Genomic DNA, 72,089 nt, shown 5'->3' with positions numbered 1-72,089 from the left:
GACTCTCACTAAAGAACTAAGACATCAGTATTTGTAGGGATTTTCCCTCAATCAGCTGTGAATTCCTGGAGGGAAGAAGCTGCCTTAGTCATCTTTGTATCCTAGGTGTTGGGTAACATGCCTGGTGCAGGGTGGGTGCTTGTAGAATGAATGCATCTGGTTTCATCTTGCAAAGGAGGATGTGGTTTCCAGAGGTTAGGGGCTGGAGCAGAGGCTGCTTTGCATTCCTCACAATTCCTAGCACGGAGCTTTGAGTAGTTAATTAGCACATGAATGGTGTGTCTTTGATTGACATGGTAAAACTGTGCGCCATCCACATTGTCATTCAACTAATTAACCAAGTCCCACTTCAGCCTGTATTCAACAGCGCTCTGGGTTGTTTTTTTTTTTTTTTTTCCATTCTCCATTTCAAATAAAATTTCATCTCCTTGTTTATGTAGTCAGTTGCTTAATCATCACTAATAGCATTACTCTTAAATGGATTCGAAATTCATCACTGAAAACTAATACAGGGTTGTTGTTGTTGTTATAGAGTTTTGTTTTGCTTTGTTGTTTTTGTCTGCTTCAGTTCCCAAATTTTGAAATGTCCAGTGTGGTTTACTTGCAAAAGGGTAAATGTCTCCAGGTAGAAATTAGACCGATGAGACCTGCTGTTGAGTTCTGGGGCTTGACTCTAAATGTCTTTTGGGGAATCTATTGATGGCCTGCCTTCAAACCCATAGATCTGTGTTCTCCTCTGTTCATTTGCTGTCCCATCTGGAGGACGAGACAGGTGCTGAAGTTAGTTCCCATGGCACAGTATGAGAGAGTCCCTCCCTGTCTTTGAAAGTGGAATTTTAAAATCCAATATAAAAATGAGGAGGTGAGGGAATTGTGTACAGGTTTGTTGCCCAGCTCAGGGGATTGTCAGCAGCAGAAACCCTCCCTCCTGACAGTCTGCATGCTGTCCTGAACAGCTGTGCTGCCAGTCCGCTGGGGCACCTCGTCATTACTCATTTCTCCTCTGTCACTTTAAAAGATGTACCTCTCAGAGTTGCAGGGCTAGTCAGGTTTACCTCTGGTTATTTACGGAGTCTGTGGGAAATGGGTACTACCCATTCGGAGTCCGGCCTTTAATATTTTGGACTTATTTCTTTTGGCAATGGTTTGGTGAGTCAGGCTATAAAAATGCAGGATACAAGTACCTCACGTGTTTGACACCTATGAATAAATCGCCTCACCAAAGCACAGGGTCTTAGAAACGGCTTTGCTGAGGCTTCGAAGTTGTACAGAGAATAGGGCTCTGTTAGAGAAATGGGAAACTAAGAGTTAGCTGTAATATTAATCATTAACCTTCCTTCCCCGGATCAGGCTTTCCAGGCTTAAATTCCGACTCTGCTGCTCCTCCACGTGGACAGCTGCTTAACCTCCCCCCATCTCATCTCACGGAAACCATCGAACTACCTACATTCTAAAGCCATTATTCTCTTCGAGCAGAACTTGGCATTAGTGGGCATTCAGTAAATGGCCTAGTGTCATCCATATGGGTAGTAAGAATTCCTATTTGCATTGATAGCCATATTATTAGGGATCCTCAGAGATTTCCTTCCTTCCTTTAGTTTTATGGACATGATTGGTTTGACCCACAATGAATGTCCAGTATCCCCCTGCCCTTCCAAGAGGAGTCTTCCACTGAATTCCTTTATTGCCCAAGATGTCTGCCACTGGAGAGGAAGGAAGACTGAGGCAGAGGCCATGGGGCTGATGAGACAATTTGCCATATTCAACACCCCTTGCAATTTTCAAGGAATCCTCCTAGGGGACTGACTTTTCATGAGGTTAGAGGCCCTGTCCCTACAGGTGAGAGTTCCAGCTATAGAAATGGTGTTGGGTGTTAGTTAATATGTGTTAGGTGATGATAACTCCATTAATAATGTGCTTATACCACACTGAGCACATGCTAAATGATTTAGAACATTACTTTGTTTAATAGAGCTAACACTTGTGTGAAGAGATGATTATTTATTGATGAGGCAGTGGGTTCAGGGAGCTTGTGTAAATTGCCTGAAGTCACGTGATGATGAGTATTAGACAAGACTCAAATCCAGGTTTATTTATATCTCAAATCTATAAAATATTTGAAAATAAATCCCTTGGGTCACGAGGCACTATGATGTAGGAAGAAGGGTTCTGAATGGGTAGAACGAGAGTACTCCGAGCTCACCAGGTCCAGATGCTCACTTAATGCTCACAGGAAGTCTTTATTATTATCCTCATTATACAGATGGGGAAACCCAAGCACAGGGGGTGAAGTGGCTTAGCCCAGGTCACATGGCTAGCGAGAAGTGTCATGGAGATCCAAGCCCAGTCTGGCTTTGTAGTCTCCACAGTGGTGATGACCACATCAAAGACCTGGGCTCCAGTCTTAGCAAGGACACTTAATAGGCAGTTGCTAACCAACCTGCTTGATAAAGCCCGGTCTTGGTTTCCTCCTCTATTTGTTCCACCCTCTTTAGAAGCTGTCCATAAGAAACAAGACACGTTTGTTCCAGTGTTTTCTAAATATATAAGGCATTATGAAATATAACCATTTATTACTATTGTTCTTAGTCCTTTGCAGTGTACAAATTGATGCAATATATATAAAAATACACATTTGCAGAATACACCTACTATTTGTCAAAAACACACAAATAAATGTATAAGATAGAGTCCCCTTCTTTGTTTTAAGCTTTGAGGTGGGCAAAAAAGTATACAATGAATTTGGCCTTCTTAAAATGTATGGAGAATACTTTTAGTAATAGACGCGAAGCTTCAAAACGAAGGTAAAGGTTCATATTCACACTTATAAAATCGTCAGAGCTACAATCTGGTTTTGTAGAGGAAATAATCACGTTTTTAGTGCTTTTTATATTTAGTCTTAGTGCTGACCAAATGTTTGGTTGTTCTTTGTCACTTCTTGCTGGAACGGGGTCGTCTCAGGGCACTGAAGATGAATTTGGCTGTGCATTCTCTGCTCTGAATTGCATAATATATGTGGCAGTCAATTTACTGCAAAGTTAAAAACAAAAAGAGAGTAAAAGACAGTGATGCATTGAAGTCGGTGCTAGAGTCCCCAGGCCCAATCTCTGTTCTGCCTTTGGCCTCAGTGATGTAATTACCTTGGACAAACCAGAGAAGTATTTGCAGAGATACAGAGAATTTTCCAGTGTTTATTGTTATGGTCAGTGAGGTGTGCTACTGCACGGAGCAGGAATGCCTTAGCCCCAGTTTAGTGAAAGGATCTTGTGTGTGATGTACCCTCACTGCTTGCGGCCCTGAACTCAGCGGTCAAAGCCAAGGCTTCAGTTTATTTGGATTTTCCTTATGCTTACAGTATTTCTGCTCTCGACCCACACAGTCCTAGTCACCCCCCCCCCCTTTAATTTCATAGGTGTTTCTTAAACCTAGTAAACACTGTTGGGTGACAGCAACATGAAGGTGAAATATTCTGTGGTTTTCAGCCTGAGGAAGATAGGAGGAAGGAATAAGGCAAAGAAGGAAGGAACAGAGACTTCGATTTTAAGGAACACCTGCTAGGTGGCAGATGGTGCCTGGGATTGCTTAATGCATGAACTCTTTTTATCCTCATAAGAACTTGCAAGGTAGCTGTCATAATCCTTTCGTGCAGATGTGGAAATTTAAATGATTCAGTTTGACACTCATAGAGTCACTTGATTATCCTATATGATCTTTGATGTCTCAGTCACCGTATGTCATGTCTTGACCATCTAGACAAGCTTAATCTGAGCGCTATTGGTTACAAGTAATAGAAACCCATTTCTTTTCTTTTCTTTCTTTTTTTTTCTTTACATTTTTGTTTATTTATTTGAAAGAGAGAGAGAGAGAGAGCGTGCGTGCGCATGCACATGAGCAGGGGGAGGGGCAGAGAGAGAACCAGACTCTCCCCTGAGCAGGGAGCTGACGCGAGGCTCCATCCCAGGAACCTGGGACCATGACCTGAGCTGAAGGCAAATGCTTAACCAACTGAGCCACCAAGGCACCCCTAGAAACCCATTTCTTTTCTTTTTTTTTTTTTTTTAAAGATTTTATTTATTTATTTGACAGAGATAGAGACAGCCAGCGAGAGTGGGAACACAAGCAGGGGGAGTGGGAGAGGAAGAAGCAGGCTCATAGCGGAGGAGCCTGATGTGGGGCTCGATCCCATAATGCTGGGATCACGCCCTGAGCCGAAGGCAGACGCTTAACCGCTGTGCCACCCAGGCGCCACTAGAAACCCATTTCTAACTGGCCTAAGAAAAAGAGATATTACTGATGCTATTGTCTCATGTGATAAAGTCCAGGGTTAGAGCTGGCCTCTGGCTCGCACGGCTCCCCTGAACCCAGTCTCTCAGCTTTGGTTTTTTACTTTGGCCTCATTGTGCAGATGGGTTCCTTCATGTGGTAATGGAAGAAGAACTTAACTATAGACAGTTCTAGGCTTAAGTCATCTCAATTTAACAAGTCAAAAAGAAAATGGGAACCCCAGAAAAGTTTTGTTTCTCTCCCCACAAGCAGAATTTATGTAGCTTCCTTTTGAACTCGGCCGTGGCAGATGACTTGCTTTGACCAAAGAAGTAAGGTGTTTCTCCAGCGTATGGTTCACGATGCTCTTTTTTTTTTTTTTTTTTTTTTTACTTTCCTCTGGGATCAGGGAAGCATATGCCATGTCGAACCTCTGCCATCAGGGTTCCTAAGGGACGGCAATGTACATAGCCTCCATGTTGACTTGTGATGGAGGTGTCATGTGAGAGGGAAAACTAGACTTCGCTGTTTTAAGCTGCTGTGATTTTCTGGTTGGTTGTTACCACAACATAACCTAGCCTTCCCTGACTGGCAGAAGACTGGGGAAGGGTACTGGTCAATACAGCTCAGGTCTTATGCCTGTCCTTTATATATTGACTATGGCCAGCTATGTGTTATACTGTGAGTAACCAAGCTGAGTCAGGATACCAATACTTTGGCTGGGTTTGGGATACTGAGATTGGCCTGCCCTTCCCAGCTCATCACTGGGTGGGGAGAGACAGTTCCCAATGGAGATGATGATATGTAGGTAAATATCTATCAAAAATAGAAACCCTGGATACTCTAATTGGCACCAGATTTTTTTTTATTATTAGAGTTTGTATAGATGAATTTATATTTGAGATTATTGCATTAATATCTGCTTCCTCTATCAGAAAATCAGCTCTAGGAAGACAGGTCTGCAATTATGTGCCCAGTGCTTAGCATGGTGCTTGCTGCAGAGTCAACATTCAATATTGAATCAATAAATAAGAAAAAAATGAACAATTAGTGGTGGATGGAAATCTTTCAGATTTAAAAATATGGTACCTCTCCAATATAGTTTTAGCTCCGTATGCAGTGTTGTAATGGGAAGGCAAGAGGATTAATGAGAAGATCAGCAGTTTGGAAATCAGATAGTTTTGGGAACAGATCTTGTGCAAGGACCGTGCACAAGTTAACCATTTAGATCCTCGACTTTTCATTTGTAAAATTGGGTTACTAACACCTTCTTCATAGAGTTGTGAGAAATAAATGACAAAACATAGAGCTCTTAGTATAGTGCATGTAAAATACATAGTTTTCCCACGGGGGCATACATGAGAAAACATCGGACTCTACATAGTGAGGCCAGGCTTCTTACAAGTGAAGAGGTTTTAGCTGGAGTTTCTTTGACAAACTGGAGTGAAATGGTAGAGGAGAGTATGGTGCAGGAAGAAGAACTAATTTGTATCTGTATGTATGTATATGTATCCATATGTATACATGTATATATATATGTATGTAGTGGCATCAATAAGCCTTTCCTGATTGGGGGGATTAGTCATTTGGTAAGATTTGACATTTGGAGGTGAGTTGGGAGTGGTGAAGGATGAGGCTGAATCCTTCTGCAGCAAGCAAAGGAATGTAGAGGTCATCTCTTTCTCTCTCCATATACGTATCTTGTGGTGACTAATTTGTTTCATTTACCTCCACTCAATCCTGGTTTTAATTATCTCAAGCTGCAGGGGCGCCTGGGTGGCTCAGTCGGTAAAGTGGCTGCCTTCTGTTCAGGTCATGATCCCAAGGTCTGAGGATCGAGCCCCATGTCAGGCTCCATGCCCAGCAGGGAGTCGTCTTCTCCCTCTGCCCCTCCTCCCACTAGTGCTCCCTCTCTCTCTCTCTCTCTCTCTCTCAAATAAATGCAACAAAATAAAAAAAAAATATCTCAGGCTGGAGATAAAAAAATAATAACACAGTGCCTGGACATACCAGCTATAGCAATTGAATGAAACTCTTTGGGGCAAGGAATCCACTAGTAAGGCTATACTAAAGTAACAGATCAGGTGATAAGTATTGGTGGAGATGAGGAGAAATTGGAACCTCTTCCCTACACTGCTGGTGGGATTATAAAGGGGCATAGTCACTTTGGAAAATAGTCTTGCTGTTCCTAGAAAGGTTAAATGTGGAGTTACTGTATCACCCAGAGATTTCAATCCTAGGCATGTGTTCAAGAGAAATGAAAACATATATTCACACAAAAATTTGTTAATGTATAGTAATGGCAGTATTATTCATCATAGCCCCAAAGTGGAAATAACCCAATGTCCATCAACTGATGAGCTATCACATAAATAAAATGTGGTATATCCATATAATTGAATATTCTTTGGCAATAAAAGAGGAATGAAGTTATGATTTATTCTACAACAAGGATGAGCCTTGTGCTAAATAAAGGATCTAGACACAAAAGGCTACATATTGTTTGATTCCATGTGTTTGAAGTATCCAAAATAAGCAAATCCATAGAGATAGAAAGTAGATTAGTGCTTACTTAGGGCTTGGAGGGGGGAGGGTTGGGGATGATAGCTAATTGTTATGGGGGATTTTTTTTTTTGAGTGATAAAAATATTCTAAGATTGATTGTGGTGAGGGTTGCATAGCCCTGTGAATATACCAAAATCCAATGACTTGGACACTTTAAAGTAATTGAATTTCATGGCATAGGAGCTGTATTTCAATAAAACTGTTAACAACAACAGCAACGGTCTCTGGATAAGTGCTCTGAGCATCTATGGTTTTCTCAAAAGCTCTCCAACTGATTCTGATACACAGTAAGAATTGAACACTGCGGGTTTAGATGGACCAAATTAATCCATCCCCATTGTGTTAGTACATACAGTTTAAATGACCTGTTGTTTGGGAGGGGTGGAATGGGAGTGGGGGCAGTCACTAATACATCTTTATAGTTCCAGAACAATTTTATTCCTGCTTTACACTCAGCTGCTTTAGCTTAGAAGACCATTTGGATGCAAGAAATGACACTTGGTCACGAAGGGTTTGGAAATATTAAATTAATGTCAACTCAACATTGACTCCAAGATAGTTGATCAAATTTACTCTGGTAAAGAGTAAAAAAGACACTAAATTTAGGACACGATCATGATAAGATAAATGAAAATGCTGCTGTGGGAAGGAGCCAGCCGTTGTACTTGATGATAAATTCTCCATTGCTATTTGACGTAGTTGGGTTTTCATCGGATTGTTCCAAATGAAGATGTATCTTTGGGGATTAAGTGTTTGGCTTAATGGTTACATTCTTGGGGTTTTTGACATCTACTTACAATTTGTGTTGCACATTCAAAATACGTCATTCTGTGTGGTCTCAAGAAGACATCCTGTGCGGATGTTTCTGTGTTCAGCAGGCTGACCTCTTAGAACGTGGGTGAGTCAGAGACACCACTGACTTTCACAGCATTTTTAAAAATAACTCTTAGTGTTTATTTAAAATATAAACATTTTTCAAAATCAGCAAATTTTCTCTAAGTTTAGAAATACTTTCCGTGGGCATGAAAATTTCTGTTTGGTCATTTGAAAGGTTCTGAAGTTGTTGTTACACATACAATGGTAGAGCACAGAATTAGTTGGAGTCATGCTATGTTAATTTTTTTATTTAAGATTTTATTTATTTGTTTGAGAGAGAGTATGAGCAGGGGGAGAGGCAGAGGGAAAAGCAGACTCCCCGTTGAGCAGGGAGCCTGACATGGAGCTCGATCCCAGGACCCCGAGATCGTGACCTGAGCTGAAGTCAGACCCTTAACCACCAGAGCCATCCAGGTGCCCCTATGTTTTTTATATGCATCTAGAGCTTTGGCTAAATAAATATCTCTATAAAGTTTGTAATGAAAAGCAGCAGCCCCTTCTCCCAGGGCTTTCAACATACTATTTCTCTAGTCACATGATGTAGTTATGAACTTTTGGTCTTGAGTGTTATCTCCTGATTTGCCACGGTGGAAGATGGGGCTTTAGCTCTTTACCTACTCCCCCTATATGCACATTTCATATGCATTCTTTCATCTTTCTGCTATAATTCCATTGTTTTGGATAAATAAATCTTCAGTGTTTATGTTATTATGGCTGTAAACACTAATGTCTGAAGACCTATATCTTTATGCTTATGTTTCCTGCCTTTTATATCCTTTCCTTTTGTCTGAAGATGATGTCTCCTCCTTTTTTGGTTTGTTTTCGTCTCATATGCATTTTTTATTAATTTATCTTTAAACTCACTGCCAGTTTTCTAACCAGCTTGCAACGTGATCAAACACGTCATTCATATATATATATATATATATATATATATATATATATATATGTATGTATATATATATGCTAGGGATGGATTCTCCCTCAGAGTCCTCTGAAGGAACCAACCTTGCCCACTTCTTAGTTTTGGACTTCTGGTCTCCAGAACTGTGAGATAATAAATTCCTGTTATTTTAACCCACCAGTGTGTGGTGAGGTGTTACAGTAGTCCTAGGAAACTCATATTGGTTGGTCTGTTTCTGAGAGAAGCATCTTTCTGTCTTATGACTGCACGTAATCAGGTTGACTGCCAGCTCCTGTGGGTGGGTGGTGGGGGGCCGGGGAGTCTCAGTCTGAATTAAAAACTCTTCCTCCGAATCTCTCCTGTGTTTTATATGGTATCCTCATCTCCAATTGCATGTGGTTTCATCTAGTGCCATAGCCCTCAGTTTCACCCTACCCGAAAAATTCCATGGCCAGTCTTTGGCAGACGAAGGTGGTAGAGATGGTGTGAGGGGGAGGAGAGTCTGGGGGAGGTCTCAATGATTCTTTTTTTTTTTTTTTTTTTTTTAAGTCCCTTTTTACTGCCATTTCTAGGTAGGGAGAGGAATTAACTGAACCCCCTGGGAGTTGGACAGGCCAACTACGTTGCACTGCTTGGTGGAGATTTCATATCCTAAAGTGCCAAAAATCAGATTCCACACGTCCTCGCATTTCCAGCTTTAAAAATTTTGTTCTCTCCTGTTCTGTGTCACTCTCTGTACATCCTACTTAAAAACTACTATGTTTTCATTTTCATGGTTATTTGTGGAGGAAATGCATGAATTTGGCCCACTATCTTTAACTAGAACCTCAGATTCGTTTTCATAGTATTTACTAAGTGTGCATTTCTGCTTAAATCACTATGTCTTTCGGCAATCGTGACATGTATTTTCTTGCAGACTTCACTCTTCAATAATATCTCCCATCTTTTTATATTTATATTCCTCAGGCTTTATAGTTACTGTGGCAGGAAAGCCTGGGCTCAAAGTCTTTTTATACTTGTGAAATGCTAATAGAGTTACCATCCTTGTTTGCTGTGTTTTGTGACCCTAGATATAAATTACATTTCAGCATTACCACTGCAGGTCTTTAATAGCCTTAAAATGACCGTAAATATAAAGAGGAAAGCAGAATGCTTATCAACATCTAAATATCTTTCTGGGGGAATGCCGTGTTTTGTTTTTCATCCTGGTAGAAACCCTTATAGTCAAGAAGTTAATGGGACGGGAAATGTGGAAGAGGCAAGTTTCAATTGTATAACAATAGCAGCTTCTAGTGTCGGGCACAGGCATACACAAGATAGACACACAAAACCTAATCCTCACAACTGTCCTATGAGGCGAGTGCTGTTCGCACCTTCCCGATTTCACAGATGAGAAAACCAGACAGCTAAAGAATTGGCCCAAGGTCATACAGCCAGTAATGATTGAGCTGGGATTTGCACGTGGGCAGCATGACCTATGGGGCAGCTGGGACAGAGTGAGAAGTCAATCAGTTTGGTTGATACTACTACTACTACTACTACTACTACTACTACTACTACTACCATTACTACTACTGCATTTGAGTACATTTGGATCATATTAGCTTACATCCTCAAAACAATCTTACTATTTTTACATTATGCCTTTTTTTTTTTTTTTTTAAGAGAGCGAGAGTGCAAGCATGCGCACAAGTGGGTGGAGAGGGACAGCGGGAGAGGGAGAGAGAGAATCTTAAGGAGGGTCCTGCCCAGCATGGAGCCCGATGCAGGACTCAATCTCATGATCCTGAGATCATGACTTGAGCCAAAATCAAGAGTCGGTTGCTTAACCCAGGGAGCCACCCAGGCACCTCTGCCTTAATTTTTAGCAAAGAGTGCTTTAAGAGTTACATGCAATGTTCTTCTGTTGTGCTCCAAAAAATGCCGTTTGTAATATTTTCTGTTACAGAATCTGTATGCAGAATCTCTTCTGGAAAGCAACACATAGGAATCACTTTGAGACTTTAGTTTCAAGAAAGACAAACAGACAAAACCAGATAAACATGCTTTACTTGGAGGAGTTGCCGTGTGGCCTCTTTGTTGATTGTAAGAGTTATAAAAATGGTGCAATTCTTTTCTGTCCTGCAACCAGGTCTCAGAGGGACAAAGAGAACTCAGCCTGGTAAGGCCAGGACAGTTGTCTTTGAAGGGTTATGTGTAATCATCATAAGCAAACTACCATTTATCTTTCCCAAATGAGGGTATTAGTCTAACCATGATTATAGTCTAAAATTACAGATTTTATAGGCAAATCTGCCCCCCGGTTTGGACAGTTAAAGAAAAACTTCAACTTTTATGAATGGATACATATCTTAGTCCATTCAAATTGTTATAACAAAATACCATAGGCTGGATGGCTTATAAAGAACAGAAATTTATTTCTTACAATTCTGGGGGTTGGGAAGTCCAAGATCAAGGGCACTGTCAGCTTTGGTGTCTGGTGAGAATTCGCTTCCTGGTTCATCGATGGCCATCTTCTTACTGCGTCCTCCCATGGTGGAGTGGGGCCGAACCTCTCTGGGGTCTCTTTATAGGGACACTCTTCATAGGGACCATTCATGAGAACTCCATCCTTACAACTTGATCACCTCCCCAAAGCCCTGCCTCCTACCACCATCACATTGGGGGTTGGGATTTAATATATGAATTTGGGGGAAGGGGCCCTAACATTTAGTCTATAGCGCTGAATGAAAGAGGAAAATCATAAAAAGTATTTATTTGTGATAAGATTATTCAAGAAGAAAGGAACCAAAATGTTTAAAAAAAGCTGTAAGCCAGGAAAGGTCTGAGTTCGTAATGGACTCATTAAGATACCTGAGTTTCAGATACCTGAGTGACAGAGGATATATTTCCTCGTCTATACATTATCAGTCATTTGCTAGTGGCAGAGTTCATGATAGGAATCTTGACATACATAAGGTTGTGAGGATTTGTCTGCATGTAAATAGGGTCAGAAGTAACAAGCACTTTAGTCCTGCTCATCGGTGTGTTTGGTGCTATCAGTTACCCAACACTGCATCCTAGTGTAATAGTAACAGTACAACATAGTCATAAGTCATAGTACATGTATATAAAATTTTCCATTTTAATTGTTTCTTCAAAATGGTGTACTTTGTGGAGCATGGGTCACCTATTATGTATTATAGCGATAATTGATTATTGATTGCTGTTATTAAGCTGGATGAGATATTATCCAGGTGTGTCTGAGCAATATAAATTCATGGTGAGTTAGAGAGTGAAGACAAATTTGAAATCGTTAATGTGAATTACTTCCTTTTCTATCAGAAGCAAAGGAGAGTCAGGGAAGGATAAATTAGATTTTTTTTTTTTTTTTTGCAGGTCACAGTGTTGCTATAGCCTCAGTTTGTGATATTTTTTGTTGTTGTTCACTACACTTTCTACTTTACCATGTGATCAATGCAGGAACATCCTATCATGCAAGATGCTTGTTAAAGCAAATTCTTAGAGTATGAAGTGATTGGCAACTGGCCAATGTGTTCTCTGCCTAGTGCCCCTTCTCATTTCATTAGCCTCACAATAATAGAGCCCTGCACTTGTTTGTGGTTGAATTTCAGGGTGGGTTTTTATTTGATATAAAATATGATTTTTATTTTATGTTGATAATTGAACATAGCTTATGAGCATGAATATGGACATGTATGGAACAGAACCAGCCCATTAACAGTAAGAGGTTCCTTATAATCTCCTCCAAATATTTTGCACATCAGTGTCCTAATTTATGCAGAAGCAGAAAAGTCAGGTGTCATGATGTGATAATGATTTATAGGTTCCCCTTCCTTCTCATGCCAGGCAACTTTATGAACTTTCATAGGGAAACCATCTAGATAACATTTTCTTGCACAGAAAAGGAAATGTGAATAATTTTCTTGAAGGTACAATAATGACAAATTTCAAGAGCAAAGAAAGAATTTCTAAGTATAAAACCACAGGGATGAAATATGAAGGAGAAGACTGATATATTTAACTAAATCAGAATTTAAAATCACTACATTTTAAAAATTACCATGGATGAAATCAAGTGATATATGATGGGGAAAATATTTGGAACATACACAAATCAGTGTTAGTTTTGTTAATTTTTTTCTATTACGATACAAACACTAAAGCAGAAGACCTGGCACGGAAGCCTAAGGCGTTTTAGAAGTGAGAAAATGGAAATGGCCAGTAGACATGTGAAAAGAACAAGTTCATTAATTGAATAAATACAAATAATAACAGCATCCCAGTTTCCTTCTTCATACTACTGGAATAGCTTTTTAAAGTATATAAAAGGAAGTGTTGATGAAAATATGGAGAGAGTAGAGTTTTCTTAGGAGTGTGAATTGGTATAGACTTTTGGAGATGAGCTTGGCCGTATTTATTGAAAGACTTCATATTTTGATATTCTTTGACTAAGCAACTATATTTCCAGCAATATTTTATATAAAAAATAGAGCTGAGTCCAAATTTTTCAGCCAACATATTGCTCTACTAAATATATATATTCATATTTATATTCGTATTTATATATCTATAGATAACTATTTATCCATACCTGGATATCTATATATCAGTGTGGACACACACACACATGCAAATACATATGTATATAAACAAAATTGAAGAAACCAAGTGTTCAAAAAATAAAATTATATATTATATGATTAAATGTAACATGGTCACCATAAGAGTATTAAACGACATAAATTTTTAAGATTCTTTTTTTTTATTTTTAAGTAATCTTTACACCCAACATGGGGCTTGAACTCAGAACCCAAGACCAAGAGTTGCATACTCTACTGACTGAGTCAGCCAGGCACTCCAAATGACATAAATTTTGACAGCATATTTCAGGTGAAGAACTAAGATTACAGGATTTGTATGTTTTTGAAGGCTATACGCCAGATATTATCTCTGGGAGGTGGGAATGCAGGAATTATTTCCCTTTTTTGTCTTCTTCTATATTTTAATGAATATACGTACATCTTATATGAGAAGTATGTTACTTAATAATTTCAAATATGCAATAAAATTTCCTAAAACCTAATGGATGGGCGGAGTGTTCACCTGTACATCTTAGGGCTTCACCAGCAGGTGGCAGTAGCAAACAAGAAATGTGTCATAAATGAGGGCAAGACTTGGGATTGAAGTGTTTCTCATTTTTCCTAGATACGCGGGATTGTAATAATAAAACCAGGGTGATACTCTGTTTTTTAAGCATTCCTGTGCTTAAATCACAATTTATATTTAAAAATAAATAAACTTAGGCATCTAAAGAGTTAAGATAATCTGTGGAGGAATTTCTAGTACTATTTAGAGGGAGAGCAGAATCTATATTTTACATACTTATTGTATTATGATTACTTGGCAACATAGAATAAATTATTTTTGTATAAAAAATGAAAACCAAATTAAAAATCCCAGGTCCTAGAGGCTGTCTATGCCTTAAAGTCAAATTGTTTTATTTAAGTATTCTTTTTAATCTCAAATCATAACGTCTAGAAACTCATAACAATTTTTCTTAAACCCGAGGCTTTTAGAGAACCTAAAAAACACACACTTCAGTGTAGAATTACTGTTATTTTATATTTCATTTCTAATTCCGTCAATGATTATGTGCTTATGAGGGCACCCAGAGGTTTCTTGCTTGGAGCTGTGTAGGCACTGAATTGTGTACCTAGGATTGATTTTCTGTATGATGCCATGTCTTTCAATTTCCCTGTAGGGAACCATGTGTATATATAACAAGAGCAACTTCTTGGAAGTTTTGTCTTTTTCAGTGATCACTTTTAATTTCCTTGACCTGAACCAAGAGCTCTATACAAACTAAAACAGATAAATCCATGATAAATTTGCTTGCTTTGGTGCTTACAATAAGTTGGTGTTTGCTTTTTTTAAATCATGAGTATATTTCAGATCAATTTCTGAACCAAATTCTGTGTTTATTTAGCTCTCTCTGTATATAATTTTTTTTTTGATGGCAGGTGAAAAATGATGAATGTTTTATATATTTGGGGATATATCATTTTATTTTGCAAGTTTGCTCTTGGTCCGGACTTGTGAGGTCCTTAAAAACTATTTTTTAAAAAAAAAAAAAAATATGCTGAGACTTAGGGGTTCATTAAACTCAGGGTCACAGAACTTACAAATACTGCAACGGTGGAAATAAACCCAGCTATAATTACCACCCTATTCTGAGACATCCAACTCTCTCACCTGAATGGCTGTCTGCTTCCTAATCCCATCTTCCTGATTTCTCCCTGGCAAGGCTTCCCACCCCACAGCTCTCTCTAATCCCCATGCAGCCAAAGGGCTATCCTTTAAAATGTAGGTCAGCTCTTCCACACCCCGCTCTAAACCCTTCTGTGGCTCTCTACCATTCTTGGAATACACGTCCAGCCTTCTCCCCAGCATGTCAAGCCCGGTGTGATCTGGCTCTGTCCCCTGCCCTAGGGTCATCGCTTAGCTTGCTCACTCAACTGTGGTCACACTGGCCTCCTCCCTCTGTTACAAAGCAGACTCCTGTTACGGCTTTGGCACTTGAAGTTTTCTCCCTGATCTGCCTCCTGCCTTTTCTCAGGTATCTCTCTGAGGACAGAGATTCCTTGCACACGCCCCCCCCCCCCCCGCCCCTTCCTGGTGCTCTTTGTCCATTTACTTGGCTTTGTTTTTCTTTATCCCAATGATCACCACCTGACACTTAATCCCCAAGTTTGTGTCATTGCATATTTTCAACCTTTTCCACTAGAATGCAGTCCCTAAGAGGGCAGGCTTTTGTTTGGATCACTGCTGTATCTCAGTACCCAGAATAATGCCCACTAGGTGGTAGGCACTCCATGACTTTTATTTTCTTAAGTGAAATGAATGAATTATTAAAACCTACACTTTCTGACTTGCAGGCCACTGCCCCCCAGATTGGTTTACCATTGGGTGAAACAAGATTTTCCTTAAGTGATATAGGACTTGCTGGCTCTTTGCATTAGGGCCAGTCAGGGAGCCTTACTCTCTGTCTCTGTTCCTCACTTTAAAAATGAGATCAGAATAGTCTTTACTTTCGCCAATTTACTAAGCTGTAGGAGGATCAAAAAGGAAAATTTTTTTTCATAAACTCTTATTGAACTGTGAGAAATTAAGCAAAGTCGTATTTGTTATTTGCAATTTTAATTCACCAGTTGGGCACATTTGCTTTAGACTAGCAGCGATGGCAGTAGAGGAAAACCTGGGGACATTTGCTTTCAGACTGTGGGAAGGGCAGGAAGAACAGGATTTTGAAGACAAATGACCTTGCCTGTGAGTCCCTCTTGGCTTCTTGCAAACTTAGGTGACTTTGGGGTCAGTTCTTCAAACTCTCTGGGCCTCAGTTTTCCTTGTGTGAAATAGTGTAACTCAAACTGCCTTGGGGTTATTATGAGGATATTTAATGGGATTGATGCCTGCCAAGCAGCTTATTTGTATTGTAAGAAGGATGGCCTCTCACAAACCCGACAGCACACAATGATCACATTATCTGTTTTTACAATGTATTGCTCCGGCCACCACCTGCCCATTAACAGGAAGACACCGGGGTTTCGTGTCCTTCTACTTCCTCCTCTCATTCCTATATAGTCCAGGAACCCTCCCCCACAGAGGGTTAGACCCCATGCAAAACCAGCTGGAGACAAATCTTAGTCCACCGCTGTGTTTACGCATTGTTGCCACATGGTGGCGCCGGTGCAAACGGCTCCCAGGAGAACGCACAGCCACTCGTTTACTTTGTGCTTTTTCCTAACCAGCGAGCTCCTTCTAGTAGCACCATAGCGCTTGGGCTCTGGGGAACCGGCTCTCTGTCCTCACACACAGTGCAAAGCTCTCTGAGTCAACGCGCCTTTCCCTGAGGCCATGTCTGAAGCATCCTGATGCCACCCCTGGGAGGGGCGGTGATTTGATTCCTCTGATCAGCAGCCCCTCACTCAGGAGTTGCCCACCTTCTCCCCAGGGATCAACTGCGAAACGATGGGATGAAATAGCTTCTGTTAAGTAACACAAGCGTGCTCCTGTGAACTCACACAGTCACACACACACCGCCAGTGTCTTACATAGACACACACAGTCATGTATTGCCTTTTCCCAGAGCAGTGGGCATTCGTTTGCATAATTAATAAGGCCACTCTAGTGAATTTATAAGATGAAAGAGATTAGATTCCCTTGATGGTGAAACAACAGAAACAACAACATGCCCCATCATAAAATCCTAATAATATTGTTATTATGTTGACTGTCCTAATCATAGCCTATATTCCCTCTTAGTAGCTCAACTTAAACTTGGGGAAGAAGCCCTAGGCTGTGTCACAAGTAGGCGCCACTGTGAAATGGGTCTCCCCACGTCACTGTGTCAATGCAAAACTTCTAGTGATGGCAGCAGAGGGATTACGAAGTGGCCTGCCTGAGCAGACTCTTCTTCCCAGATGTTTGCAAATGCTTCTACAGCACCCGTGTTTAACACCTGTCCCCTTCCAGGGAGGCTGGCGGGCTAGAGGAGGCCTGGGCTGTCCCCAGCCTCAAGAAGCATAAGGTCCAACAGGTCTTTCGGGGTCTCTGGATCATCTGAGCTTCGGGTGCAAAGGGCAGCTGTGCTTTCTTTGGTCCAGTCAAGTGACGGGTGTGGAGTGAAAGCCTTTGCTAGTTTTATTTGCTAGTTTTAAAAAGCAAATTCAGCCACCTTCTAGTGTCTTCTGGGAGCCGGGACAGGAGTTGGCAGTGGTTGATGTATTCACGGTTCTGATCCTGGCCAGATAAAATTAATCATCACCAACGATGGGTACAAATATGACACACTTTATTTCATTTTTATATAAATAAATCACTGACAACAGAAGCCTTAGTGTCATGGTATAGCGCGAGGCTCTTCCACTTTATCTCCAAATCAGACTTGCTCGCTTACCAACTTTCTCGTTGGACTTTTCATATGCCTCTTCTGAGTTGCAAACTTAGCCCGTTAATTGGCCCTCACTCCGTGTGGCTATCTTTAGCCGCTTCGCCTTTGCCCTTCTCCTGAACTTCAAGGTTTGTCTTCCAGGCAGGTATGAGAGCCATGTTCCTAAAATCGCCCGTCTCCACACAACTGTCTGAAATAATTTACTTGTTATCTGCAGCCATTATGGAAAATGCCTGCTTATACATGTAGGATTTCCATTTCTGCAGGGCTGTGAAGTTTCTGTAATAAATCGAATCTCTTCTTGCTGTTCCCCCCCCCCCCCTCTCCTGGCTTTACCTAAAGGATCATACTGTTCATTACTAAAATGTATAATCTCATTTAGACCAAATGATCTAATTGCATAAATTTTCCTCTGATCCAGAGTTCCTGGCACTCGAGCCATTTCCTAGCAAACCTATTATAACTCACAGGCTGCTTCCAAATTCTGTGTATTGGCTCAAGGTTCTTTTTTCAAACCATAAAAAGCGAACTTGGGAATTTTTACAATTCGAGATAAATTAGATTGTTTTTCTTCCTTTTTGTCGCCTTCATTTTTCAACAAAAAGAAGAGTGCGTGCATCAAAACCGGAATGAAAAATTTAGCATCTACTGGAGAAAAAGCACTCGACTTCTGTTATTTAATCCACAGAATAACCAAGGGTGCAAGTCTGGCTGCTGTTCGTTCCTTTTGCTGAGAAAATTGAGATTCAGAGCAGAGAGATAACTGGCGGGGGTTAATCAGCTCAGGGGACAGACTCAAGCCTTTCTGTACCTACCACTTGCAACTAATACCCTGGCTCTGAGAAGACACTTAAAAAAAATGGTGAATTGAGGTTTTGAGACTACCTCTGGCTTTCACTCCATACTCCTGAATGGACTGTTTTTAGTGACCAATAGAATGTGTTCAGTGGCTGGCGTTCAAAATTTAAACCAGCTCTTTTTATTCAGTAAAAGAAAAAAATTACAAACCTTTATTGCAGTAAGAGAGCAAAGCCCAGTGTATTTTTTGTTGTGATGAGGCTGACCGAGCAGTGCATTTTGGCTCTATGTGGGACCATAATCCCCAGCACCTTGTGTACAGAATAGGCACTGAGTGATGTGTGCTGTTGTGTCAGAGAATCTCACAGCCAAGGGCCTTGCTTATCATGACACACAGTCAACAACAATAGTTACAATGATAATGCAAGGAGAGAATTCCGGCAATGTTCTCCTTTCACTTGGGTGAACTCAACCATAATTCAGGAATTGTTACCTAAGTTTTTTGTTAGGGATGCATTCCTGAGTGCCCTGACAAGTAAGGGATTAGATCAATGATGCCTCCATCCGTCCATTCATTCTAGAAGCAATTATTAGGTGTTCAATGTGTACCAACCACTGTTCTAGACAGGAAGATTCTATCCAGTTGATCATCTGGGAATAATGGACTTTGACCATCAGAGCACATCTCAATCAACATATGAATCCTCACCTTCCAATTCCATCTCTCTCCATATCCCTCCTCAACCTTCTGTGGTCCCCCTCCCCATGTCCCTCCTGTAAAGACTTTGTGAGCATTCACTCTAAGAAAGAAGAATCAGGACTGGGAAGAAGTTTTGATTACTGGTGGAAGAATCTCCCTGCCCAGCCCACTAATAACTCTAATCAAATGTTTAAATGTGGGCCAGTGGATGCCATCTTTATTTAGAGTGAACTGTTTATTATGGTAGACTTTACCACTTCAGAATAAAATAAAATAGTGGTGTCCATGCTTCTTTATTTTCTGTTTGTGGTTGACGAACCGTATGCTTGGCTCTGCCCCCAGACTCTTCTCATGAAGAACAGCCAGTTCTGTTCAAAATTATTTTTCATTAGTATTCTCTAAGTTGATTCCAGCCACGATTTACTGAGTCTAGTACTGTACTAGCCTCCGGGGGAATAAGACAAGGAAAACGGTTCATAAAACACGGGCAACTAATTATAAAGGTTGTATGATAATATACATCTATCTATATATAAATTAATATAAAATAAATATTTCATTACTTTGTATATAGGTAGGTAGATAGATTGATTAAATACTGCTTACTGAGTACAGGGATAAGAGTTTGAGGAACACAAAGCACGTGCCCATAGATTAAACAAGAAAAGCCAACAATTTCTGACCTTCTCTGCCTTACTCTAATGTGATGTTGTGTAGTGGGGTCCATGCAGCTAATGAGCACTTGAAATATAGTTGGTCTGCACTGAGATGTGCTGTGAATGTAAAATATACACGCTGGTTTTGAAGACTGTAAAAAAAATGTGATATATCTCACTAATAATTTTTTCTTACCGATTACGTGTTGAAATAATATTCTGAGTACACCGCGCTAAATAAAACATTATTAAAATTAATGTCACCTCTTTCTGGGACACCTGGGTGGCTCAGTCAGTTTAGTGTCTGCCTTCGGCTCAAGTCATGATCCCAGGGTCCTGGGACTGAGCCCCACATCGGGCTCCCTGCTCAGCCAGGAACCTGCCTCTCCCTCTGCCTGCCACTCCCCCTGCTTGTGCACTCTCTCTCTCTGACAAATAAATAAAAAAATTAATGTCACTTGTTTCTTGTTTATTTTTTAATCTTATTTAAATTCAATAATTAACATAGTGTGTATTATTAGTTTTAGATGTAAAGTTCAGTTATACATCAATTGCATATAACACCCAGTGCTCATTACATCACGTGCCCTCCTTAATGCCCATCACCCAGTTACCCCATCCCCCTCCACCCACTTCCCCTCCAGCAACCCTCAGTTTGTTTCCTATGGTTAAGAGTGTCCTACGCTTTGTCTCCCTCTCTGATTTCATCCCATTTTACTTTCCTCTGCCTTCCCCTATGATCCTCTGTTTTGTTTCTTAAATTCCACATATGAGTGAAACCATATGATAATTGTCTTTCTCTGATTGACTTATTTCGCTTAGCATAATATCCTTTAGTTCCATCCACATCATTGCAAATGGTAAGATTTCATCCTTTTTGATGGTTGAGTCATATTCCATTGTGCATGTGTGTGTGTGTGTGTGTGTGTGTGTGTGTGTGTATCACATCTTCTTTATCCATTCATCTGTTGATGGACATCTGAACTCTTTCCATAGTTTGGCAATTATGGACATTGCTGCTATAAACATTGGGGTGCAGGTGCCCCTTCAGATCACAATGTTTGTGTCCTTCGGGTCAATACCTAGTAGTGCAATTGCTGGGCCATAGGTCTTTCTCAAGAAACAAGAAAAGTCTCAAATACACAAGCTAACCTTATACTGAAAGGAGCCGGAAAAAGAACAGCAAATAAAGCCTAAACCCAGCAGGAAAAGAGAAGAAATAAAGATTTCTTTTTTCTTTAAAAGTGTGGCTAGTGGAAGAATTAAAATTACCTATGCGGTACATTTTATATTTCTATTCATGCGGCTCCAGTGTATTTCCACCAGTCGTGTTGAGAATCGTTGTATATAAAGATTTAGAATCTATCTTTACATTTAAGATTCATCATTAAACATTTTTCTCAAACCATGATTTTTAAATAGCTTTGTAATTATCCATCATACGAACAGCCACTTGTATGTATAACCACAATATCCTGTCTCCCATTTAGCCATTCGGTTGACTCCCAATTTAGAATGTAAGGTATTTTTTTTTAAAAATGAATTTGTTTTTGACTAATATTCTTCCCCATTTCCTCCATAGGAGTAAATTTGGAAAAGATGTATCTAGAAGAAATAATTTAAAATTATATAGTCTCATTATAGGACACATTCAATTTTTTTTTTTAAAGATTTTATTTATTTATTTGACAGAGAGAGAGACAGCCAGCGAGAGAGGGAACACAGGCAGGGGGAGTGGGAGAGGAAGAAGCAGGCTCCCAGCAGAGGAGCCTGATGTGGGGCTCGATCCCAGAATGCTGGGATCACACCCTGAGCTGAAGGCAGACGCTTAAGGACTGAGCCACTCAGGTGCCCCAGGACACATTCAATTTTAATGTTGTGATGTGTGTGTATGTGTGTTTTTTCGTTTTTGTTATACAAGTTTATATATATATAGATATATAGATATATATAGATATATATCTATATATCTATATATATATATCTCATTCTTTTTTATTTGAACATAAGAATTTTATGCTTTCCATTTTCTTATAAGCTTACTGCAAAAAAGGAGAAGAGATCATTGTAATGGCTGTACAATGTTTTACTGAGTGAATATATCCTTTTCCTTGGCTTTATAGGTTGAATCCAATTTTCAACAATTACAAATAATGCATATCTCTTTCTCCAAAATTTAGGATATTTTCATTTGTTCACTGGACAAACCTCAGTTGGGCTTTAAGAAAAGTACACAAAGAAAGGCTATGGATCACATCCTAGTAGCTGCCCTGCTTCCATGTAGAGGTTATATTGTTGAAAGCTTATTGGGTGCTCTTAACAACTAAAATAGTTGTTTTATAGTTCATGCCTCCTACTTGTTTATTTCACTTTACCATGCTGCAGCAAAACCTATATATATTAATAACCTATATATATTAATAAAGTCAATCTCAAAAGCCCATCATTTTCCTATTTGTTTAGCAAATTGAGAATATTCCTTTAATAAAGACGTGTAATTACTTGAAGCTTGAACTTAAGTCAGTTTTTTCCATTGTTAATAATTTGTAGCATTAGTGTGTGGGTGTGGTAGGTTTTCATCCAGTGTAATAGAACAGTTGCTACTAGAATTTTCCTTGTGCTGCCTGCTTTATTATGAGCACCAGCAGAACGCTGAAGATCTTCACTCTCCTTCATCAAGCCACTCGATTCTAGTCACTGACACTGGTGAAGTTTGGGCTATGCATGTGAAATATTAAGAGAGGAAGCATGGGGGCAGGGCAGGAAGTGAGCTACATTTTCAGCAGAGACCACCATGAGTAATGGAGACGAGGAGCTGGGTGATGGGTGAGAGCATCTTCATGTTGCTGATATTCAACACTGCAGTGGCGAGGAGGCTGGTCTTGAGTATGGGTGTAGCTAACTGAGTCGATTCATTTAAGGCCTGTATGTAGTCTTCTCTTTTTCAGGTTAGATGGAACAGGGCATTTATGTTGGTGAACATAGTTAGAAAGGAGAGCAGAGAATGAAGAGCAGGAATCCTGAGGAACAGCACGTTAAAGTCACGCCAAGGTGAAGGATGAGGATGTGAACCTGTGTTGTAATTCCATTGCTCCCTGGTCCACAGTCCTGTCTAGACAGGCACTTAGCAGCAAGTTACAAGGAGTGGTGGCAAGAACATAGGCGAGAGGATTCTGGAAACTTGGGTTGTTGTTCCAGGTCTCTGCTGTGTGAACTCAGGAAAGTAGGTTCACCTCTGAGGACTTCAGACTTCTCAGAAGTCAGCTCTAACACGAGAGGCTGAGCCCAGATTAGGGCTGGTCAGTGGGTCTCCTCTTCTACAGTGTGTTTGCTTGGGAACGCCATTGTAGAACTCAGTGTGGAAGCCACACTCTGGCTTGACTCAGGGATTAAGTATCCTGATCAATTACTGATATCCGTGAAAAGTAGCATGATGCCTATCCTTGGGCAAAACCGTTGTCAGTCGAACTTCTAAACTAAATATCCTATAATACTTTGAAGAAAATTTGTATGCCTCGATCATGTAAAACGAAGAAAATTCACTTGGATGCTTTCACTTTTAAAAAAATTGCTAATGTGTAAAATCAAGTGGGTGATTTGTAAATAGCACATAAAATACAGCCAGTGTTGATTGAAGAACTATTTGGGGATAATAGGACTCAATCTTAGGGCAATGGGTAAGTCCACCAAAAAGGGAAGAATTATCCAAAGCAAGGGTTCCTACTGACCACATCATCATGCTGAAAAATTTAATTAATATTTTAAAATCTCTAGAAGATGCAAGAATGGTGCAAATGATTGTTCTTGGTATTTGATAACATTTGCACGTGGGCAATTTAGTCCATCATATTTTTTAAGTCAACAGCAGCGATTTTTCTTTCACAGTGATCTGTGAGCCAGTGATGATAATCTCTTATGCCGGATGTCAAAGTCAGGGGTGGCAGTGATAAAGAGCCCTTACTGAGTTTTACCCTGTGCTGGGACCCACTCAGTGCTGTACACAACTCTGCTCATTTCTCACACCAGCCTAGTAAGTGGGGATTATGATTATTATCATCAGCCCCATCTAACAGATTAGGAAACTGAGGCACAGAGAAATTACACAACTTCCCCAAAATCACATTGCTAGTAGGCGGAAGTTCTTCACTAGAAAGTGATGATAATTGCCATTTTGAGGGTCTCTTCTGTGCCAGGCATTTTGCCAGAACCATTCCATAACGGATTTTGTTTCAGGACTGTTTTATAGACGAACTAACTGAGGTTTAGGTTGATTTAGTAGTGAGTTCACCGTCACCCAGCCGATCGGTCTAATAGCTGGGAACCTTCAATTCCCAAGAACATGAGGGGTTTACCATATGAAAGGCCTCCCTTTGTAAATGGTTGTGCAGCTGTGGATATTCCTTCTGGTAAAGCAAAGTGAATAAAATATACATGTTGAAATCCAGATCCTGTTTTGTACTGGGATTTAGAGAATTGATAGATTGTAGAAGGTCCAAAAATGCATCTTGTGTAATCACATGCTAGAGTCCTACAGACGTCAGCATGGTGAACAGCTGGCTGCTTATCCTTTAGGTCAGGGCTCAGACCTTACTTGTCTTAGGCATTCTGTAATCACCCTACTTCTGAAGTATGTCCCAAACATACCCTCTCCAATATCACCATGCACACACACCTTGACAGCTGATTTCTCTTTGCATTGCTTAGTTTTATAGTCTTCAGACACCATGGACATGGTCCCCAGTGACATTATCCTATCGTTCTTTACGAGGAAATAGTGTCATGAGAGCAGAGAACTTGCTAGTTTCATTGGCCCCTTTATCCCCTATTCCTAGGATGGTATCTGGGACTCAAAGTGTCTCTTAAAATTTTTACTGAATGAATTTTGCTTATTCTTCTTATTTAAAATATCAATAACAGCAAATTTTTATTAACCAGTTTCCTTTATGCTTTACTTTGTGTGAAGTACACATTTCTTGAATTTATTTCTAATGGTAAAATTAGGGAGTTGGTCCTATTAGCCTAATTTTGCAAAGGAGAAAAATATAACACACTGATGTCAAATTACTTGCGTAAGGACATACACTTAGTAGTTAAGAGTCCCAAGCCAATGCATAGAGACCATCCCAATACTGACATCACCTGTGACTACAGAAAGTCCTCAACAGTGTGATCTGTTCCTTGGTTGGTTTTCCTAAGAAGCTATTTATGTGGTTGCACTTGTAGACTAGACTTAAATTCAATTAACACTCATTGAACACAGTGATAGATTTTGTGACAAAGATCATTAGTCTCACTTTACAAGTCAAAAAGGGATGTTCAGGTAAGAGATGGGGTATTGCTGGCAATTGATGAAGCCAGGATACAAACCCATGACTGCTGGTTCCAAGTCTTCTGCCTGCTCTGTTAAGGAGTTGCTGAGTCTCCTCCACGAAAAGGAAATGACATCACTTGCTATGCATTTCCTTAACCATTGTATTCACACTGTATGTTGACAGGGAGATCTGTGTCACGGTAAATACTGTGATTCTGTTGTGAAGTGCTCTCTTAGGGAAGATAATATTTGAGTATAGATTCTTGATCGTTCTTAGCTTCACATCCATGCATGCATGAGCTGATGTTCTTTTTTGGCAGTGATCTCACCTACACAAAGAGGTGTCCTGGGTGAATTCCTTGTACTTTCCTTCCTCTCCAGGTGAGTTTACATTTGTGTTCCAGTATCCCTAAATGGCCCTTGACAGATTTCTGGAGCTCCTATTGATTTGTTTTTAAGGGTAAAGAATAATTTCAGGAGTAATTCAGAAATACCAAAGTGGATTTGTACCCCTCCTAAAGTGGTCAGATAGTTACAAAACTAATAAACACGCTTTTGGGCTTCTTCCAAACGAGAGAGAGACTACAAAATTGAAAGACATTCCTTATAATACTTAGCTCAACTATTTTTAATGCTATCCACTTGGAGGCATTAAAAAATAACATAAGACAAAAACTAAACCCCACAATCCAGAGATTCCAAACTGACCAAATAGAAGGAGAAATATTTCTTCATTTCTCTAGGAATTGAGAAAGAAGTAGAGAAAAATCCATGTTTTTAAGTTACAATATGTCAGTGGATATCCCTTTAAGGTAGACAGAATTTTTAGGTTGTCAAGCAAATAATCTGATTCAAAAAAGAGAGGCCCATAAAATTAAAAATGCGCTGCATTCCCAAGGCTGTTTTAGAGGTGATAGAGCCATTTATAGCTTCTAATACAATCTAAGGAAAAAATACAATTTATTGTATCAATTCAACCATAGCATAAGATCATTACTCTGCTATCAACAACTATAGAAATTGTGAGATAATAAATGTCTAAGACCATCAGAGCTAGAGCATTAGCAATTTTTTTCCTGAGAATTGTATTCATGAAAATTAAAATGCAGAGTTTCTCGTGACTATGTACTGAATGTTACCAATACATACATACATTTACTTAGTTACGTACTTACTTGTCCGAGGGGCAGAAAGAGTCTTAGGCAGATTCCGAGTTAAGCACAGAGCCCAACTCGAGGCTTAATCTCCCGACCCTGAGATCATGACCTGACCTGAAATCACAGACGCTTAACCGACGGAGGCACCCAGGTATCCCTACCAATACTTTTATGAAAGATCTTTCATTAACTCCAAATATTTCAACCAGATATTTGACTAGTAGGTGATTCAGCGATTTCCTTAAGAGTGTTTGGGAAGTTTATTAGTTATATCCAAATAAATATTTGGATGCTGTTACACCAGCTTGATCAATTGATTTCAGCTGCTATACCAGCCTAATCAATTGATTTCAGCAAATAATTTGGAGCATCTTCTGTGGGGTTAGAGACCAGTGCTTGGGATTGCCACATGTCCCTTGTCCTCCAATTGCAGGGGCTCTGGAGAAAGGCATTGTGTTCCTTTGAGATGCTCAGTACTGTTCTCGCTGCTGTTTTTTGGGTCTCGTCTTGGTTTTGTTTTGTTTTGTTTTGTGAGTCATTAATAGATGAATAACAAAGACTGAATTTTATTTTGGTCTCTTTACTGAGGACTTACTTAGGTAATGCGACTAAATGAGTCCCTTATTCTGGTTCACTTTGTACTAGAAAGTTTACATTCGTTATCTCACTTCCTTCTGCCAACAGCCTTGGGTTGGGAAGAGGTAGACATTATTCTCTTTATAGATATGAAAACTGAGGTTGACAGAGTGAGCAGATGAACACCCGTTCTTGACTCTTAGACAGTTTTTGTTCTTTCCACCTTTCCTCAATGGAACTTATTTTCATGTTAACTCTGTACACAGTGATGCTGTCTTCTGTTTTATTCAGCAGTCCCTCCAGATGACATCTGCCCTTTTGTTGTTGCCTTATCCTATAAATTGTTTAGTGAGCTTTCTTCTCTTTAGTGTCTTCATCCCATCCTGGGAAGCTGAGGCTTAGGGGAGCTTCAGGTGTTAGGCGCGTGGAGGAAATGGTTCTGTGAAGCAGGAAGATTTGCAGCAATGATCAAGAGGACAGGTTTTCTATTCTGCAAGACCTGGTCTGAGCCCTGGTTTCAGGATTTATCAGTAGAATGAAGTTGGGCAGATGTCTTATTCTCAGTAAGTGTTGGCTTCTCCATCTGCAAATGGAATAGAGGTCATACCAATGCTCACGGTTATTCATACATTCATTCTTTCAAACAAATGTTTATTGAGACTTACGATGTGCCACAGAGTCGGTAGTGAATTGACCAAGTTTCCCGCCCGGAGAGTTTATGTTCTAGCAAGGGAAGACAGACAATAAACTAATAAATAAGTAAACTTGTGTCAGGTCAAGGGAAGGGCTCCGTAGAAAAATAAAGTAGGGTTAGAGTCATAGAGATGGTGCAGGAGTGGAAGAACTATGAAGCAGGGAGGGACATTTTTTTAAAGGTGACTCGTGGAAGCTTCCCTTATTAGGTCTCAGTTGAGCAGAAGCTGGAAGGAAATATTTTGGAGAGAATTAGGGAAAAAAACACTGCACCTAGAGTACTTTGCAAGATGGCTGCTGCGGGCAGATGCAAGCCTTACTGCGCGCCCATTTACTTGTGTGTGTGTGTGTGTGTGTGTGTGTGTGTGTGTGTGTGTGTGTGTTTTATTGTGATAAGTGCGCTTAACATGAGATCTGCCTTTCACAGATGTTCGAGTATATGGTACAACATCGTTAACGGGTTAACGTCGTACAGCAGAGATCTATGACTTATTGATCTTGCATAATTGAAATTGTATATCCATTGATGCTCATTTTAAGTCACCACAGTAGGAGCTCCCTCGGAAGAGGGCACCTTTGTGCTTTGTTCCCAACAGCATCACCAGCAGACACAAGGCAGGGTCGGTTTTCGGTGCAGCTAAGCAGTAGCTCGTGGAGTCTCTATTTTCCTGATAACAATGGCAGAATGAGAGGGTGGGAGATGTAGCAATAGACTGAGAGTGGATTAGGAAGCCCTGCGTGGGGTGGTCCCCACAACACCTGTCCCACCTCATCAGAATGTCATCAGAGGTATAGACCCAAAGGCCCTAGGTGTGAGCTTGACTCTGGTTTCAGAAGAGACACAATGCTCCAGTAAGAAGTTTCCTGCAAAGCAGCTGTGTAATCTACTAAAAACAATATGGGTAGATCCAGAGAGCTGAAAATGAGTTCTGGCCTTCCCACTAACCTGGTTGGGAACACAGGGAGGAAAATATACAAAGGGGGCTATAAAGGTCATAGGTTTTGTTCTGTCCTAGCTAAAGCATTCCATTTTGATTTGCAGTTAGCTTGCTAAGAACAGTCTAGCCATATTCCCTGGAGACCAGAAAGGAGTCTCCTTCCTTTTATGCATTCAATGAATATTTATTGGTGAATGCATGGGTCCAACCCTTTGACTTGCAGAATACCATTCTTTTGTGTGTGTCCTAGGTTCTTAGTTCCAAACTCTGTGTTTAAGGTATGAGATCTGAAAGTTTATGCTGTTTAAGCCTGGTTTCTGCCATGAGGTCTGTGCTGTTTTCCCTGGTGATGCCAAAAAGAAATGCTCACTTCGAAAATAACTTGAGGATTAACTAGCATCTTGTGCACCCAGGGACTGCTCGACATAGCTGAATGATTTATAAGGCAGTCTCTTAAGTGAATTTGCTTCTGATTTACATAATGTACATTTTGTAGGGTTTTAGTGTCTTAGCTAGTATGAAAGACCTTTGTTGATTATGTAAGTATTAGGAACTTCACCATACTTTACCCTGCACTGTTTAATTGCAGATCTTGGAAACACTCCCTCAAAGATGCTAGATATTTAACTAAATTTCCAACTCAGTATTGCTAAATTGCAAACATCCTAGAAAAACTGATGAACAGGAATGAGCTCCAAATGCCTCCAGAAAGGCAAAACGCTTAGAAAAAATAAAAACCTGTAATTGCAGCAGCACATTTTATGGTCAATAAAGTATCCAATATGCTGTGCAGCAGGGGTATTTCAGCTGAGAGTCAAATAAAAATAACTATGCATGTGATAGCTCAATGTAAAGTTTCTTTTCTCAGAGAAAGAGAGAGAGAGAATCTCAGCTGTTTCTAACCTGGCCTATTTGATGAATTGCTTGCACAAAGAGAATGTGTGAACTTAGTCTAGCTAAAACAAAACAGAGCAAACAAATTCCTGGTCGTAGGCTACTAAGGAAAGCCATGCATCTGATTCTGATTGGTTTGGGATTATTTAAATGAAGTCTTCTCTTAAACATGAGTCCCTATACTCTGACTCTAGTGGTTTTTCTCCTTAGGAAGGAACAGCCCGTCTTTTTTCCCCTTCCTCCCTTTCTTCCTCCTTCTCGAGTGCCTATCCATCCATCATCCATCCATCTATTTCTTCTACTGATAGTGCCTTTTTTTTTTTTTTTTGGAAGAACAGAAATAAAAATTTATTTGCAAAAAGGATGATCTTGTTTGTCAAAAATCTTAAGGAACACATACACATATATGCTAATATGTCTTCAGCAAATCCATGTACCGCATTCCAAGGCTTGAGCTAGTCAATATCTCTTCCTTTGTGAAGTGGAAAAGAAAAACAGAAGAGTATGAATAAATTTTTGTGAAATCTCAGACCGGAAGCAGCTTACAGCCTTGGGGAGTGAGCAAAAGCCACACAGATCTATAACTTTAGAGACGGATCTTGAAGGAAGAAGGGGTTTATGCCACCAGAGTGTTATTTTCTATTTAGTGGTTTTGTCACCTTTTCCTTGAACTTCTCTTACTCAGAGTTCATTATCATCTTTCATATTGTGCCTATGTACATAATTATTGATTGTTCCCGCTGATGTTCTGTTAATACCCTCCCTCCCTCAGGCTCATCCTCATGACTCTACTTGTTTTTTCTCTCCCTGTGTTCACCCCAATTATGATTTCATATGAATCTAAATGGATCTGGAGATTTATAAAACTTGGACACATTACCTGGCAGGAACAGTTGTCCCTTTTTGAGATAAAAAGAATCAATTCATTTACTTTTCTTAAAGCATTTTATTATGAAAATTTCAAACATAAACAGATGAAAGTGAGTAGTATAATGAGCCTCATGTATCCTTTACCTAGCTGTGACAGTTACCAACAGTTTGCCAAACTTGTTTCATCTATTAATTTACTGGGGGGGGGGGGGCGATTGTATTTTAAAATAAATGCTAGACATAACGCTTATCTCCTACAAATCCTTACATGTGCCTCTCCAGTAGATAAGAACAGGTTTATACCTAAAGCTCATGCCATGATCACACTTACCACAACTAATAATAATTATTTTAAAAAGTTTATTACTCAATCTCTTTTCCTATTTATATTTCCTCAAGTCATCTCAAGAATTCCTTTAATAGCGTGTTTGTTTACATCAGAGTCCAAACAAAGTCCTTTTATTGCATTTGGCTGCTGTTTTCCCAGTCTCTTAATGTATCGCACTTGCTCCTTTTTCTTTTTTATTCAGGCCATTGATTTTTTTTGAGAAACAGGATGTTTGTTCTGTATGATGTCATGTACCCTGGATTTGACTGAGGGCTTTCTTACGGTGTCTGCACTCACGTCCCGTCTGTCTGGCCTGCCCCCGTAGAGGCTCAACTCGATCAGGTTCCGTTCATTCTGCAAGACTTGGGTAATCAACCAGACAGCCATAGAGAGTGAAGAAAATGAAATCCAGTGTATTCTGCAGAACTGCCATCCAGGAGAGTGCTCTCTGTGATTTACTTGGGGATAGAGGGTAGGACCCTGTATCCCCTACAAAGGGGTGGACTTAAGTAAGAGTAGAAGCTTGAAGTCTTGTGTAACGAGGAGGTGTGGGGACCCCACCTAACCGAGTCCATTGGCCAGATGGGATTGTAAATTTGAGGTGCTAACATCAGCAGTCTGCCTTCTCTATTTTTCTGCTCTTCAGCCCACAGTTTCAACTACAAATCAGTAATGGGCGTTTGGAAAACATAGTTTTAGATTACTGTCCTTCTCAGGGCAACCACATGTTTCTGACTCCCAGGCACACAGGATGAGACAAGAACAATGTATATGAAACATTGTAGCATACTTCATACTTGGTCCTTAGTGAATGCTGAGTAAATGGTAACATTTATTTTGAAAATATATTTATAATTAGCCACTTTTCTCAAAGGATGCCCATAACTTACTTAATGGACAGTAAAATGATTATCAGGCTCAACCCCTGCATCCTGATTCCCAGCACAGCCCCAGACCTGGAGGTAAGGAGGGACATCTGGGGGCACCACAGGGCTGGTGGCAACTCTGAGTGTGGTGATGGAAAACTTGGGGCTCTGAAATCATTATGGACATTTTCCTTCACATGAGCATCATGCCTCTTTATTTCGGCTTCTTTCCCTCCTCATTTCCTTGGTCGCATTGGATCGTGCAGCCCTGGGATATGCATGAGGTCTTAACATTCTGCGGAACACACCCAGTAAGGTGATTTCTGTGTCTGCTCCCCTCCAACATCAATACATTGGGTGTACTTTGTTGAGTCAACAGAATTTCTGTAAATAAAAATGATCATAGTCGTTTCATTTATAAGCTACTTCAGAGTGCATGAAACACATTCGTATACTCCATATCATTTGATCATTAATTCTGTTCCAAACAATTTTATACGCAGTGAACAATGAAGCATGGAGAATGTAAACAACTAGGGTTACGTTATGGAATAGGAAATTAGCTCAGGTTTTAATTTCATTAGCTTATGTAAAGCTGTTTCGGGGGCACCTGGCTCAGTCGGTTAAGCATCTGACTCCTAATTTCAGTTCAGGTCAGGATCTCAGAGTTCTGAGATTGAGCCCTGCATTGGGCTCCGCACTCGGCATGGAGCCTGCTTAAGATTCTGTCTCACCCTCTGTCCCTTCTCCCCTCTACCCCCCACCCTGCTCATGCACATATATGCTCTCTTTCTTTCTCCCTAAAAAAAAAAAAAAAAAGAAGAAAAAAGAAAAAAATAGGGGCACCTGGGTGGCTCAGTTGGTTAAACATCTGGCTCTTGATTTGGGCTCAGGTCATGATCTCAGGGTCTGCGATTGAGCCCCGTGTTGGGGTCCCTGCTCTGTGGGCAGTCTACTTGTCTCCCTCTTCCTTTGCCCCTCCTCTACCTTGAGTGCATGCTTGCTCTCTCTCTTAAATATAAATAAATAAATAAATAAATAAATAAATAAATAAATAAATAAAAATAAAGCTGTTTTAGATACTTTCTTTGTGCTGTTTTTATGCTTACATAGGGGTATCAGGGTAGAATATAGTGTCCCAGCCTTAGGAAACTTAGACTCTAAGTTGGAAATATGAAGTGATAAGAAGTATAATCTAAGAGTACATAGAAAAGAGCAGGAAATTCAGCAGGGAGAGGTGTTCCGGAAGAATCTTAACTATGTATGCTCTGTGCAGGGATGCCCTGCTATTCTTTCTACTCACAAGTCCCAGAGGGGGAGAGGACCTTGGGCCCTCATTGTGATGGCGTTATAGCGTGTGTGGAGGGCAGTGTGGGAGATGAAGATATAGATGCAAGCAGAAGTCAGGTGATGAAGGAAGGCCCTCATCAGGTGAATACGGCAGTGACTACCCAAGAGCGGGTGGTGGTCTGAAATAATGGGAGAGGATGGAGAGAAATTCTGCAGGGGTTCAAGTTCTTTTCCATCGTAATTACTTTCCACTTGCATATTTGGTGGGTGGTATTGAGTGGGAGAGGGCACTAAGGTCAGAGTCAGGAGGAAATGGCACTTGCCACGTTGATTCTTTATTTGAATATCAAGGAGAACTGGGAAACAGTGTCAGCCATCAGGATAGTGATTTCACTGAAAGTCAGCAGTGATCACAGAGCTGATGACCCAATCTTGATAAAATGCTCTTTGAGGAGGTGGGCTGTGGGGAAACAGTTTGCTCTCTGATGTTTTGATAGCAATAGCATTGATTTCCCATCATCAATTAGGTTCACCATCGATTGTGCATTGAGAATGAGCACAGAGGATTGAGTCTCGCTTTCTGCTCTCCTGAGATAGAAAACAAGAATGCTAGGAGCCCAGACCATATCTTCCATTTAATTTTGGAAACATGTTCAGATGACATTAATTTCGTGAGACAGGGTTTGAAATCATTATCAAATATTGATAATATTTTTTATTGCATAAAAAGATTCACAATTGAGTCATAAATTCAGATTTTTGGATGTTACACCTAGTCTGTTACTTTAAAAATTGAGTAATTCTAGTAGTTATGACAGTCTTGAATTCTTTTTAATTTTTTAAGATTTATTTATTTATTTGAGAGAGCACGGACAGGAGGGGCAGAGGAAGAGGGAAAGAGAATCTGAGGCCAACTCCATGCTAAGCAGTGAGCCTGATGTGGGGCTTGATCTTACAACCCTGAGATCATGACCTGAGCCAAAACCAAGAGTCAGATGCTCAACCAGCTGAGCCAACCAGGTGTCCCTTGGATTTTCTAAGAGCGTTATTGAACTGTCTTTATCACTGAAATAACTACAGTTGGTTTTCTTGTCTTTGATACCTTCTATCTGCTGCTCTCCTCTGAAATGGAGAATGTCATAAAAATCCAGGATCTAGATATGAACAGCTGGATTCTTTGACCCTGACTTTTTATTTTTTCAGTCAGCAACACTAAAACTGTCTAACCATCTACTTATTTTCTTATTCCAGTTTGGATGACTAAAAATAGAACAAATGATTATTAATGACAGCACAACAATGCTAAAAATAACTTAGCCCTGGGTCACTCCTCTTCTGCAACATCATAATTCACCTGTCTATGTGATAAATGATTCATATCAGGATTCAAAGTCAGTCTTCAGATATAAACCCACCCTTTAGGCCAAAAGATTCTGTGATAGAGAAGAACTGATAGGCAAACAAAACATGTATTGGTATAAATTTCTTTCATATTTTTAGTTTTCATATGTCATAAATAGACATCTAGTGCACAATTGGCGTTTACTCTGTACAATTGACAATAAATCATTTCTGTCCACTTTACAACTTTTCAATGCTTATTACATATATCATCTCATTTAATCCTGTCAACAGTCCTGTGCAATTGATATTCTAATCATGTATATCTTCTAGAGATGGTTAAATGGGTATTTGGAGAGGCCAACTGGCTTGCCCAATGAAGAGTGCAGAATGGAGCCAGGACCCTTTCTCTCCAGCTCTCTCTACCACACCATTCTGCTTCCAATATTTAAAGGGATGCTTTTCATACACAAAAATAGACTCAAAATGGATGAAAGACCCAAATGTGAGACAAGCATCTATCAGAATCGTAGAGGAGACACAGGTAGCAACCTCTGTGACCCCAGCCACACCAACTTCTTGCTAGACCTGTCTCCAAATGCAAGGGAAACAAAGGCAAAAATGAGCTATTGGGACTTCATCTAGATAAAAAGTGTTTGCACAGCAAAGGAGACAGTTGAGAAAACCAAAAGACAACCTACAGAATGGGTATCTTTGCAAATGTCTTATCAGATAAAGGGCTGGTATCCAAAATCTATAAAGAACTTAGCAAACTCAACACCTAAAAAAAAAATAATCCAATCAAGAAATAGGCAGAAGACATGAACAGACATTTCTCCAGAGAAGACATACAAATGCCCAACAAACACATGAAAAAATACTCAACATCACTCGGCATCAGGGAAATACAAATCAAAACCACAATGAAATACCCCCTCACACCAGTAAGAATGGCTAAAATGAACAAGTCAGGAAATAACAGTTGTTGGTGAGGATGCAGAGAAAGTTACACTGTTGGCGGGAATGCGAGCTGGTGCAGCCACTCTGGACAACGGTATGGAGATTCCTCAAAAAGTTGAAAATAGAGCTACCCTACCACTTAGCAATTGCGCTGCTAGGTATCTACCCCAAAGATAGTGATCCAAAGGGGCACCTGCGCCCCAATGTTTATGGCAGCAATGTCCACAATAGCCTAACTATGGAAAGAGCACAGATGTCCATCAACAGATGAATAGATAAAGAAGATGTGGTGTATATATATAACGGAATACTACTCAGCTATCAAAAAATGAAATCTTGCTATTTGCAATGATGTGGATGGAATTGGAGGGTATTATGCTAAGCAAAATAAGTCAATCAGAGAAAGACAGTTATCATATGACTCACTCATATGTGGAATTTAAGAAATAAAACAGAGGATCATAGGGTAAGGGAGGGAAAAATAAAACAAGATGAAATTTTAAGAGACTCTTTTTTTTTTTTTTAAAGATTTTATTTATTTATTCGACAGAGATAGAGACAGCCAGCGAGAGAGGGAACACAAGCAGGGGGAGTGGGAGAGGAAGAAGCAGGCTCATAGCGGAGGAGCCTGATGTGGGGCTCGATCCCATAACTCTGGGATCACGTCCTGAGCTGAAGGCAGACGCTCAACCGCTGTGCCACCCAGGCGCCCCAGAAATTTTAAGAGACTCTTAATCATAGGAAACAAACTGAGGGTTGCTGGTGGGGGGAGGGGTAACTGGGTGATGGACATTAAGGAGGGCATGTGATATAATGAGTACTGGGTTTTATATAAGACTGATGAATCACTCAATGCTTCTGTAATTAATAATACGCTATATGTTAATTGAATTCAAATTAAAAAAAATAAAGGGATGGTTTTTGTGAAATGTGACAATTATTCTGTCTGTACACCACTGTTTCATTTTCATTCATTTTTTAGGGCTTCCATAACAAATTACCACAAACTAGCTGACTTAAAACAACAGAAACTTATTCTCTTTCAGTTCTGCAGGCTGGAAGTTCAAAATCGAAGTGTCAGTAGGTTCATGGTTCCTCTGAAGGCTCTAGGGGAGAATTCTTTCTCACCTCTTCCAGCTTCTAGGAGCTTCCGGTATTCTTTGACTTGTGGTAGTGTAATTCTAACTCACTTCTGTATTGACTTCTTTCTGTGTGTCTGTGTGTCCTTTTCTATCTCTTCTAAAGACACATTGGATTTAGGGCCCACTCTAATTCAATATGATGTCACCTTTATCTTTACCTTAATTATATCTACTTCCATATAAGGTCATATTCTAAGCTCCCAAGTGGATGTGAATTTTGGGGGAATGCAATTCAGAACATTACAACTACATTTCTTATTACTGTTCTAGTAGGGAAATTAGAGGGCTAGTTAAGGGTAATATCAAGTAAATGAACATGGTTTGTGTCCTGATATTTTTGATTAGCAGTTGATTGCGCCAAATTTACAGTTTGGGGCTCTTCATGAACTCCAGGATTGTGTGTACTCTTTTTTTTTTTTTTTTAAGTACGCTCCATGACCACTGTGGAGCCCAATGTGGGACTTGAACTCACAACCCGACGATCAAGATCTGAGCTGAGATCAAAAGTCAGATGCTTAACCAACTGAGCCACCCAGCTGCCCCCAGAGTATGTGTACTTTGAATCTCTGTATTTTCCCAAAGAGGAAAATAATACTATTTCGCCAGTTCTGATAATGAAGTATTCTATAGCCTGCATTTGCTAGAAGTTGGTACCCAGATGTCGGAACTCACCATAACTTCTGCATATTTCCCTTGGAGTCATAGAAGAAGACAGCAGACATAAAGTGTCTCCTGCTATTGAGATCTCTACAGAACTCGGGAAATGTGGCTCTGATCTTCAGGCCCACATAATGGACAGTCTTAGTTTGACAGACTGAGTAGGGAGTGATCTCATCAGGGCTCCCTGGAGGGTGAGCTCGATCCACTGTTGGTTGTCAAAGATTTATGTTGGGAATTTCATAGGAATTCCATCGAGTGATCTCCTTTCATTTTTATTACGTCTGCAGTGACTGGGATGGAATGGGGGGTTGGCTGTGGGTATTGTGTGAAGGTAGCACTCAACGCAGCATTTGGTTCTGGCAGGATGGAAGGAAAGCTTCTAAACCAGGAGCTGACATGGTAACTGAACTTTGCAAATTCAATCCAATCTTACTTAAGTTGAAATGATTATTGTAAATTATGAAAACCAACACGTGCTGCTTTTTGGGAATTGAAAATGTGTAGGACCAGAAGGAACAAATAAACCCATAGTTCTACTATCTTCAAGAAAAGGCCGTAGGTTTGTTCTCTGTCTCCTTTTATTCTATGCACCCCTTTTACATGCTGTAGCTTTGCATCCTACTTTATTTTTTAAAAATAAAATTCTAGGTTTTTTATGTTTTTCATAGACTTTATAAATATCATTTCTGTGCCTGCATAAGAGCTCATCAAGTGTAGAATAAGAGTTTCCCCATTGTGGGCATTTAAATTGTTCCAAGTAGTTTTGGCATCATAAATAATACCTGGGTGCATAATATTTCAGGAAAGATCTCTCCCTAGAAGCAAATATCCTAATCGCTAGATATATTTTTATTATCATTTTCTCGATTATGTTGATCTATATTGAGAGTTTGATATTTTTTTTAATAATCCTGAGTGTATTGCAAGTTTACTTTCCAAAATGTTAGCCAATTTACACTGCTGTCAGTAGAATTGATTTCTCGCATGGAATTGAATCCTTGCCAGCATTAAAATGATTTTTGGTCATTAATAGCTGATAAATAAAAAAAAATGCAATCATATTTTACTTTTAATTAACATTCCTTTACTTATTAGTAAAGGTAACATTTTAATGTATTTTTTAGACCATGTTCTTCTTTGAATTGCTTCTCTCCGCTATAAGCTGGATTGTGTCCCATTCCCTACCCCCCAAATTCCTATGTTGATGTCCTAACCACCAGTACTTGAGGCTGTGACTGTACTTGAAGATAGGGTCTCTAAAGAGATATTAAGGTAAATTGAGGTCATGTGGATGGATCTAATCCAATATGACTGGTGTCCCTAAGAGGAGATTAGGACACCAACAGCACAAAGACCAAGACACAGCCATATAGGGGCGCCTGGGTGGCACAGCGGTTAAGCATCTGCCTTCGGCTCAGGGCGTGATCCCGGTGTTCTGGGATCGAGCCCCACATCAGGCCCCTCCGCTGGGAGCCTGCTTCTTCCTCTCCCACTCCCCCTGCTTGTGTTCCCTCTCTCGCTGGCTGTCTCTATCTCTGTCAAATAAATAAATAAAATCTTAAAAAAAAAAAAAAGGCACAGCCATAGGAGAACATAGTGGCAGAGTGGCCACCTTCAAGGCGAGGGGAGAGGAACCAACCCTGCCAGCACTTTGTACCTTCCCTAACCATAGAAAATAAAGTTCTCTTGTTTAAACCACTCAGCCTGTAATTTATTTTGGTAGCTCTAGCAAAATAATACCATGTTCCTTGCCAATTTATTTATTAGGTCTTTGAGCTTTTCTTAGTAACTTACAGAAGCTTTTTTTTTTTTTTAATGTTGAACACTTATTTCCTTTTTGCATTTGTTGCAAAATGATTATTTGCTTTTTTTCATATTTATTTTCCTGGCTGGCAACATGTATCTATTTATTATTTTTCTAATATTATTCATCTTTGCCTTTGTACTTTTTTCCCCAGTACTTCAAAGCTTAGAAGTCCTTCTCCCTTAAGAGATTGGACACACTGTCAGTTCTATTTTTTGTTAGTTTTTCTGTGGTTTGATGTTGACCTGTACAATATAACTATTCTCCATGGTTTGAGAATGAGGATGAGGACTCATGAAAGTAGGTGAATTTCAAATTTACAGAGCAAAGTTTTCTTAAAAGTTTTTATGCCCTGACCAATACCAAATCATATTTATTTTCAGTGACTTATTTAAAATAACTTATTTTTTTCAGTGGCTATTACTTCATTTTGAAAACCCGCATTTTAAAAATGAATCAATAACCTTATTTTCTTTAAATCTTTAATTTTATTAATATAGCAGTTATAAAGACCAAGAATCTAAAGGTAGAGAGTAGCTTGAGCTTTCTGAAATTTGTTAAATGTCTTTGCAATTCTACTGGAATCTTATTTCAATTGAAGGACATGTTGTCTTGCAAGATGAAAGAAACATTCCCCTCTGTTTTTCCTTGTTTTCGCTTGTGATTCTTATGCTAAGAAAAAATTTCAAGTCTTTTTGTATGGATCATTTTATCCAGAGTTTTTACTTTTTTTTTATTTGAAGATTGTTTTAGAATTTATTTACAAACGTCTCTCTTTTATAGCTATGTGTTTATTTCATTTCATTCTGCACTCAGGTCCATCAAAAGGCCATCTCTAAAAGACATCCTTTTTCATTTCTTTGTTGTTGATGTTCATTTCAAAATATAAAGCTGTCTTCACTTGTGAGATAAAATTATCTGACCATTGTGGAAATTCTCCTGAGCTGAACCATTTTGTATCAGTACTAAATAGTAGAAAGTATCATCTGTAAAATTATTTTAAATAAAGATTTGAGTGACCTTGTCTGAAGAACTGACAAATATATTTCTTTTCCTTTTTTTTAATTGAGGCATATTCGACTTGTAACATTATATAAGCTTAAGGCGTATAATATATTGTAGCCTTAGCTAATACCTGGATCTGGTCATGTAATTATCACTTCTTCTCGTGTTGGGGACAGTTAAGATCTAGTCTCTTAGCAAGTTTAATGGTTATAATACAGATTTGTTCTCTGTAATCACTGTACTAAGTATTAGGTCTCCAGCACGTATATATCTGCTACTTGTGAGTAGGTACTGGTAAAGAAAATCCCAACTGTTCTTCCACTGCTCCAGCTCCTGGTAACTACCATTCTAGTCTTCATTTCTGTGAGTTAGAGTTTTTAAGGTTCCACATATAAGAGATATCATACAGTATTTGTCTTTCTCTGAGTTATCTTACTTAGCATGTTTTTAAGGTCCATCCCTCTTGTTGCAAACGGCAGAATTCCTTTTTTCTAATGGCTGAATAATATTCCATTATATATACATTACATGTTTTTTTATTTATCCATCCATTGGTGGACACTTATGTTGTTTCCATATCTTGGCTATTGTGGGACTAATGCTGCATTAAACATGGGAATGTATGTATCTCTTTGATAAGCTGTTTCCATTTCATTTGGATATATACCCAGAAATGGGATTGCTGGATCATAGGGTAGTTCTATTTTTAATTTTTTGAAGACCCTCCATACTCTTTTCCATAGTTTTTGTACCAGTTTACAGTCTTACCAGTAGTACACAAAGGGTCCCTTTTCTCCACATTCTTCCCAACGCTTATCTTTCCTTTCCTTTCAAAAATGTTTTTAGCAAAGTTTACTGATGAACAGGTATATTGATAAGATTTATTCATTCAACAAATATTTACTGGGTACCCATTATATGCCAGGCACTATCCTGAAGTTTGGGAATTGCTATCAGGATTTGTAGAGCATGGGGTGCCTGGGTGACACAGTTGGTTAAGCGTCTAACTCTCGGTTTCAGCTCAGGTCATGATCTGGGGGTCATGAGATCAAGCCTCATGTTGGGCTCCGTGCTCAGCTTAGAGTCTGCTTGGGTTTCTCTCTTTCTCCTTCTTCGCCTCCCACTCGTACTCTGTCTCTCTCAAATAAATAAATAAATCTTGGGGCGCCTGGGTGGCTCAGTTGTTAAGCGTTTGCCTTCGGCTCAGGGCGTGATCCCAGAGTCCTGGGATCAAGCCCCACATCAGGCTCCTCTGCTGGGAGCCTGCTTCTTCCTCTCCCACTCCCCCTGCTTGTGTTCCCTCTCTCTCTGGCTGTCTCTTTCTCTCTGTCAAATAAATAAATAAAATCTTAAAAAAATAAATAAAAATAAATCTTAAAAAAAAAAAAAAGAATTTGTAGAGCATGAGCAATGACCAATCAGAAAAGGTGCTGGCTGTGGTTCTGTAGCAGAGTCCCAGGGGCTCCTGGCTGGCACTTTAGTTGCTGGATTGAGAGTTCCAAGGGAAGACTCAAGGGAAGCAGCTGTTCATTGAAGTGTTTCAATATTTTAGCAAGTAGTATAGCTGTATCAGACTGTAAACCTATCCCTGTTTTCACTGTTACCTTTTTTTTATTTGTTTTTATTTTAATTCCAGTTAACATGCAGTATAATACTAGTTTCAGGTGTACAGTATAGTGATTCAATACTTTCATGCAATACCCAGTGCTCACCCTAACAAGTTGACTCCTTTATTCCCATCACCTGTTTAGGCCATCCTCCCACCTTTCTCTCCTTTGATGACTATCACTGTTACCTTTAAGATTAGTGAAAAGGAATCAAACAGATCTTCACCTCTGAGTATTAGTGGGTAAGTGTGGGAAGCCAGACAGGTATAGAAGGAAGTCATGAGTCATAACAGACGTACTTCTAGCAGAATCCCGAAGAAAGCAAAAGTCAATGCTATTTGAGAATGAAGGTGGGATCCCAGTGAGAAAAGATTTTATGGGGGAGGTGACCTTGTTGAGTTTTGGAAGATAAACCATTGTTTGTCAAGGGGTTGTAGGCAGAGGGTGAATCAAGAGCAAAGACTAAGTCTTAATTTTGTAGATTATAGTCATCATAAGATTTATCATCAACTTTAATGTGGACACGTCTGCGAAATGTTTATTATAAAAGCCAGCCACTGAACTCACATTGTGCGAGGTTATAGTAGTATCTCGTTAACGGCAGTTGAGGTTAATTGTGAGCTAAAAGAAGTCTTCTCCAATATTTGGTTTTCAAGAATGTTGTCACCTAGATTTTCTGCTCCCCAGGATTTATTTCTCTTATAGCTTCAGTCAAATCTAACTCCTGGGGTAATCAAGCAAAGCATAAGCATAAGCAAGCATAAGCTTGAAACATCAATTCCCATGGCTGTGTCCTCTCATATTTTCAGCATTCCATTAACTATGAATGAAGGGCATAATTTTTCATCAAGGGTGTTGCTATAGCCAAGAAGAAGGCTGCATTTTTTTGCACAGAGTAACTTCTGTCTCTGCTCTCTTGTCATTTTGGTGATAAAGTACACATTTGACATTGCTGATTTTCTTAGAACACTTGGTTGGGTTATATTTTTTAAAAGAAGAGAGATGGGGGAAGAAGAAAGTGTGCATCCCCCCAAAAATGGAGTTGTGTCAACAAATGTGGTTATTCTTAATACTACCATGGTAGACAAAATAATTGCCCCCAACAAAGATGTTCACATCCTAATACCAGAACCTAAAAATATGTTACCTTACATGGCAAAAAGAACTTTGAAAATGTGAGTAAGTTAAGAATCCTGATTTAGGAATCTTTTCTGAGATTATCTGTATGGGCCTAATGTAATAACAAGATTCCTTTAAGTGAAAGAGGGACACGGAAGTATGAATGTCAAAGTAATGTAGTATGAGAAAGATTCTACCAACCATTGTTGTTTCTGAAGATAAAAAAGGACCATGAACCAAGGAATGAAGGGGACCTCTAAAAGCTGAGAAAGACAAAGAAATGAATTCTTTCTAAGAACCTCCAGGCAGAATGCAACCCTCAAACCCTTTTTTTTTAAGTTTTAAAAATACGAGGCTCAAAGGTGAGGCTCAAACTCATGACGTGAGGCTCAAATTCACAACCCCCAAAGTGAGGCTCAAACTCAGAACCCCAAGATTAAGAGTCACATGCTCCACTGACTAAGCCGGCCAGGCACCCCTCAATTTTTTTTTATCCCAATGAGATCCTTTGTGGACTTCTGACCTCTGTGCTGTGGTGTAATAAATTGGGTTTTTTTAAGTCACCAGATCTGTGGTAATATTTTACACTATCAATAGGAAACTAATACAAGTACTTTTCAAGTTAAATGGTGACTACTGATTATGCATGTAAAGGCAAAAGTAAGTCCTAATACAGATTTTATCCCCTACTGCAGCCCATGGTAATCATTTATACTCTACAGAAAACACATTAAATGTTTTTATTATAGAAGAAAATATAAGAAATGAGAAAAGTCTCAAATAAACCACATAACTTTACCACTCCAAGGAACTAAGAAAAAGAAAACAAAGCCTAAAGCTAATAAAAGGCAGGAAATAACAAATATTAGAACAGAAATAAATGAAACAGAGACTAAAAAGATGATAGATAAGATCAATGAAACTAGGAGCTGTTTCTCTGAAAAGATAAAATCGACAAACCTATAACTATACACACCAAGAAAAAGAGGGGAAAGACTCAAATAAAATCAGACATGAAAGAGATGTTCCAGCTAATACCACAGAAATGCAAAGGATCATAAGAGACAAAAATGAGCAATTATATGCCAAGAAATTGGATACCGTAGAAAAAATGAACAGATTCCTAGAAACATGTAACCTACTAAGACTGAATCATGATGAGATAGAAAATCTGAACAGACCAATTACTAAGGAGTTTAATCAGTAATCAAACACTTACCCCCACAAACAAAAGTGTGGGACCAGACAGCTTTGAAAACATTCGAAGAAGAATTAATACAAGACCTTCTCAAACACTTCCACAAAATAGAAGAGGAGGGAACTCCCAAACTCATTTTATAAGGTCGGTACTACCCTGATACTGAAACCAGACAAGGACACCAAAGGAAAATTACAGGCTAACATCCCTGAGGAGCACAGAGGCAAAAATCCTTAACAAAATATTAGCGAACCAATTTCAACAATACATTAAAAGGATCATACACCATGATCAAGTGGGATTTATTCCATGGATACAAAGATGGTTCAACATCTGCAAATCAGTCAGGTTATATACTACATTAACAAAATGATGTATAAAAATCATATGATCATCTCAAAAAATGCAAAAAAAGTCATTTGTCAAAATCAAACATCCATTTATGTTAAAAATGCTCAACAAAGTGGCTAAAGAGGGAGCATACTTCAACATTATTGAGACCATATCCAAGAAGCCCACATCTAACATCATGCTCAATGGTGAAAAGCTAAAACCTTTCCCTCTAAGATTAGGAACAAAAACGAATGCCTAGTCTCACCATTTTTATTCAACATAATGTTGGAAGCCTTAGCCAGAGCAATTAGGCAAGAAAAGAAAAAATAAACGGCATCTAAATTGGAATGGAAGAAGTAAAACTGTCACTATTTGCAGATGACATGATATTATAGATAGAAAACCCAAGACTCCATAAAAAAAAGTTAGAAATAATAAATTCAGTAAAGTTGCAGGATAAAAAATCAATACACAAAAATCTGTCTATACAATAATAACTTCAGAGAAAATAATTAATTTACATTTGCATCAAAATAATTACCTAGGGGTAAATTTAATCAAGCTGAAAGACCTGTATTTTGAAAACTAAAGACATTAATGAAATAAATTGATGAAGATAGAAATGGAAATCAATTCCATTCTTGTAGTTTGGAAGAATTAATATTGTTAAAATGTCCATACTACCCAAAGCAATCTACAGATTCAGTACAATTCCTATCAAAATTCCAATGGTATATTTCAAAGAAATTTTTTAAAAAGTCCTAAAATTTGTATGGAACCACAAAAGAAACCCTGAACGGCAAAAGTAATCTTGAGAAAGAACAGAGCTGGAGGCATCATGCACTCTTATCTCAAATTCTATTACAAAACTATAGTAATTAAAAAGGTATGGTATTGGCCTAAAAACAGACACAGTGACCAGTGGAACAGAATAGGGAGCCCAGAAATAAATCCACATATGTGTGGTCAATTAATTTATGACAAAGGAGACAAGAATATACGTTGGGGAAAAGACAGTCTCCAATAAATGGTGTTGGGAAAACTGGACAGCCATATGCAAAAGAATGAAACTCCAGCATCATCTTACGCCAGGCACAAAGATTAACTCAAAATATATTAAAGACTTGAATGTAAGACCTAAAACCATAAAACTTTTACAAGAAAACACATTAAAAAGCTTCTGTACAGCAAAGGAAACCGTGTCAAAATGAAAGGCAACTTACTGAATAGGAGAAAATAATTGCACATCATATATCTAATAAGGGGCTAATATTCAAAATGTATAAAGAACTAATACAACTCCATTGCAAAAAAACTCTGATTTAAAAATGGGCAGAAGATCTAAATAGACATATTTCTAAAGAAGACATACCAATGGCCAATAGTCACATGAAAAGGTGCTCAACAACACTACTTATCAGGGAAATGCAAATCAAAACCACACCAGTCAGGTGGCTACATTTAGAAACACAAGAAACAACAAGTGTTGGCGAGGATGTGGAGAAAAGGAGCAACTGCCCACTGTTGGTGGGAATGTAAACTGGTGCAGCCACTGTGGAAAACAGGATGGAGGTTCCTCAAAAAATTGAAAATAGAATTCCATATGATCCTGCAATTCTACTTCTAGGTGTTTAAAAAAAACAAAAGAGTAACTTGAAAAGATACATGTACTCCCTTGTTCATTGCAGCATTATTTACAATAACCAATAAATAGAAACATCAGTCCATCAGTGGATGAATGGATAAAGAAATTATCCACACACACACATCTACATACATATATACCCACATAAACAATGGAATATTATAAAAAAGAAAATCTTGTAATTTGTGGCCACATGGATGAAGTTGAGGGAATTATGTTAAATGAAATGAGTCAGAGAAACACAAAACAAAATTGGTGGTTCCTAGGGGCCAAGAGTGGGAGAGAAATAAAAAAAAAAAATGTAACCTACCTGTATTTTTTGATCCGGCATATATATACTTGGAACCTGGGAAGTTCCATATAGTAAGCTAAGTGCTATACGGTGTTGAGGGAAAATAAGCAGACTCAGTCTGACAGTATTGGGCTAAGGAATGAATACATGTTAAAAAAGTAAAAGAAAGGAAAGAAATGCAAACATAGGTTGGCTAAGAGTATAAAAGTTGAGGGAATTATTTTTTTAAATAAATGCGGTGGTATTTTGAGAGTTTAGGGAGAGGCTTGTTCTGTGTGTGTGTGTGTGTGTGTGTGTGTGTGTGTGTGTGTTTTATAAAAGATTGCTAAATTAAAGACGGTAGGAAAGCTGGGCTATTTGAAAAACCACTTGCAGCTTTTCTTGCTGGTTGTTTCTGATTCTAATTGTTTTCCTGGGGCTACTTTTTCTTTTCTAGGTGTACATTTCTCCTATTTGCCTTGGGTGGAGTAGTGTAGACAGAAATGACAGTTATGTTCCTGGTTGTATTCCCTGGAAAAAAGAAGAAAAAAGCAAATACATGTTTATTATAGAAAATATAAATAGGGCAAAGATATATATATCCCCCTATCCAGAGATATCTTAGTCTTCCTCCTGTAAGTGTGTCTTTATGCTCTTAGTATATTCATATAACTTACAAATCTTCCTTTTCCTTGGACTTCAGTTTTCCTACAGGTTTTTTTCTATCTCCCCATATGTCTATAGCTTCCCTCTTCATCTGTCTTGAAAAAAAAATTGAGGGGAGGGACTAAATTTGGTTGTCCTTCTTTGTGTCCCCCTCAATGCCTTGAGGACTGATTTATATATACATACTGTTAACTAGGCAAATGTATTACTATGTAGTTCTGTCCCTAACTCCTACTTGCCTTAGTAACTCTGTCTCTTCATTGTTGTAGGTAATTGAACTTGGAGATACTGTGACTCATATTTAGAAAACTCACAAGAGACTGAGGAAGCTGGAGTAGAATACCTACTTCCTACTTTACAATGAGAAATGCAGTTGTCAGATGGATCACAGGTTTCCATCAGTAGAAAAGCCACATTGGGAACCAAATCATAATCAAAAAAGTTGTTTGGAAGACAGGGAATCAGTCTATATGGAATTAATTGCTAATTTTTAATGCTCAGGGGCTGACCTGAGTGGAACATTCATCATAACAGAGGATTCTCCCAGTTTCTTAAGTGGGTCCTTAATCTTGGCACCCTCTTCTGTGAAGTGCTTGATTGGACAACAAAAACATGCTAGAACTTTCAATGTTGCATGACTCTGCAAAGAACTCTTTATTTTTTTTTAAAGATTTTATTTATTTGACAGAGATAGACAGCCAGAGAGAGAGGGAACACAAGCAGGGGGAGTGGGAGAGGAAGAAGCAGGCTCCCAGTGGAGGAGCCTGACATGGGGCTCGATCCCATAACGCCGGGATCACGCCCTGAGCCGAAGGCAGACACTTAACGACTGCGCCACCCAGGCGCCCCAGAACTCTTTCTTTTATTCACTGATTTTTTTCATTAGGTACAATAATGTCATTTTAATATTGCACTTGAATTTCTTATTTATGGAGAGGCGTTTTCTCTAAGATGACTTTAAATTAGGAGTTGATTTTACGTTTTCACTTTTAGAGTTTTGAAAGTGCTTTCCTTCTAACCATTAATCTGCACCTCTCTTTGTTTTGTTTTCATGAAACTGTATTTAAAACTAAGACTACTGGATGACAATCTGGATTTAGTCAAAGTTTCTGGAACCGCGTAGAAAGAAGTGATGGTTTAAAGAATGCTGGATTCCACTGGAGCCCACTGTTTTCAGATCTCTTTTAGAATCATCCTACCCATCCCAGTGATGAAGGATTCCGCAGTAGGATAGAATCAGGACATGCCTTGAATTTCTTTTCTTTTCTTTTTTTTTTTTAAGACTTTATTTATTTATTTGACAGAGAGCCAGCCAGCAAGAGAGGGAACACAGCAGGGGAGTGGGAGAGGAAGAAGCAGGCTCATAGCGGAGGGGCCTGATGTGGCGCTAGATCCCTGAATGCCGGGATCACGCCCTGAGTCGAAGGCAGACGCTTAACGACTGCGCTACCCAGGCGCCCCTAGGACATGCCTTGAATTTCTGAAATACTCAGTGTGTTCCCAGATGTTAGGTAATTTCCTGGTGAGAACATCCATTTTATTAGTTGTTTCCACCACCCTATTGAGTATCCAGTAGTCCTGTTTCTCTCTCTAGCTCATCTGTTTTTTCACATAGCAACTTATTTCATGGAAGCATGGAATATTGACCACCATGGCTGGAGTCCTACTTGCCCGAGCTGCCTTGCCAGTGAATTAAAGCGCCTATGTAAAAGCCGAGAAATAGAATCGGGTTGGGAAATGTAAGTCAGTATTACAAAATGATACTACCATGCAAACAAGAAAGGATGTGCCATTTATCTTTTAAACTACTGTATTGATATCTACTGTGGGCTTGTTTATTTTTCCATTCTGTCTCTCTGTGTCACTGCCGCTCAAATTTTCTCTTTCTCTTTGGCAGTAGCCAACATATTTTCCAACTAAGCACCTCTTCTTATTTTAGAACTATGAAAACCCTGGGCATATTTCCTTTTCATGACTATCTATAAACCTGCAACAGTGAAACTTGGGTTTAATAGTAAATTGCTGTTTAAATGTATGTGGGGAGGGGCGCCTGGGTGGCACAGCGGTTAAGCGTCTGCCTTCGGCTCAGGGCGTGATCCCGGCGTTCTGGGATCGAGCCCCACATCAGGCTCCTCCGCTATGAGCCTGCTTCTTCCTCTCCTACTCCCCCTGCTTGTGTTCCCTCTTTCGCTAGCTGCCTCTATCTCTGTCAAATAAAGAAATAAAATCTTAAAAAAAAAAATAAATAAATGTATGTGGGGAGACTAGAGATGTCGCATTTGTGTAAGCATCTACTTTATGTCAGATTCTCCACTCATCTTTTTTCATTCATAATATAATCCACAAGATATATGTTGTGATTAAAGTTGTCATTTTCCTTTTGAGAAAATGGAAGCTTAACAAAGATAAGTAATTTCCCAAAGGTATATAAGTGATATCATCATGATTTGAATGAAGGTCTGATTTAAAATCTTTTGAATTTCATCTTTCAACAAATTTATACCCAGTACAATTAAAGTTCCACAAAGGTATGATCCTTCTTTAGTATTTGACCATTGGACCTTCCATACTAGACACTTTCTAGCATATATGACACAATTAATAATTATCTGTAGAAAGAAAGAAGAAATTGATGGAAAATAGAGTAAGGGGAGATGGTAAGGAAGGAAGATACTTCTATGAAAATACTGCTTTGCTTCAGGTAGGTCAAGTATCTGTTCTATAGAATATAATGAATTTACATACTTGCTTAGAGTATCTATGTAAATATTTGATTACTGAAAAGCATCACTGCGTGTATATGAGTGTGTGCATATATGTATAAATGTGTGTACGTGTGTGTGTGTGTGTATAAATTGGATGACATAAAAACAGACATGACTTTGCATGCACTTGAATAACCACCATCAAGCAAATTTTCAAATACGTAAGGCTACATATATACAGCTTTATGTATCTGTAGCTTTCTGTACATAGAACTTTGTGTTTGATGGTGGTTGCTTGAGTGTATGCAGTGTCATCCACATTTTTAAAATACTTTTGGGCTAGGTCCATATGCAGACATTAGAACCATTTGCTTTAATGACTGAATGAATATGAAAGCAAATTAAGTCAGAAATCCCTGCTTCCTTGCAGATACCATTTTTTGGTTTTGCTATGAATCAACCATTGGATACTTTTGTTTGAGCATTTTGTTTATTCATTTTTTCTTCTTTGTCACAATGCTAGTTAGATTTTAATGAGAGAAACAGAAAATTGGCTTTGACATAAAGGATCTACTTCAAAGGAGCTATTCAAGACAACCAGGGAAATATTTTTGGACACAACTATATTTTAACAAGTATAATTTTTTCCCCATACCATAACGATGTGAATAGCATTGGGAGTTTTCTAAGCAGATGTAATTTGTTTTATGACATATAAATTCTTTTATGACATATAAATTCATTTGAAACAATTATAAGCTGTCATATATGTCTTTGGCAAAGCAAATTTTTTTCATATAAATTTTCCTGATACTTCTTCGAAAGCAGTCATTTTGCAGCTATTCTGTAAATAATTCTGCCTAAATTATTTTGAGAAAAATAGAGATGAAGCAATTAAGAGGTGTAAGCTTGATAATTGTCCTTTTTAAAACATTAAGTGTCCAACCTTGAAGATAGCTTTTAGAGTTCGTATTTTACTTTAAAGGCAATTACACACATTTTCTTGTTATAATATATATTTAAAATGAATTTTAGAGCATATTAAAATTTTGTGGAGTCCAGAGAAAGTGAAAACATATATTGCAAACCCAGGAGAGAAGTAGTATATTGATTAAGAACACATTTTTTTTTGAGATAGAGTGAGAGTGGAGGAGGGGAGAGGGAAGAGGGACAGGAAAAGAGAGAATCTTAAGCAGGATCCATGCCCAGTGCAGAGCCCAACATGGGGCTCAACCTCACGACCTTGAGATCATGATCTGAGCCGAAATCAAGAATTGGGTGCTTAAACGACTGAGCCACCTCGGTGCCTTAGAACACAATATTTTTTAAAAATTCAGTATAGTTGACACATGATGTTACCTTAGTTTCATATTGATTCAACAACTCTATACATTAGCTATGCTCACCGCAAGTGTGGTTACCATCTGTCCCCATACAGCACTATTACAGTAGTATAGACTGCATTCTCTATACTGTAACTTTTATCCCTGGACTTATTCATTCCATAACTGGAAGCCTGTATCTCCCATTCCCTTCATCCATTTTTTTCCATCTCCCCCACATCCTTCCCCTTTGGCAACCACAGGTCTGATTCTGCTTTTCATTTGTTTGTTTATTTGTTTTTTAGATTCCACATATAAGTGAAATTATATGGTATTTGTCTTTCTCTTTCTGACTTATTTCACTTAGTATGATATCCTCACAAATGGCAAGCTCTTATCTTTTTTATGGCTGAGTAATATTTCCTCGTGAGCCCGTGTGCAGGTGGGTGCTCACACGCACGTGTGTGTGTGTGTGTAAAAAACAGTTTTTGATCCAGACTACCATGGGTTCAAATCCTTGATCTTATACTCACTAGTGGTGTTATCTTTGACAAATTACTTAACTACTTTTATTTCTTAATTTATTAAGTCTCTAAAATACCAAGAGAATGCACATTTGAATAAAAAAGCCTCCCCATTGGTAATTACATTTCTACACAATTTCTATTCACAATAACCAAGATGTGGAGGCAACCTAAATGTCCACTGATGGATAAATGGAAAAATAAAACATGGTATATACATACAATGAGATTTTCTGCAGCTTTGTAAAAAAGAAGCAAATTATGTATTATGTAACAACATGAATGAACTTGGAGGACTTTGACTCTGATTTTAATTAAGATTGCATCTTAATTAATTCTCTTCCAGGAGGCTCTCCCTGACATGACTAGGTGGGGACCTAGGTTAGATGTTCTCAGTAGTACGCTGATATATGCTTAACAGTTAGTTGTCTATGGGAAAAAAACAAACAAAAAAAAATAAAGAACTCTGTTTGGTAGCATTTGTTGAATTCCTTGTGTAAATACTTCCATCATGGCAAATTTCAAGTTACCAATGTGATACCACTGAACCAAGTTGGTAACAGGTGCACAGTAGCGCACTATCGTATGGAATTTCCACCGTACATGTACAATAGAACTGAATGACCTCAAGGGCATAGATAATAGTGAAATGGAATAAAATAATTAGGAAGTGATAGAGCTTCAAATATTTATAACCTTAGTATTAAATCTAATTTACTTAATTGAAACTTTGTCTAACTTAATTTTTAATAATGCCTGTGTTCAATGACTGGCTTACAAAATTCCTCCGTTTAGCAGTTGGCTCTACAGGCTGGTTCCAGGGCTGCCCCAGTACCTTCTTTTCTCTGCATTCCCACAGCGCTCTGTACTTGTCCCTATTATAGCTCTTATCAGACTTTATTTTAATTATTCATTTACCCTTCTGTCTTCTGCACTGGACAATGATCTCCTCAAGGAAAAGGGCATTGTCTTACTGTTGAATTCTTCAGTGCTTAACATGGTACAAGGAACACAGAAGCAGCCCAGCAAATGTCAGTTGAGATGATGAATTAATGAAAATGTGTTTTCTCATGAAATAAGCAAATAAGTGGTTTTTCTTCCTCTGATCCTTATTTGCAGGGGCCAAGTCATCCCACTTCATTACAACAGAGCCACTCCACACAATTGCTCTTATGTTAAACTCTCCCTAACTGCAAATACTCAGCTGTTTAAAAAAATATATTTTGTAGAGTCTGGCTTTGTTACTTGGGTCAATGCCCATTTCTCTAGAAAACATCTCAACAGAAGTGTGTATTCAAGACCTAGATTGTAGCATTAGAAAATACTGTTGTTCATTTGGAGTTTTATTATTAGATTTTCTTTTGTGAATATTCTAAATATAACCACTTCTGAAATGTTTTCTCTCCCAAATGAGACAAGTTATTAGAGATAGCAGTGGCATCTTATACTTTATTCATATACCTTTTACCTCGCACACTACTGGCCATATCATCGTGACTCAAAGCATTTAAGATTTCAGTTTTACTTTTCCCCCAAACACCAGGTATAATAAATCCAAGATTATTATCCAAAGCTTCCTATATATTTTTTTTATATTTTCCATTTTAATGAATTAGCTGGGTCTTTATTCTTGGAATGTCACTGCATTCTACTTTGAAATTAGGTGAAAATTTCATTGTATTGTCTTTTTTTTTTTAGCTTAATTAAAACTGTATCTTGGCACTGACTTAAAGTTGTCTTCCTAATGTACATTCAGCTGATAAAGCACTTCAAGGACAACGGACGGGTCCGCATAAGGATAAGCGTGTCCCATGTGACAATCTGCAGGTACTTGGTATAGCTAGCTTATTAGAATCCTTATCTAAATTGTTTACATGTCAGGTTTCTTTGGTAGCCAAGAATAATTTGGATAAATGAGGCTCCCCATTGGTAATTACATTTCCTTAACAACATTTTGGTGAATGTACATAAAAGGTAATAATAGCTTCCACCAGCACTCTGTCCTGCAGCATGTCACAGCTCCAGATTCTGATAGTGGCTGACACTTATTACTTAAGTCATATATTTCTAAAAGCAGAGGCCTCTGCAAGGTCTTTTCCCAAATGATACTGTCTCAAGCTGCAGTCGAAAATCTGATTATGTCTGCAACTTTCCATGGATGTCATACACATTTATGGGAAAGCCCAAGCGTCCTGAATCAGGCATTATCACGTGGAGAATATGAAATAAAATCTCTAGAAGTGTGGAGGGGACTTTTTCTACCTTTCTGTTCCTCTCAAGATACTGCCCCCCCCCCCCCATAAGACTTGTCTTTTTTCCCCTCTCCTGATGGAGAGTTTCTGCTCTCCTTGCTATTGAAATCCATGGTTATTCATGAGCAGGTGCTGTTTTAGGTACTCGAGGACAAGGGAATACCAAAAACATTATTCCATTGCTGCTTTTATCAAAAGAGTAAAAGTAAAAATCATCGACTTGCAGTTTGAAATAGTCATTCACCATGAACATGCATCGGTTTCAGATTCCTACCAGGTAGAATTTAGTCATATTGGAGATTAAAACGTCTGTGTCTCCATCAATGCCCCACAGAACACTGGTTTTATGTCATGGTATATGTGTGCGGTGGGGAGGAGTGTCTCTAAGAACGCAAGCTTATGAAATTCTGCATGTAATTTATTTTTCTTTCAAATTTCACATATTAATATACTTTAGAACTTCTGAAAAATCCTCCAGTAAAAAGCGTGTGTGTGTGTGTGTTTGTATGTTTACTCAGTCCACTGTTTTCCAAATTAAGTTCACTGTGCATATAAGACAAGGTATACCCAGGAAACAGAAACCACACAGTAATTAAAACTAGGGAACTTTAGTATAAAGAATTATTTATTGGGGTACTTGGGTGGCTCAGTTGGTTAGGTGTCTGACTCTTGATCTCAGCTCAGGTCTTGATCTCAGGGTTGTGAGGTCAAGCACCGTGTTGGGTTCCCTGCTGAGTGGGGAACCTCACTTGAGGTTGAAAAAAAAAAAGAAAATATTTATTATAACAAGACTGAAGTAAAAACTGGATTGCCTTGTGAAAAAATAGAGAACTACCAAGAATATAGACATTGCAGATATAAGAAGTGACCATTACCCCAGGGAGGAGATTGCCCATGAAATGCCTCATCCTCCCTCCAAGCACTGAGATCCAGCTCTCATTGGAGAGGAAATCGCTGTTGAAAGTTAACCATTTCTGATAACCATGTTATCTTTATTTTTTTAAAAAAAGGATTTTATTTGAGGGAGAGAACACACAAGTGGGGAGCATGGGAAGGGCAGAGGGAGAGGGAGAAGCAGACTCCCCACTGAGCAGGGAGCCCAATGCAGGGCTGGATCCTAGGACCCTGAGACCATGACCTGAGCCAAAGGCAGACACTTAACTCAGTGAGCCACCCAGGTGGCCCATAAACATGTTATCTATTTTTAAAAATTTTTATAGATTTTTATTTTTGCAAGGGAGAGAGAGTGCACGCAAGCATGAGTTGGGAGGGAGGGGCAGAGGGGGAAGCAGACTCCCCACCAAGTGGGGAGCCTGATGCAGGACTTGATCCCAGAAGGATCATGACCTGAGCCAAAGGCAGATGCTTACCCAACTGAGCCACTCAGGTGCCCAAAGACGTTATCTTTACTATCAGTCTACTTTTTACTATTTTTTGGTAAGTGGAATTGTGTAGGAATAGAATAGAAATAGAAAAGCAGTATCTTGAGATAGGAGTAGGTTGAAACCTTTCTTGTTCCCATTTCTTTTCTCCCATGTGATGTCATATGATTTGGAACCTGAGTCTGAGTGGAAACCAGTGAACAGGTTAGCAGTTTCCATGCTGGTGCCCCCCCCCCCCCCCGACTACCTTGAGAGGTGAGTATGTTGAAGAAATAATTGCTGAGGTAGGAACTCAAGGGCCCAGATCAATGCTGGTGGGAGAGGAGCAAAGTGGAGGCAGGAGCATTTCTGGAGGCTTGAGCTCTGGGAGGTTCCACTGATGGTAGGATGCTGCTGAGTCTGTTCTCAGTACAGCTCGGGGATAGGCTCCAGCCTGCTAATAAATAGCTAGGTTGCTTTAGGCAAGCTTAGAGATTTTAGAGTTATTGTGACTGATAAATTAAAAAAATACAGACCTTCAGAGTGGACAGAAGGAACACAACAGGTGACAGTCAGTATTACTTCTCTTTCTCACTTCTCTGGAACTGAGTTTCATGATTAAGGAGAGACAGACTGATCACATCGTATGCTTTGAAATATACTTTCAGGTCTGGGGCTTTTGTTTTGATGTATTTTTTTAATTTGCCTGTTATATGTCATGGCATCCTAGAGTGTGGATGCTGGAAAGATCTCCAAGCATAATCTAATGTAATTTATGAAAGGAACTGAGTTAAGGTAGAATACTTTTGCTAGTCAATTTTCAGAGAAATCTCACTTTCTGGTATATTACACCCATTTTACATATTTTACAAAGTGGAAAACCAAAGAAGTAAGTGACCAACTATGCTGTAACTGAGAACTAGGTCAAGATTACACAATCAAGGTTATTCAGTTAAATGTATGTATGTATATAAGAAATATTGGAATTATTGGAATATACATATAAGAAATAAGGAATACTGTCAGCTCCTAATTCTGGAGTTTCTTACTGAGTACCAGGGTCTGCCCTGCCTCTGAGGTGCACTGATTCAAGTCTGTTCTGATTTTTATGGAGATTCATATCTACCAGAAAGATTGTCTGGTCCTTTGAACATTTCTAGAGCCTTAAAAAAAGAGCAGGTTCATTTTTGACAGAGTAAGATGATACTATTGTGATAGTATTGTGTAGATCATTGCATCATTGCATGAACCATGACTTATGACCTGGATATCAGAAGACCATGCAAAGTGTTGCTAGTTGGAGACTTGTTCTCATAAAGGCCTCATAGTGCACATTTTCGGATTTTAAATATCAGTAGAATTTCAAGTTTTTTAGCCTTTAGGATGTCAAGGTGAGAGACTAGGGTGATGATCAAAAACGTCTTGATTCAAAAATAACAAGGAGCTGAAACTGAGGATGGAATTTGTGGCACAATATTTTCGCGATATAGTCTTTGAACTTGCTAGCTTGTCCAAAATACAGCATGGTTAGTAATAAATTATTCCTCATATAAACATTTTACATTCAACACTTCACTTTTGCTCCTCCACCTCTACCCTCATCAGCATGCTGAAAGTGTACTTCTGTATGTCTACACAAACTGACCGAGATCTGCTGTGTCCCTTCTATGGAGCTGTGTGTGTGTGTGTATGCATGTGCACATGTGCGTGTGTTCGTGCTTTCTCTTCACGCGAAGAAGCTGGGTTGCAGCTCTAGAAAGAGGATTTGTAATAATATTGTCTCACGTTGGGGCAGTCTGTCTCCCAAACAATGGGCTTCTGTCATTGGGAGGGCTCAGTCCTGAGTCTGATGTCCATCATCAGGATAGATTCCTACACTGCGTAGGAGCAGGACCCATGTGACCTTCCACCTTACAAATTTGTGATTTTGAACAGATGCTCATATCAGGGCACATCAGAATCAAAATAAAATTTCGGCTGAGCTGGTAACTAGACAGAGTTCTTGGCAGTTCTGACTCTCTTATGCCATCTTTGCCCAGAGGGTCGTCCCCATGTTTTATTTAATATGTTGTTTTTTTATGAAACTTATTTTTCTTGAGGTATGTTACTATTTCTAAGCCTCATAACCTTCCTTGAAAGAGCCCAAGCTCTGATAGATATCCTGTCTTGCTGTCACCTGTGTGGCTCAGTGTTTTACTCTAATGAGATCTATAAGCTATTCACTTATATTCATTCATTCATAATTACATGTGGAATGTTGGCCACGTGCCAGCATTGTGCCACAATGGCCATAAAGGTAAACCTAGCATGCAATTCTTTCCTTCATGGAGATCACAGCTGGAAAAAGATTTTAAGTTGACAAGTTGTAATACTAAGTGGCAAATGTTGATGAAGGGATCAGAAGCAGAGTGTCAGAGTGTGTTTGTTTTTTTGTTCTTTGTTTAGGGAGAGGGAGACGGAGAGAATCTCAAGCAGACACCCCGCTAGGAGCAGAGCCCCACATGGGTCTTGATCTTACAACCCTGAGATCAGGACCTGAGCAGAAATCAAGAGTCGAATGTTTAACCAACTGAGCCACGCAGGCGCCCTGGGGCTTGGGTTGAATTTACTTCCTCAATTTAGTAGCCAGACGATCTTCAGCAAGGCATTTACTGTATCTGTTTCTAAATAATCTTATGCTCATATTATAAAATTGAATAGTTTTGACATCTGCTTCCAGGAAAAATGGAGTATCAGGGCCTAGGTTTACCTCCTACCTGAAACAAATGGAACACAAGCAAACACATAAAATAACTGCTTTCAAAACACTGGGCATCAGGCAGGGAAGGGCAGTGATCCTGTGAGATGGGGAGGACCTAACACTGCTTCAGGCAGTTTTCTGAAACAGTGATATTAATGAACTTTACATTGTATCTGATTTATGATTTATTAAACTTTCTACATTAAATATTTTTCAAGCAATACTTCTATAATGTGCCGCATGGTATGCATATACATTTATGTAATAATAGCATTTTGTAAAAGATTCAAATGCAAGGAGAAAAGTATTAGCGTGTGAAATAGAGATTTCATTTATTAATACAGCCCCTGCCATTTAAAATAGTTTCTTGGTTAAGATCAAAGTTTGCTAAGCCTTCTGATTTCCCTGTGTACTTCCAGGCAATTTTCAATGGAATGAGCCGTAGCTACACCTTTGCTTTAAAATTTGTTTCATTAATTATCTTCATTCACAGCAGTATTAATACTTATTTAATTCATTCATTAAAATAATTAAATTAATTTACTTCTGTAAAGCTGCACTTGAGACTTCATAGAACATAACAAAAATCTTTACTCTTCATTGACATGAAGGGGGCATGGGTGAAATTCTTGTCAAGAAAGTCTTATTTTTTGCCTGTAAGAATTGCTTGTGGAATAATATACTTCCAACAAATTATATTCCCTAGATTAGTACGGGGATCAAAAGATTTATGGCTGCATCTCTCCTAAGTAGTCACTGGCATATTCCTTGTTAGTTTTTAATTTAGGTTAAGCCCGGCAAATTAAATGCGAAAGTGTCTCTAATAATGACATTAAAAAAAAAAAAAAGATTGTGTGTCTGTTAGGATGCCATTAGTTGAAAGAATGTGACTAGGCAGAAGGCAGCCAGGATTGTAAATGATTCCTATCCAGACGTCACTCTACAATTATTTATTTATTTTAAAAGTATTTTTTGAGGCCCTGGCACTCCATGAAGTGCTCAGCACGTAGCCCTCAGCGTAAAGGTCAAAGTGTGCTCACTCCTGGATCATAGGTTCTAAAGGGGAGAGACAAACAGCAAACAGATACAAGAAAGAAGCACGCGTGAGTATGTGTGTGTTTGGTGTGTGTGTGTTTGGTGTCATATTGCAATAAGCCATAGAGGAAAATAAAGCAGCAGAAGGGATAGGGAGCAGGTAGTATGAGGAATTCATTTTTAGTAGGACGGTCTGGGAAAGTGCCATTGAAAAGTGGGCTCTTGAATAGAGATCTGAGGGAGGTAAGACAATGAGGCCTAGACACGTCCTTAAGAAGGGATTCCAGGCAGAGGGAACAGAAAGGGCAGCATTGCGGCAAACACGTCAGTTCTTTTAAAGGAGCGTCAGACCTGTGTGAACCTGTGTGAGCAGGGGTCAGTAGGGGGAAGAGGTTAGAAAGGAATCAGGGAGACAGTTTCAGGATTTTACTCTAATTGGATGGGTAGTCATTGGAGAGACTGGAACAAAGGTGTGACATGATCTGGATTTTAAAATGAGCACTTTGGCAGCTGGGTTAAGGGTACACTGTAGGCTTCAGGGGCACAGATGCAGGGATGTCAGCTAAAAAGTTATTGTAATAAATAGGCAATAAATCATGGCAGCTTGGACCAAGGATATGTGGGGGGAGAGGAAGGACGCCCTTTCACTTTGAACATCGAGCCTACGTGATTTACTGAAGGGTTGGGTGTGGGGTGGGAGGGACAAGGTTTGGTTTTGTTTTAACCTGAGCACCGAGAAATATGATGTGGCCATTTACAGAGACAGGAAAGACTCTGTGTGGAAAAGCTTTGAGGCAAGGGGAAACCTGGAGTTTGGTTTTAGTTACTTTTAAGATGCCAGTTATATCCAATTAGCTATGTTGATGCATGAGTCTAAAATTCAGGGAAGAGGCTCAGGTTGGAGATTTGTATTTGAGAGTTGACATTGACTGGGGTATGATTACCTGGGAAGTGAGTGTGGGACAGAGCAGAGGAGGTCTGGACTGGGACTTGAAAGACAAGAATATGGAAAACGGAGACGGCGTGGCCCCTGAGTAGGAGCAAAACAGGAAGAGTATAGTATCACAGACATGAAGCAAGGCAGGGTGAGGGGACTGCCCAGCCTCTTTGCTGGTTACGCTCCATGTGGCTTTCTGTAGTTTGCTCTTCTGCAAAGCATGCTGAACAAAGGCAAATGACCATTTTTAATACAGCCTATGACTCATTTCATGTGCTCCAATTGTACAGTGTATTGACTAATAACAGATTCGAGAAATAAGTTGTCAGCTTACCATGTTCGTCGTACTTGTGTAGCACCAAATGTATTATATATGTACATTATATATGCACATGTGTGGGATATAATATACATATTCCCCTTCCCTAGACAGATTCAGACTGTGGTTTGAGGGAATTAGATTCTACTTCTAGATAAAGAAAGAATGGATTTTCCCCAACATTATAAAAGAGAATCGAGACTTGAATAGCAGTGTTCTAACGGATGATTGACACAAATCGGGATGAGTTTCCCATTGATTGAATAACTATATATTGATCATCTGCTTTGTGTCAGGTACTGTGTTAGCCACTGTATGAAGAGTGGTGAGCAGGATAATTTCTTAGCGAGCAAACATTCAAGGAGGGAACAAGACCATTTGAACAAGCAGTCACAGTGCAGCCTAATAAGTATCCTATTTGGGGAATCGTAGGCAATTGAGGACGCTCATATCAGGGACATGAAATCAAATCTTAGGGTCTAAGCAAAAACTTTCCAGAATGAGCACTCCAGTACTGGCATTAAAGGTCAGAATTCCTTAGGATGACTTGGACACACCCATTCCTGGTTTCTGAATTCCTGTCTCATGATGATCCGTTTTCCTAACTTATGCGCTTAGGCTGTTCCATAGTTTGGCGAAAATATTACTCAACCTCTTCTGCTGTGTGAGACTCATCCTTATGCCTACACACTTTTATGGTTACTGTTTCATGTGCTGCCTTTTTTTTTAAACTGGATATATTTTATTTTATTTTATTTTTTTAAATTTTTAATTATGTTAGTCACCATACAGTACATCATTAGTTTTTGATGTGTTCCATGCTTCATTGTTTGCGTATAACACCCAGTCCTCCATGCACTACGTGCCCTCCTTAATTCCCATCACCAGCTTATCGCAATCCCCAACGCTTCTCCCCTCTGAAGCCCTCAGTTTGTTTCCCGGAGTCCACAGCCTGTCGTGGTTCATTCCCCCTTCTGTTTACCCCCCTTCGTTCTTCCCTCCCTTCTCCTACCGATCTCCCTGCTATTCCTTATGTTCCATAAATGAGCAAAATCATGTGCTGCTTTTTTAGTTCCTTAAAATACAGTTTTCTGCTTCTTTGAGAGAATGCAAAGGCTGTTGAGTCTGGCTATTGAGGGAACAGCTATTTCATTGCTTGCCCCAGAAGCAAGTCATTTCAGCAGTGCTGTTCTGTTATTTATCCACAAGGAGTCTGAAAGGAGAAGTAAATATCTTCAGGCTAATGGTTTACTGATGTGCTAGCTGCTTTGGAATGAAGCACCAAAATTAATGAAGTTATGAGACATAACATTGTCATCCATAGGCTTCCTTTGTATAGTTGGTGTATTTTATGCAAATACACTTGATAAGAATCAGGCAATTTCAATATGTTACTTTTAACCTACACAGCATTTTTTTTCCCTCCAAAATAAGAAAACACACATTGCCAAAGCAGTACAGGTCAGTGGCAGGTTTTCTTTCATTTTGTTCCTTCCAGAAATGTTCAGACTAGAATTTATTTTCCTCCCTTTTAAATACAATCTTCCTTTTAGTATGGAAGGTGTCAGCTTAATTAGTAAATTAATTTCAGATAATTTATTATGTACCTGCTACATGCCAGGTGCTGGTAACGGGAAATCAGCAAGTTAGGAACATCACAATCTTTGTCAGAACTGAATGATGAATACTGAACAGTTGTAGATCCTTAGGAAGAAGAAAAACATTGTAAAAGAAAGTTGTCTTGATGTCTTCTACTTTCAGTTAGAGATGGGGAGATGAATCAAAATGATAAGGTGGTTTATTTCAGGTACCCATAGAATCTACTCACTACTGATCATGCAGTGATTACTGGGCCTTGTTTGTTCCAAAGCGGTAAGCCTCCACATCTCTCGGTGAGCTGAAGGCTGTGTCTATCACTCTGCCAGAAGGAGGCATGTCAAGAGAGCAATTGTATCTTTGTCTCCCGTCTGCCAGGTGGTCCTCTGGTAGTGGCCTCTTCTGGCTTTGTAGCTGATTTTTTTTTCTTTGCCTTTGGACATTGAATATTTTATGGCTGACTTCTGAGTATGAATCTGAGGTATCCAGTTTTTCAGCCATACTCCCAAACACCAGCTCCAGATCATTACTCATAAGTGGTGTGAATATCGTGGCAGGGAATCTAAGAGCAAAAGAGAACCGGGGCTTTTTACTAGATACAGTTTTGAAATATTTACTAAGAAGTCTGATTTTCTGAATTTGTGTTTTGATGAAGAATCATTGACTTAAAAGGAACCTGTCGTTCCTTAACAATAACATGGGGAGTCAGGGGAGACTGAAGGCAGAGGTGTCAAACAAATGGTATCCAAGACTTACCAGGTTTAGAGGCTGAGTCAGGCTGAGCAAGGACAGAGCTGGAATATTTTGACACCTCACAGGAACTTTTATAAAGCTAAAATGTTTATAAGGGGACTCCAGAAAGGAAGGAGTGAGTACTGACGAGAGGAAGCTTAAAAGATAATGTGGAGAAAAGAGCATCAGGCCAGAGACCGAAGACCTGGTTGGGATGTGGTAGACATTCAGTCTGCGTGCTGAGGTCTCCTATGGAACAGGCTGTGGCATGTGTGCTCCTGGGTCTCTTAGACAAGGCTCACTTGCCATCTTACTTATTCTTCATTGAGCAGTGGATATATAATGGACACCTGAACGTCTCCATCCCCTCTTTACTCTGGAGCAAAAATACTATGAAACGTCATGTGTAAAGTGCATAGATTTACAAAATGAACATGAACTCGTGTGCAAAATCCAAGAATTTGATAGTTTTTAGGCCAACAGAAGAAAATATGCTGTGGTTTTCCTAGAACTCTAAAGGTTTGGAGACAATGACGGACATAAAAAGAGCCTCACAGAGTTTATGCAGGGGAGGCGCTGCAGTTCACCTAAATTCTTCGATGCTGTTTATGTAATGATAATTCATGCATGTCGAATGTCAAGAATGTGCTGAATATCTCACGTACATTATTTATAACTTTGCACAACACTTTAGGGTTATATAGGTGATCCCGAGGCTGAGAAAGGCCAAGGAAATGTTCTGTGGGTGAGTAATTAGTAAATTGGGAAGGTGGAATTCAAACTCTGGCTCACGTGACTCGATAACCCATTCACATACTTCTGTATGTCATTGGCTCTCAGGAACCACTTACTGGATGTCTGTTATTACCAGGGCTCTGTGATGTCCATTCATTTCTGTCTGATCAAAGAGAAATAGATCCCCAGTTCTCCAGTCCCTGACCATTTACCATCGTACATGTGGGTTCTAACCCAATTCAGAACTTCGTTCAAGCCTTCTTGAACCCAAAGGGCATTCACCTATCCTGACAATCTTCTCTGTATCCAATGTAAATTACACCACTGTTTCAGGTCTTTTAGTGTAATGCATACATGTATATAAAAGTGGTTGAGGGACATCCTTGGCTCTTTTCTTCAATGTCATCATAGGATCATGGCCCACTGAGGCCTTAACACTCTCATAGAGAAAAGGACCTAAACAAAGGAAACCTAAAGAAAATTGTAGTTTTCATAGTCCAGACTCGTTTATGTCAAAAGAACTGCACCCAAATAATTTCCCTGGGGAATCTGTTATATCAAAGTTGGTGGTGTAAGGGTTCGGAGGGAAGGCTTGCTGTTAGATTTAGAGGATAGATTGTGGATTTGGCCAACTATTTACATGTATACAGTCTCTAATTGTGTGTGACTGAGCTCCAGGACACCAAACTTCCCTTCCTGAGTGACGTGTTGTAAGCTCTTTGTGTTTTTTGTTGTTGTTGTTGTTAGCCTTATTTTCTCCATTTTCCATCATACCACTTCTCCATAGTTATGTTAACCTCAGCATTTCCTCTCTATAGCATTTTGGGTAAGTTATACATTACTAGAAAGAGATCATGCAGAAACATACCAGATAAAAGCCTGAAATCTGATTTAACTACCCATGGATTTAAAAATTTGAGAGAAGTGGTCTCTTTGCTACACAGAAAAGGAGAAGCAGTGGTGATCATTAGCGCAACTTTTTCTAGTGTCCCTTGTTTCCTATTGTGGATCCTGTCAGTTCAGAGGAGGGTCTTAAGATTTGCGAAACATGAATTTTCGCATCACAGATTAAAAAAAAATGTTGTTGTTGGTTGTTTTTGGTAAGTGGGCTTGAGTCAACATGCACCATCAATGTGAAATCATGTCCCATGGGGAATAAATGGGATTGGCGGCTAAGGCAACAAGTGACTCATTAGGTTTTTCTAGATTGTTTGCTTTTATTCTATGAAATACATGAAAAATAAATATGTAGTTGAGTAGATAGGTGGGTGGGTAGCTATGTAGATATATAGATAGTAACAGTCTTGTCTGCCTGTTTTGTTTTGTTTTGTTTCCATCTGAAGATGCCACTTTCCTTACCCTGTTGCTAACATTGGGAATCCTTTGACAGCTTACTCTCTTGAACACTAGACATATTGCCTGCCAACATATATCTAGTCACACTACTTAAAATTATGTTTAATCATAGAGTGGTACAAAAATATTACCATGGTATGCGGAAATATAAAATGTAATGTGCGTGGTAAATTGGCAACACTGACACATTAGCAAGATCTCTCAAATCTAACAGGCTGCATGCGGAGCAAGTACAAGGGAGCCAGAAGTCCATCCGTTCTCTCTAGTCAGGGAAACAGCACGGCAGCAACCGCGCGGTCTTGCCAAATTTGCTTTTATAATTTGAATTGACTTGTGATTTCTCTCTTCTCCATTGAAAATGCTGGTGGTTGCCCAAATGGTGTGTGGAATGAGATCTGCATATACTAACTAAAAATAAGAACACTTGGGGCCTGGAGGGAGCACTTGTCACAGTTTCCGTCCTTCTCTAGGCCCATTCCTGATTCAGTGATCCTCAGGTCCTGCTCTTTCCTTAGAATGTGAGACTTCCTTGTTTTCTCTCCTAGCCACTTGCAAAAGACCTACTCATTTCCTAAAACTCATGGCAAACTCCTTTTTCGTAATGCCTACCCTGAACACATTTTTCTCTGCTCCCCCCTCCACCCCCACTCATAAACCCAAAGCTTTGGCTACAACAGCCCTGTGATATACTGGGATTGTTTTCCTATCTCCCTTCTAACTGGGTTATGGAAGCCAAAACTTCAGGGCTGGCTTAGATTCATTTTTACAGCTTTCTTCAGCACCTAGCAGTAGATCGAATAAATGAATGGGTTTTTCATAAAATATCTCTTGTTTTTATTGGTGAAAGACTGAATAATGAGCTCTATGGAATAGTAATTTGACATTTATGATCCTGAGGACTCCAAGTTTTTCGTGCAAATCAGAAAATGGATACCTTTGAAATAAAATAATCTGTCTCTTTTTACACCAGTGATGTATTCGCATAAATAAAGCACATAGGCAGCACTTAGAGCGCCTTAGGAGATAAGCCCTGTCTAAATGCAGAGTCATGTCTTATAAATATGACATGCAATTTGGAGGAAATTAACTTTAATATGGTTGTGAGGGTGATTTAATGTCGGTTTGTTATTATGGAAGGAGGAAAGAATGGTGTAGGCCATGTGGATAGTAAGCGCTGAGTTCACAGCCGTGCTCTACTGCTGTGGCAGCAGGAGGTGTCCCCGGATGTGTTGGAGCATCACCTGTAGGCTAGGGCTTAGCTCGTAGCCATGAAAACCAAGATGTGTTTGATAACCAGAGGGTGGCTGAATTTTTATGTGATATTTTTAGTCAGTTGATCGAAAACTTAGCTCAGATATGTACTCCCCCCCCCCCCATTTACTTATTTGCAAAACCTGAGTAGCTGGGGTAGGCTTCCTACGAGCTGATGGAAGGACGGAAACTGTGTTGATCAGAACTGACATTGAACTTTGTAAAGTTTAAAACCACAGGTGCTTCCTTTTTCCTGGATGACTTGTCACCACTTAGAGTTTCTTTCTTTTCAAAAGTTTGTTGATTGTTGGAATCTTAGAAAACTGAGAAACGAAAACACTAAGAAGGGAAAGATAAATTACTATGGATCACCCAAGTGCAGAAATAATTGTATGTAATCTTTTGATGCAGAGAAGTTAAGTGACTTGGCCAACATCACACAGCTAATAAAGGCAGAGCTAAGAAACAATCTCAGGCATCCACACTTTAAATCATGAAACGATACGGCCTTCACTGAAAAATTACTTTGTATATAAACATTGGGGTTAGCTCCCTGACTGGCTTAACGGAACTTTGAATTAAGGCTCCAAAGTTATATAACAGCTTTGAGTCATTCCTTTTACTGTGAAGCCTGGTCATTTAAGTCTGTGAGAACAGTTTGGTAATCATGGATAGATTCTCCAAACTAAACAAATAAAGCAATGGAAACTTTACAGAATCTGGATATGAAAATCGACAGTAGAGTCTAGCTTAAAGTTTCCCGACATCCATCAGCTGTAAGTCTTCATTGGCTTTGGATGTTCGAATATTATCTTCTTTTCTCTTAATCCTTTTTCTCTATGGAAAAGTTGGAACAAATGTGTACTGTACGTACCATGGAAAATACTTTTGTGATATTAAAGGCAGCTGGTCTAATGCACATTTCTTGAGCATAAACGAGAAATGTTGTCCTGTCTAAATGGAGCCCTGAAGATTTAAAGGGAATTCTCATCACCAGCTGGTGGCTAAACGTGTTAACAGATGTAGGAAAGGTATCAAATAACCAGCCCTCCCTTACCTGACACAAAAGGTTCTTTTCTCCACTGCCGATAAGAGGTCATGGTCTATTGTACCATGGATTTCTGCAGGGTTCAGGAATGGTCTCATAAATAAATTCAACAAATGTTTGTTGAACTTTTGCTCTGCCTAGCTCCATTGAGCTGGTTAACATAAAACTTGGCCCTGATGAAGCACCATTTTTTCACATTTATGCTTATTCTCAACATCATCACCCTGGGTTCGCATGAGGAGAACATACAAAAATGCTCTTCTCCCCATTGGTTCTCTATGGGGTGTCAGTTAGCAGCAGCTGAAGCAGCAGCAGGCAGATAATAAATTTAAATTGACTCTCTTATATATCTTTATGTTCCTCTGAGATGAATGGAGTTCATTTCAGAATTCCTGCGTATCTGATGTAATTAGGTTTCTCCCTGTCTCTCTTCCTTCTCCTCTTTGACTTTCAGTCTTATGTTACATCTCATGTATTGAAGATGCATATCTCTTACTCATTTCCAACATTAGGTACCATCAATGATTAGCACGCATGGGGGTTTCACTGCAGAAAAGATGACTTCTCTATTGATCACTTATCAGGGTAGCAGTAGTGTTGGGAAGCTTAATATGGGTAATAGGGGTGTTTGGACTGTTTTGTTTGTTGCTGAGGGCTGTAATCTTAACGATGACAAACGTGATGCACGTGATGTATTATGTGGCAAGAGATTAGAATCTGAAAAGTGCAGATTTGGACATCTAAAATTAAAATGCACTAACCTTGAGAAAACAGAAATCTGAGGAGCCAGGAGGGGTCCTTTGCAAGTAGATTTGCTCATTAAAATAATCAGTTCTCTTACTTGTCCTGTCTTGGTTAAATGGTCTTGTCTTGTAGAGTGATTCCTCACACTGTTCTAATGCACCATGTAGAGTTAATGTTTTTGGATTCCTGTGATCATAAGGATACCCATGTAAGAGGAAGGAATTCATCAAATATTGGCAAAGTAGAAATGAATTCTTTTTATGAAATTTTAAATATGCTTGCTTTTGAAGGAGACCCTGCTAGTTTGTAATAAGTGTTTTCTTGTGTTTGGGAACGTCTTAGTGCTACTTGGGTTGAATATGTAATTGGCGTGTTTGCCTGTAAACAATAGCAGTTTCATAGGATCCAACCTAATAAATATAAATACCAATAGGTTAATAAATATTTAGGTAAGGTGATATTTTAAATAAGTATATTTTTCAGGTAACCAAAGCTTATCCCGTAAAGTTTAATAAGTTCTCTATGAACCAGATGAGATGGGATTCTTTTTAAGCAATTGTACCTATTTTCCTCTCTTCTCAAGTAGAGTATACATTTTCCTTTATCGAAGGCTCCGTGTCATTACTACAAGTATTCAGGTATGGTTATGTGATGTTCTCAAAAGTTATAAAGCCTGCAGGGGTATTTCTGAGGATGTGTGCTTGTTTTTTTTATAGGTTTTTGTTTTGTTTTGTTTTTTTCTGTCCCCCTGGTAATCTGCTATCTCTTCTTTATGTTCTGAGTGTCTCTATCATGTTCCAGTATGAACACATTCAGGACAAAAGCAGATGCCAGGACTAGAGACTAGTGAATTGAGCCCAAGAAATGCTGGTGATATATTACATGACAAAGAAACAAATTGATAATCACAGATGCAGAATATAAGGCAGAACTTAGAGTGGAAACTGTATTAAGGGACGAACTATAAACAGGAATAGGGGGCCAGTATAACTGAACAGTTTGATTAAGGGTCTTGAAGTCAGAAATCAAAGGAAGTAAAGAATCAGATTAATGAGTTAATGTGTGCAAATTATAATCAGTTCAACCCAATTAAGAAAAATAAACTAGCCAGTAAGAGTAAAATTTGAGACTATTGGCTGTTACCTCTTTGTCCCAATCTTAGGCTTCTGATTGAGTGTAAGTGGCCAAAAGCTTGCAAGGTGGGTATTCCATCGGGAAAAGAGAGTCCCATTGGTTCTGGCATGGCCTGATTCTTGCAAAGACAAAGGCTCAGCTTTTCTAGAGGGTCCTAGAATACTCAGTACATTTCATTTACTATGCATAATTCTTTGGATTCTAGGGAGCTATATAATTAATATATGGTAAATTATGTAATCAATATTGTCAAAATCACATGTAAAATCTGAGTCAGTAGGGCTCTAAGCAAGGATCCACAGAGATCTCATTCAAGTTCATGGTCTTAAAATAGTGGTTCTCAATTGGGTGTGTGGGGGGGAGGGTGGTGTTTCCCCTCAGAGACATTAGAAAATATCTGGAGACGTCTTTGGTTTTCACAACTTGGGGAGTACTGCTGACATTCAGTAGGTCGAGGCCAGAGATGTCGTTAAACATCCTGCAGTGCACAGGGCAGCCTCCAACAACAAAGAATCTGGCCCAGAATGGCGTGTAGGTTGAGAAACACTGGCTTAGGAAAACCGTGAGTATAAGAAAGGAAAGTGGGTCTACAGGAAGAACTCGCTTCACCATGTTTACCTGGGTTTGGAGAGAAGTAGCTTCCTAGAAGATATTTCCAAGTTTACTTACTTTGAGTTCTTAATTGTCAGTCACACAAGAAGGAAGGGTGCCAGGTACCTTGTGCTCCTATCAACAAAATCACCCTAGAAGGCGGGATGCCAGGTACCCTTTGCTCCTGTCAACAATGCCATATTAGGATGTCAGGGATGAGTCAGGACCAGTGTTGGAGGTGAGGCTATTTGAATGGGTTAATCAGATTGGGGGTCAGATGATGTGATCCCAACTGACTCACCTATTGGGGTAAACATGTCCATCAGACCATCTTATAATCAAGCTCCCTAACTTTATCTAATAATGACTCCTTATTATAGGATTTCAAAAAATCAGAACTTTCTGCCCCTTATCAGAAACTCAAGATTGATTTATATTGCTCTCATATGTGAACTGAGCCATTTTGGCTAATAGAGTTGGGCCCCCTAGTCAACTATATGCTCATCTGAGCTGACCAAGAATCATTTAGCTCTTTCTTAGTCTTAGCTGCTCCCTATAAAATTGAAATCATTATAGAAGAGGCTTTTCACATGGCTATATTCATAAATTTTGAACACTAATTCCCTCCAGTTAGATAGATCCCAGGTGTCTCCACTTTCATGCTGATCTTAAAGAATCAGAGAAGTTGTATCAAAGTAACCTGATTTTACAGTTCCTTAATAAATGTTTGAATGAATGAGTGAATGAATAATGTAAGAGTCAAGTTAAATATTTTGCAATTATGCTACCAGAGCACAAAGAAAAAAATGAGAACCACATTATGAAAACTGCAGATCTTTTCAAGAGGAAAGCAAATCAATTTTGATAAAATAACTTTTCCCTGTGAGTACTTTTTTGACTCATGTGTCTCACCCCTGACATTTGTAGACCTATACAGTTTTAGAGCAGATATAATTCTTCTACTTCTTGGGCTTGATATAGGAAAGTCATAAGACACCCAATCCACATTTGTTAAACTGAATTGAAAATAATCTATCTTGTAGCAGAAATGGCAAAGAGACACCATCTAAAGTTGTGTCAAGACAAGAGAACAAAAATCGAATAGAAGGGATGTTGTTTCAGTTCACCAAGGAGAATGATGTTGTCTCATCCGTTCTCCAGAAAAATAGTTTGGCAAAAAAGAAGGTACACGCAACAGTGTATAGTAATTTGGTACTATAAAATATAATACTTTTAAAAAGACAGATTAGTAAAAGTTGCTATATCATTTATAGGTAATTATAAAAATATCATTATAGGTAATTTTAAAAGCTGTGGATGAGAATGCTCTCGCTTTCTTTTTTCTCAGAGAAAATGTGCTGAGGGCGCCTGGATGTCTCAGTTTGTTAAGTGTTGGCCTTCGGCTCAGGTCATGATCCCAGGGTCCTGGGATTGAGTCCGCATCCTGGTCCTTGTGCAGCAGGAAGTCTGCTTCTCACTCTGCCCCTCCCCCCACTCATGTGTGCATGTGGGTGCGCGCTCTCTTTCTCTCTCACGTGCTCTCTCACATAAGTTAATTTTTTTTTTTTTTTTTAAAGAAAATGCGCTGAATGAGTAAGGAAGTTGAGAGAGAGGTTTGGGAGAGATGTCTCTCAGATACAAATGAAAATTCTGGAAGCTACCAAGTTATAATCTCTCTTCCCTTTCTCACTTTCCTTCCATCTCACCTCTTCCCCCCCCCCTTCTTCCTCCTTCCCTCCTTCTCCTCTGTTCTCCATCCCTGTGCATAACTGTGTAATCTCTGTTTCCTCTTCCCTCCTTCTCTTCCTTGTTCTCTCTTTCCTTCTTTGTCCATGTCCTAGATTGCCAGGAGTACAGAGGGGCTCAATGTTATGACTTTCTCACAAAGAACAGGGGAGGTTGTTGGACAGTGACAGACTGCCACTTAGAGTTTTTTTTCAATAATGTTTATACAGTTATCAAAGGAGACAAAGTCACCTCAAAAGAATGATGAAACATGGCTCTAGACCATATTTTTTAAGGCATACATTTGATATATTCGATATATTCCTTAGGTTTCTAGGTTAAAAAAAAGCTGATGACATAAATTATTTACCCCAACATATCTAGTACAGAATCACCTATTATTTCTTAAGTATTAGAAACTGTTCAGATTTGAATGAAAGCTCTGAACTCTTTTGTCAGAAAATGCATACATACTCATACCATTTTTGTTCACTTTTATAATCTTTTGAAGCCTACCCGTGGTTCTGTCCATGCTTTTGTACTGAGAAGTACAACTGTTGTAGAAATTTTTTTTCCCATTGACAGTACAGCCAGTGTTTACATGTTAAAAGAAAGAATGCACATGTCATCTTAAATTGCCTATAAAACATTAATTCATTAAAATGGTACTATTATCCAAATAACAACCCCAGCAGTATTCAAGAAGATTCCCCTAGGTACTTAGTGGGACTTTAGAACTTTCCCTGACTCTGTTAGTTGCTTTGGAAAGATTTCCTTCTCACTTTTGGATCTAGTAATTAACAGTAGTAGCAACATCTTCCATTGATGAAATAACTCCTATATACCAGATATTTTCCAATGTGATTATATATATATGACATTATTTCATTCTCATAAGAACTTTATTGGGTAGGCCTATTCCATGGGCATCATTGATTTCCTTCACACATGATTAAATTGAGGCTTAGACGCTTTGAAATGACCTGGCCAAAATCACAGACACTAAGTGAAAGAGCTGGTAAAAGAAGCTCCGAGAGCCCCCAGCTTCGATCTTTGCTCTTTCTAAGGTGTCCAGTGATTGAGGCAATGCCCACGCAGCCTTATCTCCTGAAATCAAGAATGCTAAGAAATGAGGAAAATGAAGACTAAGTGGGCTAGTTGCTGTTATGGCCAGAGATTTTTAGGTCTCTAGAAAAAAAAAAAAAAGGAAAAAAAGAAAAAAAATGCCCTTAAATCTCACACAACAGCAGCTGTCCATATCTATTTGTCTGTGGTGTGAGTACCAGAGCAAACATTTATGGAAATGAATCTGTGTTTCAGCAGCAAAATAAAATGGAGATTCTAGGCTTACCTCTGGAGAAAAGTATGGGGAGGGTTTATCTAGGGAGTAGGCTACATGAGAGAGGTCTCAGAAACTATAGTAGAAGAAAAATCCATCTGTGCTCATAGACTGTGGGTAAATCTTCAAAATGTGCCCTAATGCTCGTGAAATAATTTGTGCTTTGCTAAAGGCAAAATTATAAAAATACGTACTTCTCAGACTGATGAATGATTGGGGGAAGAACCTTTTTCAGTTTCACTGACACACAAGGA

The sequence above is a fragment of the Ursus arctos genome, unplaced genomic scaffold (assembly GCF_023065955.2).
Source record: "Ursus arctos isolate Adak ecotype North America unplaced genomic scaffold, UrsArc2.0 scaffold_9, whole genome shotgun sequence".
Taxonomy (NCBI): Eukaryota; Metazoa; Chordata; class Mammalia; order Carnivora; family Ursidae; genus Ursus; species Ursus arctos.
The sequence above is the reverse complement of the archived record's forward strand: the minus strand, read 5'-3'. Positions refer to the sequence as shown.